The sequence below is a fragment of the Mastigoproctus giganteus genome, chromosome 4 (assembly GCF_048544385.1).
Source record: "Mastigoproctus giganteus isolate SK-2022 chromosome 4, ASM4854438v1, whole genome shotgun sequence".
NCBI lineage: Eukaryota > Metazoa > Arthropoda > Arachnida > Uropygi > Thelyphonidae > Mastigoproctus > Mastigoproctus giganteus.
In genome coordinates this window covers 226,112,495-226,184,583 of record NC_143578.1, presented here as the reverse complement: position 1 = coordinate 226,184,583, position 72,089 = coordinate 226,112,495, and the positions used below count along the sequence as shown (strand labels likewise).

General features: G+C 37.2%; 1 protein-coding gene across 1 annotated transcript; it reads left to right on the top strand.

Moving 5' to 3' along the window:
• The first annotated feature begins 27,477 nt into the window (after positions 1-27,477).
• On the top strand, positions 27,478-61,562 carry RpS21 (ribosomal protein S21). The gene is made up of 6 exons (XM_090372074.1): positions 27,478-27,550; positions 27,643-27,705; positions 39,705-39,768; positions 44,461-44,532; positions 59,308-59,368; positions 61,485-61,562. The coding sequence occupies exons 2-5, from the start codon at positions 27,656-27,658 to the stop codon at positions 59,365-59,367; spliced, it is 246 nt and encodes an 81-aa protein (XP_090228200.1). The 5' UTR covers positions 27,478-27,550; positions 27,643-27,655; the 3' UTR covers position 59,368; positions 61,485-61,562.
• Positions 61,563-72,089: the final 10,527 nt, after the last annotated feature.

Genomic DNA, 72,089 nt, shown 5'->3' with positions numbered 1-72,089 from the left:
GGCATTAGTGGAGAAGGTAGAAGACAGAGAGCCATCTACCATCACCCTCAGTGAGCGATCAGAGAGAAAACTGGATAACCAATTACTAAAAACAGTTCGCAAACCATAAGATGGAAGCTTGTTTAGAAGACCTTTATGCCAGACACGATCGAAAGCCTTTGAGATGTCAAGAGCAACTACTTGCGTTTCACCAAACCTTTCCATTGAATTAGTCCATAAATGGGTAACATAAGCCAGAATATCACCAGTGGATCAACACTGACAGAATCCATACTGGCAATCGTTGATCAGACGGAAGGTTTCTAGGTAGTTTAAGAGTTGGCGGTTAATTGATTTCTCCATTACTTTAGAAAGAGTAGAAGTAATTGGATGGGAGGGATTTGTCACCCTTTTTAGGAACTGGCTGGATATGAGCAAATTTCCAAGCAGAAGGAAAAACATGTTTGGAATAAGAAAGTGAAAAAAAGGCGGCAAAGAATAGGAGTAAGTTCAGGAGCACAGGTTTTGAGAACAAGTGGAGAAATACCATCAGGACCTTGAGCTTTCTTAGCATCAAGATTCATCAAAATCGTTCTGATATCCTTTTGACGGAAGACCACAGGAGGCATTGAATGGAGCATGTTGGGAATGGTGGGAGGTGTTTTACCAAGATCATTAATACATGAGCTGGAAGAAAAATGGGATGCTAGTAGGTCAGCTTTATCCTTGGCTGAAGTGACAACAGAACCATCTGATTTGGACAGAGGTGGGAGCAGAGATGTGCAAATGTTGCGGCCAATAGCTTTGGCAAGAGACCAGAATGCTCGGCTACCATTAGGGCAAGAAGCAAGTTTTCTACTCTAGCCTGTTCAAACTCTAGTTTGGACTGATTAATAACTGCTTTACAATTGTGCGAGCTTTGGTGTAGGCAGAAAATGAAACTGAAGAATTAGAAACAAGCCAATTACGATATGCAACATTGTTCTCTTGAACAGCCTTAGCACATTTATTGGAAAACCAAGGTTTAGATAAAGGACGAGATTTTAAAGTGGAGTGTGGGATAAAGGATTCCATTCCTGCAAGAATAATTTCACTGACACGACCTGAGCAAACGTTGACATCAGAAGTTTTGAAACAGTAATCCAACCAAGGAAAAGAAGAAAAGAAGTCTCGCAGGTCATCCCATTTTGCATTCTTGTAATGCCAAACAACACGAGGTTGGGAATAGCCATGAGATAAAGGTTCCATTGGAGAAGAGACAATCACGAAGTTGTGATCTGAAGTGCCTAAAGGACCTCTCACTTCGATCGGGTACTTAGAAGGGTTGTTTGTGAGAAAAAGATCAAGCGTATTGGCTGTATGATTAGGTTGTCCGGTATTCTTGTAGGTAAATGAACAATCTGTGCAAGATCATTAGTAATTGCAAAAGCCTCAGCATCTTGACCAGCTGGGTCGGTGTGACTAGAAAACGGAAGCCATCTGGAGTTGTGAACATTAAAATCACCAAGGAAAATTACCTCACTGTTAGGAAAGTTAGACTGGAGAAAGTCAAGTTGCAAAGAGAGGAAGTCAAAGAGCTCCAAGTGATTATTGGAGTTGGGAGAACGGTAGAGGCAACAGATGAATTTGACGCAATGAGGTAGAGAGATTTTAAGCCAGAGAAGATCAAAGAGAGGAGATTCCAAATTGCCAAGTGTCTGACAGGGAATATCAGAACGTACATATGCACAAGTACCACCTCTGAGGCGAAAGGAATCATACAGCGAATAATTTGAGCATCTGAGATTAGCAGTAGTTGAATCAACCGGTAACTGAGATTCTGTGAGAAAAAGTACATGGGGTTTGGCAGACTGCAAGTGGAAATGGACATCGTTGAGATTTGAATTGAGACCACTTATATTTGTGAAATGAATTAGGAAGTGCTTGGGAGGTTTAGATCTTTTCGCAGATAAGCTTGCTCTATTAGTTTGACAATTCATGGTGTATTCAATAGTAAGAAAAAGTGGGTGGGACATGCTGTATGAAGTAATGAAATTTTTGGATATGGCGTACACGTGGTAATTATATACCCAGATCCTTGAAATAATGTGGCCCCTTGACATAACGTGGCCTCGACAATGCTCCCCGCATACACATTACTCGGACTCCCTCCAGTCACTATCTGGCAGAGTAGAGGTAGCAAGATTATACACTAGCTGATCCGGAAGCCTCCTAGAGAGTTACCAATAGGTTCGGTCCGGTGTACTAACTAGCGGCCGGCCTGCAAACACCGTTTTAGAGCTGTACCCTCGAAATGTAAGGAATATTGAATCTCGCCACAACGTTCATCATAACCTCAAAAGTCATCAATCATACTGCATGATGGAAGAGATAGGGAAGGGTTGACCGGAACTTAGCTCTAGAGACTAAACATGGGTTCCACCACTTCAAGCCTCCAATAAGCAAAGTGGTGGTATTTCACCGGTTGATGAGAGTTATCTACCACCTAGTACTGCCTGGTAACATAGAGGGGCGTCATTCCTGCATGTGGTGTGGGCGCCAAAATTAAGATAGAAGTCAATTCAAAGATACTATTGATACTAAGAGTGGTGTGATTTTTTTAACAGATTGCGTAGTTTTTGCAGTGTGTAATCTACGTTTACGTTGGTATAAAGAGAAACAACATCATATGATGTTAGTGTGTCATTATCTGAAATGGAAATGCTGTTGATATGCTCAAACACTTGTTTGATATTATATACCCAAAATTCTGAGAACCTAATTAGTGACGATATTATCTTGACAGGGAATGACGATAGATTAGTGACAGCTGATTTCTTATATGAAACAATAGGTTGTAACAGGCAACCTTTTTTGTGTAGCTTAACGATACCTAACATATGTAGTAGAATGTTGCTCCTAATGCCTATATTTTTTAGTGTGCATAAATTAATTAATATATATGTCCAATAATTCAAAATAAAACATAAACTAGTAGTATGGCAAAAACTGTAGAGCGAAAATAAACATAAAAATAACGTAAAATAACCAACTGGGAGTGGGAAGTAAAGGTAATAAGACATAAACTCCATTATATTCCATTATATAATTTAGCACTTTAAATCCAATTAATAAAACCAATATAAAATTTTAAATAATGCCAATTATAATATAATTTAGCGGTACCCCCCTCGAAGGTACCAGTTCCAAAAAACATGAAATATCACCAAAAAAGGGTTAAAAAACTACTAAAAAAAAAAACAAAATAATAGACTGACCATTATGCCCCATATCGACAAAGGACCACGAGGCCAATAATGGTCATGGAATCGCTGCATTTCAATCGCTATACAAATCATCACAAAGGTGAAAAGATCGAAGAACCAAACCACCCATTCCTCCTCCGATCGATCCACAAATGCAGAGGATTTGCACAGCGGTGGTCGTTATGCAGCGAGAAATAATTTATAGAACAGACAGCACTCTAGAGCAGAACCACACCACTGATATAATGTAAGCTTAGCCAGCTTATATAAAAGAAAAGAATAGATGGCGGCACAGGCGCTGCTTATTTAGCATATCAACCCACTACTACCACTGATTTATATTAAATAATGGCTGAAACGTTTAACATGAAATAAGAAAATAAATAAATTAATTAATATTTTTTATTTATTTATTTTCTTATTTTAGGTTAAACTTTTAAGCCATTATTTAAATATATATATATATATATATATATATATTGTTTTCAGGTTTAAGTCTGTAATATCAGCAAGAATACATTTGTGGTTATAATATTAAAATATCAAGCATCTTTATAGTATTCCTTATTCTAACATTTCTGGAACCATTAGTTACCTGGCTTCGTTGTTTACCATACTACTATTTAACTGAATAATTTACCATGTTCATAATACATGTGCTAGTATTAAGCAAATTTTGGAGAGTAGAAAACATTAGGCAAATATAACTTTGGTGTTTGTCACCTTCCATTACATGTTCCCATTATATTAAAATATCTAACATCTATTCTATTGTAATTATTTTCATTCTTTCTCCCTCCTTGCTCTAACATTTATTTTTCTGAAAGCCTTCTGTGTTATTTAAACAATAAGGGTTATTTCCGTTTATTACTAGATTAACAAAAATTTTAACTTTTAGGAAGAAAGCATTCGGTTTAATCTATTCATTCTATTTCATTCATCAACGCTCACTCAAAAGAAACAATTTGCTTACCCAGCCAGGCTACTTTCTTCAAGAACAGGTTTGAGCTTCCTTCCTTCCAGTGGAACACTAGGGCATTGCCTTCTCTGTACCCCTAAACTTTCAGCTTCTCACTCTCCTCTTTTCCAACTTCAGCTACTATGACTAACTGCAATAATGCCGACCGCGAGCCCCCTCAAATCTTTTATATACTCCGCGTTTTGCTACCATTTTCCAGAGAATACACATTTCTTACTGGCTATTTACAGGGGGTAATTTCATGCTTCTAGCACGTGATGATACAAAAAAAAAAAAAACAAATAGATGAAAGGAATCTTTTAATCTGGTTATTTCACACTACATCACAGAGTCAGAGTGACCAAAATTCATATTTGCTCTCTAACATTTCCTTTTTTTGGTAATCATCACACAATATCCTCTATGTATCTCTCCTCTACTGCAGCAATAAAACATCTTTAAGTACATCTGTTGGCGTGAGAATCCAGGGTCTCTTGCTTTCCTTCTGCCTACATTATTAACTCATATCGTGTAAACTCTTCCCATGTTTATAGCATTCCTTGACTTTTCTTGGCCCGTAGGCGCTTCTCCAAGCTACCATGGTTTTGCCTTATCCACACCTTCTTCCTGCAAAAATGAGATTTTCTTCTATTCTTTTAATAAATACTGTAGTTTCCTAATGAGTATGATTTCAAAACTATCCTAAATAACCCAAGATACTGTACTAGTAATTTAGTGATTAATTAGATTCACCTGATTATTAGCATTAGCATTAGTAGAGGCGGTTGATGCAAGAAAGCAAGCTTATGCAGCATCAGCCAAGAAAAAAAAAAAAATAAAATAACCACTTCCACTTCCCCCTCTGTTCATTTGAAATACCTGTCCAGCTGAGCTTTAAACTTATTTAGGCTATCAACTTCCACGACAAGGGATGGAAGTCTGTTCCACCTACCAACCACCTGCTGGCAAATTGCAAATTTCTGCACATCTATCCTACATCTGTCTTTCCTCAATTTGAATTTATGCCCTCTCAGGTGATTATTCTGAGCAAGAGGAAGAATCCCATCAGCATTGAGCATGCTCAAACCATTCAAGGCTTTGTACACCTCTATCAGATCACCTCGCTGGTGCCTAGTCTCCAGACACTGTAATTCACAAATCTTAAGTCTTTCTTTGTAAGAGCACCCCTTTGTTCCATTCACTAATCTTGTTGCCCTTCTCTGTACTCGTTCCAGCAGCTCTACATCCTTCTTGAAATGAGGCCTCCAGGCCTGTATACAGTACTCTAGGTGTGGCCTGACCATTGCCTTATACAAGGGAATAATCACCTCCTTATCCCTGCTAGAAAAATTCCTATATATCATTGACAATACACCATGAGCTACTCTTGCAGCCCATCTGAACTGCTCAGAGAACTTCATATCTGCCTGCACAACCACCCCAGGTCCCTTTCATTCTCTACCACTGTCAGTGTAGTACCACAGAGTTGATACGTTGCTCTTGGGTTGCTGTTTCCCATATGTAGTACTTTACATTTGTCAATGTTAAAGTTCATTTGCCACCTCTCAGCCCATCTGCTCAACCTTTCCAGATCCTGTTGCAGCAGCATAGTGTCAGTAGTGTCCTTGACAACCCTGCCAACCTTCGTATCGTCTGCAAACTTGGACATTAAGCTTGATATACCATCATCAATATCATTTATAAATACAGAAAACAATAAAGGACCCAATACTGAACCCTGAGGGACTCCGCTAATAACATTAGTCCACAATGAGCAGTGTCCATTGATTACCACTCTCTGTCTTCTCCCCCTCAACCACCCCTTTATCTATAGCAGCAATTTGCCTCCAATGCCACACTGCTCCAATTTGTGCAGCAGTCTTCCATAATAGGGAGGAGCGAAAGTTTTCAGATGACAACACATACAAACAACTGTGTATATGTTGTCATCTGAAAGAACCTGTCGAATTTTCTCTATGTATGTGTTCTTATTAGGGATGCACCGATTAATCAGTAGATAATCAGTAATCTGCAGTATCGGCTCTTTTGGCGATTAATTGATTCTCATTAAATTTAATTTTCACTTATATTTCTGCCATTTCATCGCTTCCAAGAGAAATCATCAGTTAGTTTTGCCAATGGATTGGATTATAGCAATAGTTTTACTTTCTTCACTGTTACCTTCATTTTCAGTGTCTGGCTGCTGATTTTACTATTTCTTGATACAACAAACACAATAAATGAAATAGTAATTTTGGTTAACTTAGCTTTTGAACTATTGTACTACAATTAAGAAAAATATCTTGGAACATTTAAAAAAAATAAATAACTAAAAAGAATTTTAATGAATATAATAAAATTCCATTACTCTTAAAATTATAATGTAGGAACATGACAGTTTCTCCATTTTCAAGGCATAACCTATTTCTTGCAGGCTCATATATATTTCCACCTGTACTGAATATTCTTTCACTTTCAACTGAAGAAGGTGATGCACTTAAATATTTTAAAGCTAATTTGCTCAAAAGAGGAAAGGTTTCTTTTAAATTTCTCCACCACAAGAAAGGGTCATCAGTTTTTGGTGGTGGCTCCGTAGCCAGGTGGGCAGGAGCAGCAGTGCGTTGCACATGCTTCTTGATTAGACCGGGATTCAAGCCCATGACCACCAAATACTGAGGATGCGGAAAGGTCAGGAAATGACCACAGCATATCCCCAGAGTAATATGGCCTTAGTTGCTAATGCTCCTAAAAACCAAATAACAACAACAACAGTTTTTAGTAATAGTAAATTCAAATAATGATACATTTCTCTTCAGCAAGTATGATTAATGCTTGTTCTTTCCTTTTAGATTCCTTTTCTTTTGATATTGCTGATTCTTCATTCTTCTCCATCTTAGCAGAAGCTAATTCATCAAACAATTTTTAAAAAGTCAGTGCATTGTCACTTGAGGATTCTTAATCTTCTCTAGAACTGGATGAACATGAAATGTCTTCTCTGAATTCAACTTTATGCTCCATTTTTCTTTTCTTAAACTAAAATGTATATTTTTAATAATATTCTATATTTAATACATCATTGTCCCATGGTTTATCAAAATCGTACCATATTTGTCTGATGTGAAATTTTTTACTGCCTCATTGTTTTCTACACACCTTGTTCATTTCTAAAATATCACCCAGATTAAATCATTTGTAAATGCAACATTCGGTGCTAAAATGTCCATTGCTGAATAGTAGCTTACCAAAAATTTAACATTATGATTAAATTAACATAGCACTGAGCCACCGTATCTTTTAAAGACCTTAGCTGTTTAGCTGGCTTCAGAGCTATATTCAGGATAGACTGTCTCATGTTTCTGTCAATGATGCTGTTTCCAGTGCAAGAATCTGCAAGAAAAAGACGCTATGGGTAGCAGTGATCACAGTGTGCTGATGCGTATTTACTACTGTATAACTACTGTCAAGGGTAAAGAGAAGGCTTTTGCTTCTGTAAGGGTACGCCAGTGGTCTCAGACAGTTTTTAAATTCTATGCAGTGGGACCATCTAACATTGTTTTCAACAAATTCTGAATGGAAAGCATTCTGGAAAGTAATCATAGAAGCTACTAGGCTTTTCATAGCAACTAAGAAATAGCATTCCAGGCTTAGACCTAAATGGATGTCAGACAAACTGTGGCAGAGAATCAGAATGCATGGGATGCATATCAATTATCAGATGATACGAAAGTCTGTGGTAGATATAAACTAGTCTGTAATGAAGTCACAATGGAGGTTAGGCAAGCTAAGGCAGATTATGAGAAGTCGCTGGCAAAGAATGCCAAGAAAAGCAGCAAAGGCTTTATTTATATTAACAGCACAAAGGAAAGGTTGAATCACTTGGGTCCACTTGAACAGTGAAAGTGATGGATCTATGTCTTATTCATGGTCACAAACCTCTTGAAGGAAATTTGCTTGATCTGCTTAACAGCTCTTATGTGTTGTTTCTGATCTGCTTTCAACATCTTTGGGACCTGTTTTGCTGACACCTTTTTTCTTAGCAAGAATCTCTGCTATTATGTGGTACACAGGTTTGGATGAGATTCCCAAAATGCTGGCAGTGTATCAAACTGTCACTCATCGATCACTCATCACCAGATCACATACACTCTCAACAACTTCTGTAGTGATGGACATTGCATGTCTTCCACAGTTCGGGTCATCTTCCATGTCCACCCCCTCCCTTGTTTAAATTCTGCTGCCCACTTCTTAACCTTGGAATAGGAAATGCATTCTCCCCAATGTTGTAACCATATCCTCACAAATTGCCTCTGGTATGAGTGCATTATTTTATCAAATATTGGATGACTTCACGGTGACTGAATTTTTTCCATCTTTCCTCATTGACACAGCTTTGTTGACTTCACGACCTGTAATTAAAAAAAAAAAAAATTACTGATACTGCATGAAACTTGGAGAATTACTATTTGAAGTGTTGCACATTAAATAAAGAAATTTTTAACACTGCACACAAACATACCACTACCCTTTCATACTCATGCCACAAACTTTTAAGCCCCCTTCCCCCATGGTATTGAATAAATCTGTTACTTATAACACACTGCACATTGAAACACTTATATTATCAATATACAAACTTTAAAAACAAATATGATTCACAATACTTTCCTCTACTTATTGCATTTGCAACAGTGTCACTGCATAGCGTTAATTTTGCATCTAGATCATTGTAGTTGGCACTTTGCAATAAATATGTTGAAATCGGTATTCATTTACTGCTTTGGTTCCAGCTGCAGCCATTCTGAATTTTTCTCTAAATTATCTCATTTTAGTCATCAGATCTTCATAGTAAAATATATGGTTAAATGCAAAAGCTGTGTACTGTTATAAGCAATTGCACTTAAATCATAAATAGTTAATGATACGATAAAGAAAATAAATATTTATTCCTCTCAGTTCTGATGTCTTAACACCACTGTACACAGACCACATATCCTGTGTGACAACTTGGCAACAAGAAAATCATCTGTATTCGCTATCATGCTCACCCATCAAACATGTTACATACAGGGGTTTTGTAAATAAAGTTAGTAGCAGTGCCAGTGCAATATACTGCACAGTTAAAGCAAAACGTTTTTTCTCATAGCAAAATGACACTTAATGACACAAAATGCTCTTCCTGCACATTAATATTCAAGGTGGGGATTGGGATGTGCTGGATGGCCCACTTAGATGCCAGATAATTGGATTTTTCTTAATGTCAGTTGTTGCACTATTGCATTTTTTTACTGTAGTTAATAAACTGTATGTATGTATGTTTATACACTATGTAATGCATGTATATAAGCTTTTGTAAATAGCTCATAAACAGTGTATACTGTATATGTATATAATAATATTTTGTATATATTTTTCTCATGAGATCATTAAAGTTTGATATGTATGAAGAAAATCTGTGAGGCTCAGTCACTGTGTTACAACCTAATCCAACACTTTACCTATTTGTTCCCTCCCCAAATACTGGAAATCTGAGTCAATGTGTTAGTTAAATATGATTCTAGAAAGTGGAGAAAATATACTGTCAAATCTACCACCATGGCCACGGCTGACAGCTGCTTTTGTATAGCTGAGATCATATGGAATCTGTTTAGCGATCTGGCTGATGGAGGGGCCCATTTATGATTTTGGCTCTGCTTACAGACAATTATATAAGACAAAAGTCACAGCTAATTAGTAGAGCAACCACACATTCAGTTGAGTGTTGGTAGTTTTTATAATGTTCTGCAGAGCTTTGTATCTTTATGTTTGGCTACCCAGCCATCACCAGTCAAAGTTAGACTGCTTGTAATTTGTCACACAGTGTCACACAGTATTGGCTCTGTGGAAGCAATTTCAGGGAACAGGAACAATTGCAACAAGAGCTGACCAAGATCGCCTGAAGGCTACATCAACCATAACAAATCACTATCTGGCTCTAACAGCAAGACATTGAATGTGTTGGAATCCTCTGATGTTCTGTCATCAACTGTCTCTAGAGGTTGCAGCGTCTGCAGGTGAAAACGGTCAGGCTACACCTTGGGTACTACATACAGGTCTGGTGGCCTCATTTTAGGAAGGATGTAGAGCTACTGGAACGAACACAGAAAAGGGCAATGATATTGGTGAGGGGAACAAAGGGTTGCTCTTATCAAGAATGACTTAATTTCTGAAAATTGCAATGTCTGGAGACTAGGCACCAACAAGGTGATCTGATTGAGGTTTATAATGTCTTGAATGGTTTGAGCAACCTCAATGCTGATGGAATAGAAAAATGTCTTGGAAGCCAAGACATTTTTCTATATGTTCTAAAATAGATTGTTTTCAGTAAACATCATAAAAATCTTGATTAATTTAAGCAAAATATTCAAAAGTACAAAATTTCATTTATTTTCCACCTAACTTTTATTTGTTTTTTATTTATTTTTTTATTATTATTTTTTGGGGAGCCCCCAAATATAATTTGCCTAGGGGCCCCAACTATCCTTAATCTGCCATTGGCAGTACCTTGCATTTGTCAAAGTTAAAACTCAATTACCACTTCTCAGTCCAATTGCTAATGTTTCTAGGTTTTGATCAATATCAATATACACAGATTACTCTTATTAGCCACCTTGCCATTCTTCATATCATTTTCAAACTTAGATATTAAACATGATGGCTTCATTCATATATCATTGAGAAATATTGTGAACAATAAAAAGAATCGGTGAACTCTCAGGGACCACCAATTTGTTGTTGTAGGGTTTGAGGATTCGGTGACTAAGGCCATATTGCTCTGTGTATATTGTAAATTGCGTGTGTTCTGAGGTCGATTTTCTCTTTGCGAGAAAAAAAACCAGAGTTTCCAGAGAAAACCATTCTACCCTCGTCCATGAAAAAGTCCCATAAAAATTCCTCCCGTCATCAATGGGAGGAATATTTATGGGACTTTTTCATGGATGAGGGTAGAATGGTTTTCCTCTGGAAACTCTGGTTTTTGCCTCGCAAAGAGAAAATCGATCTCAAAATTGCAATGCCCATTAATAACCACTCAATCATCCCTTTATCCATATCAGTAACTTGCTTCTAATGCTCACTGCTCCAATTTGTATAGAAGTCTCATGTGGAACAGTATCAGAACCTTACCTACAATCTAAATACTGTATAGAATGTTAGAATTGTTTCTTGCATCAGGTTCCTTAGTTATTACATCATACTAGCCAATTAAATTTGTCAGGTAAGATCGCTCCGTAAGAAATCTGTGTGCTGTGATTGCAGTACAAGTGCATTTCTATCCAGGTAGTTCCTGCATTACTTACTTAGCCAGTGGTTCCATTATAGATCTAATTATTCAAATCACCCTCTGTTAATTGGGATGCTTTTGCACATCCTAGTCCATTGGGAATTTCCCAGAATTCAACGATGCTTTCATAATTATATCTACACGTGTATGTACCTCTTTTGCTGCCTTGATATAATTGATATATTCCATTCATCATAGATGCATTATTTACATTTAATTTAATAGCAAAAGAGGTCTGTGTGCTTCTTTTGCTGCCTGCCTTAATATAATTGATAGATTCCATCCATCATAGGTGCATTATTTATGTTCAATATGATATTTTAACCAAATTGCTTAAAAAACTCAATATAGGCAGTGGTTTTCTATATAGGAGTGTAATCAACATTAATCAACATTGGAAGTGTTTTTATTAGGTACATAAACTATAAATTAAAGCAATACAAACGTCATTACATAATATAACTTAAAATAGAATACTTTTTACTACCATCAAAGAAACAGGATTAGTGTAGCATTATTATTTTCTTATCTCTTAGTTTCGTGTGTTACTCATAAATTAAATTCAGGCTCAAATCATGCACTAGAGCGAACAGCAAAGCCAAATGCTCAAAGTGGCAGGAATGCTTTGATCGGGCTGATCTGCTGAAGGCAGTTTTTAGAATAAACTGCGTTACCTATCCCCTCTGTGAATTACTTTAGCGGAACGTGATACAGACAGGTGTTCGTTGCAAAGAACATGAGAACTTTAAGCACAAATTCAGCGTTCTGATGGGCTTATATGAAATATTGGAGAATAGAGTTGATGCCCACGAAGAATTAAAAGAGAATGTGCGTCCAGATCCCCAAACCAATGCTAGAGCCCATGTTCCACACCAGACAAAAAAAAAACACCAAAATCATCCACAGCAGTGATTTTTGGTCCTACAAGAACTACCCATAGTTGGTGATTCGATTGTCAAAGAAAAAGAAAATATGTGCCAAAAGAACAAGATGGAAGCTGTCATGTCATCTTTCAGGAGCACAAAAGTTGATATTGTACACCTTGGTACTAATAATATTAACTTTCATGTAATGTCTAAGAGTAGATCTGAAGATTTAAGAAACAGGTAAAGAGCAATACTAAGAAAAAGTTGAGTTAGGATTGAAATAGAAAGTCAAAAATTCTGTCCAGACATGTTATGAGGGATTACATGTGAGAGCATTATGAATCAGTTTGAGCTCGGAGAGGCTCTTGAAGTAAGAAAACTTTCTTTGCATAGACTAAGCTTGCTAGCAATTTCTGCACGTGTAGCACAGTGGTATCATCACCTTCTGCCCCACACCTGGTGGAAAAGGCTGGGGTTCGAATCCCATCGATGACGCGAGGAACTTTTATGGGCTCTTATCACTCCGTGGCTCAGATGTGCAAAAATATTTGCCGATGCTAACATTAAGTGGATCAGAGAACTGCTATCTAATGAATTTGATGTTTTTGTTGTAGTGTTTTAGGAGCATCAGCGACTAAGATCATATGCTGCATGTACACTGAGTGATCACTGAATTATGACCACCTGCCTAATACTTCGTAGGTCCTCATTTTCTCTTAGTGCAGCAGCTATCTGGCATGGCATTCATTCGACAAGATGTCAGAAGCGTTCGGGAGGTATGGCCAACCAAGCTGTGTAATGCGGCTAGCAATGCAGGTATGGAGGTGATTGGTGCATCCAGACGCCTGATACACCTTTCCATAGTGTGCCACACGTACTCTATGAGATTGATATCGCTAGAGTTCGGTGGCCAATCAATATGATAGAAGTCATAACTGTGTTCCTCAAACCATTCCTGCACATCAAGTGCCCGCTGGCTCGGCGCATTGTCATCTTGGAAGACACCTTCGCCATTCGGGAAAAAGTGTAACATAACTGGGTGTACACAGTTAGCAAGCAATTGACGATAGCAGAGACCAGTGATGCGTTGTTTCACATGCACCACGGGTCCAAGTTCCTTCTAGTGAAACATGCCTGACACCATACAACCGCCTCCAACGGCCTGCACGTTTGATACCATGCATGATGAATGAAGAGCCTCATATTGTTGCCGCCAAATCCATACATGACCATCCACAGTGTGGAGTAAATAACATGACTCATCCGACCAGCACACCTTCCAGTCTTCTAATGTCCAACTTGCATGCTCTTTGCAACAGACGAGTCTTTTACGCTGATGAACCTTGGTTAGGAGAGGATGCCGTAGAGATCGTTTGCTGGTATAGCCCATACGTGCGAGCGTGCGATGTAAGGTCATGCCAGATATTGTTCCGGGTTGGCCCATGTTGTATTGGGTAGTCAACTCTTCAACAGTACTGCGCCTGCACGATTTGTCCGACCCGGCACTCACCCCTAACATCAACCTTTTGCTGACCGTTGCAGTTTTGCCGTCGGTCGTTGTTTGACCATTTTGACACCCATCCTGGTACACTTTAACGACGGTGGCTCTCAAACACCCCACCAGTTCACGTTTGCACCAGCTCGTAGAGCTCTCACAATCTGTGCTTTATCGAAGTCCGATTATTCCTTCCTTTTACCCATCACGCTCGGAATTTTACCACCTACCTACTGAACCACTGACGCCTTATCTGTGCTACGTAGGTCGACTAACTGTGCACTCTCGTACCTGCTGTGGTCAACGGGTCGCATTCCGTTTTCATAGGGGTGGTCATAATTCACTGATCACTCAGTGTATATCTGTGTTCTGATATAGATTTTCTGTTTGCTGGACGAAAAACCCGAGTTTCCAGGAGAAAAACCATGCTACCCTAAGCCGAATAACTCAGCCACGTTGTGAACTCACGGTATTGACGGGACTCGATTTCAGTTCTTTTCCACCCGGTTTGGGGGAGGGCGGCGATCCTACCAACAAATGCAAGTATTATGGGGTTCTCCGAGATATGATGTCACTCAGCTATAAAGGATAGATCGTTTGAATATGGAGAGTACAATACATACAGAAAAGGAAAAACTGATATTAAGACCACTCGAGAATAACCTCATCTGCCCGTGTGTAATGCACATGGGCGACTTGTCTTTAAATTGTACAGAAAGAAAAAAAGAAAAAAAAATAAACTCATGTTAAAACCGACCGAGAACGTACTCATCTGCTCATACGGTGCGTGTTTTCTAGTTGATTTGCTTCTTTACTTGGAAGACAACCCTGATTTCTTAGGTGATAAAAACGAATATCACCTCACTGTACTTATCGCAGTCATTCGGTCATAAGGCCTTGAATGGGTGAGCACGTTGAATTCTGATGGGACCCTTCCACTTGTTCAGATTACGAACCTAAGGGGGCATAAATTCAGATTAAGAAAGGACGGATGTAGAATAGATGTGCGGAAATTTGCCTTTGCCAGCGGGTGGTTAATTGTTGAAACAAACTTCCATCTGTCGTTGTGGAAGTTGATAGGGTGAATAAATTTAAGGAGGAACTGGACAGGCATTTGGAGGAAATGGTGGGATTTTTTTTTTTTTTGGCTGATGCTGCATAAGCTCATACACTTGCTTTCTTGCATCACATGCCAATACTACTGCTACACTTCTACAGTCATTTTTGTTTTTCTAATACTTATACCACACTAAACTGACTGAGTACTAAAGTGTCCAGCTATTTCAGCTAGCTGCACTGTTCTATTCCACACATATATTCTACAACTGTCTTTCCTCAATTTCAGTTTCAATTTCATCATATGTCCCCTCAGGCGATTAATCTGGGCAAGAGGAAGAAACCTATCTGAATTGAACATGCTCAAACCATTCAAGGCCTTATACACTTTAATCAGATCACCTCGCAGGCATCTAGTCCCCCAGACACTGTAATTTGCAAAAGTTAAGCCTTTCTTTGTAATAGCAACCCTTTGTTCCATTACTAATCTTGTTGCCCTTCTTTGTACACGTTCCAGCTGATCTACATCCTTCCTAAAATGAAGCGTGTAAACCTGTATACAGTACTCAAAGTATGGCCTGTCTCTTAGCATTAGTAGAAAAAAAGTAAGCTTATGCCGTATCAGCTCGAAAAAAAAAAACTTCCCATTTCGCATCTCCTTCGTTATAAATGCCTGTCCAGCTCAGCCTTAAATATATTTAAGCTATCATTTTTCACAACAAAAGATGGAAATTTGTTCACAACCAATTAACCACCCGCTGGCTAAAGGCAAATTTCTGCACATCTATTTTACAACTGTCCTTCCTCAATTTTAAACTATGCCCCTTCAGATTCTTAATCTGAGCAAGAGGAAGAATCTCATCGCTGGTTAAAGATGCATTGCAGGATCATCTAGACAAGACTGCAGCAATAATTCAGACACAGCATGGGTTTGTTAAGGGAAAGTCTTGTCTGACAAATTTGATAGGATATTATGATGTGGTTACAAAGGAACTGGATGCAAAAAAATAATTTTGATATCATATATTTGGATTTCAGGAAAGCTTTTGACACTGTTTGCGCATGGAAGACTATTGTACAGATTGGAGCAGAATGGTATTAAGGGTAAGTTGCTACAATGGATAAAAGGATGGTTAAGTGCGAGAAGACAGAAGGTGGTAATCAATGGGTGCTGCTCTTCTTGGACTAATGTTATTAGTGGAGTCCCACATTGTTCGGTGTTAGGTCCACTGTTGTTTTGTATATTTATCAATGATATTGATGAAGGTATATCAGGCTTAATGTCGAAGTTTGCAGATGATACAAAGGTTGGAAGGGTTGTTAATGACAGTAATGGCAGTGTGCTACTGCAACAGGATCTAGATATTTTGGGCAGATGGGCTAAGAAGTGGCAACTGAAGTTTAACATTGACAAATGCAAAGTACTGCATATGGGTAGAAGTAACCCCAGAGAAACGTACCAACTGTGTGGTACTACACTTAAGGTGGTAGAAAATGAAAAAGACCTGGGAGTAATTGTGCAGGCAGATATGAAGTTTTCTGAGCAATGCAGACAGGCTGCCAGGGCAGGTCATGGGGTTTTGTCAATGATATATAGGAATTTTGCTAGCAGGGAAAAGGAGGTGATTATCCCTCTGTATAAGGCAATGGTCAGGCCACACCTTGAGTACTGCGTAAAGGTCTGGAGGCCTCATTTTAGGAAGGATGTAGATTTACTTCAGCGTGTACAGAGAAGGGCAACAAGATTGGTGAGGGGAATCAAGGGATCCTCTTACCAAGAGAGGCTTAAGTTCTGCAAATTGCAGTGGCTGGAGACTAGGCACCTGCGCAGTGATCTGATTGAGGTATATAAGGCCTTGAATGGGTTGAGCACGCTGAATTCTGATGGGATCCTTCCACTTGTTCAGATTACAAACCTAAGGGGGCATAAATTTAAATTAAGAAAAGACAGATGTAGAATAGATGTGCGGAAATTTGCCTTTAGCCAGCGGGTGGTTAATTGCTGGAACAAACTTCCATCTGTCGTTGTGGAAGTTGATAGGTTGAATAAATTTAAGGAGGAACTGGACAGGCATTTGGAGGGAATGGTGTGATTTTTTTTTTTTTTTTTTTTTTTGGCTGATGCTGCATAAGCTCATACATTTGCTTTCTTGCATCACATGCCACTACTACTACTACTATTACTACTACTACTAAATCAGCATTCAGTTTGCTCAATCCTTTCAACGACGTATCCACCTCAATCGGACCACCTCGCAGGTGCCTACTCTCTGCGCTGTAATTTGCAGAACTAAGCCTTTCTTAGTAACAGCACCCCTTTGTTCCCCTCACGAATCTTGGGGCTCTTCTTTGTATTCGTTCTAGCAACTCTACATCATTCCTGAAATGAGGCTTCCAGACCAGTACACAGGATTCTACGTGTGGCCTGACCATTGACTTGTAAAACGGGGTAATCACCGCCCTGTCTCTGCTAGCAAAATTCCTATATATCATTGACAAGACTCCATGACCTTCCCTGACAGCCCGTCTGCACTGCTCAGCGAACTTCATGTTTGACTGCACAATTACACACAAGTCTTTTTCACTTTCCACTTCCCTGAGTGTAGTACCACACAGTTGGTACGTTTCTCTTGGGTTTTTGCTACTCATAGGCAGTACTTGGCATTTGTCAATGATAAACGTCAATTGCAAATTCTCAGCCCATTTGCCCAACTTATCTAGATCCAGTTGGAGTAGCATTCTGTCTTTACTGTCGTTAACAACCCTGCCAACCATTGTATCATTTCCAAACTTGAACACGAATCCTGATATACCTTCATCAATATTATTGATGAATACACCAAACAACAGTGGGCCCAGCAGCAAAACCTGGGGAACTCCACTAATAACATTTGTCCGACTCAACGATCCCTTTATCCATTGTAGCAACTTACCATTAATGCCACACCTCTCCAATTTATACAGCAGTCTTTCATGTGCAACAGTATCAATAGCTTTCCTAAAATCCAAGTATATGATATCAAAATTATTTTTGCATTCAGTTCCTTTGTGACCACATCATAGTATCCAATCAAATGGGTGAACCAAGACCTTCCTTTATCAAACCCATGCTGTGTCTTAACTATTATTGCAGTCTTGTTTAGATGATCCTGCAATGCTTCTTTAACCAGTGATTCCATTATTTTTCTCGGAACACAAGTTAAACTAACAGTCTGTAGTTACTTGTGTCACATTTTGAACCCTCTTTGTGAATTGGTGATACATTTGCACATCCCCAGCCCATGGGGACCTCCTCTGAATCTAAGGATGCTGTCCTAATTATGGCTGAGGGTTTGCTTACTTCCTTTGCTGCCTCCTTTAATATAACTGGATAGATCCCGTCCACCCCAGAAGTCTTCCTTATGTTTAACTTCAATAATTTCTCCTCCGCTTTGCTGTCAGTTATTGCAAAATCACTTAGCTCCCTGTTAGAGTTTGATAAACTTCTGGCATTCCCCGCATTGAATAACTTCTCGTGTGAATGTAGATTCAAGATACTCATTCAGTATATCAGCTTTCTGAGCATGATCATCAATAGTCAACCCATCTATGTTAAGTGGTCGGTCCAATCTGATTCATCCCTCTCCTTCTAGAGTTTACATAAGTAAAGAACTCTTTGCTGTTTTTCTTTGCATCCTTTGCAAAATTTTGTCGTAATCTGCATTCTCCTGCCTAACCTCCTTTGTGACTTGATTACAGACAGGCTTATATCTGCTATAGGCTTCTGTGTCACCTGATAATTTATATGCATCCGATACATTTTTCTTCTCTGCCACGAGCCTCATTAATTCATCTGACATCCATTTAGGTCTGAACCTTGAACAGTATTTCTGATTTGGAATGAAAAGCTCATAGCCTCCAAGATTAAGTTCCTGAAGGTTTCCCATTTAGAATTCAACGTTGGTTATAACATCACTTGATCCCACTGTTCTGAATTTAAAAACTGTCTGAGACCCCCTGTAGTCACTTTTACGAAAGCAAAAGCCCTTCCCTTTAGCCTTGATGGTAGCTACATCTTTAAGTAATTCCCATATCAGTACATTGTGATCGCTGTCACCCAATGGTTCCTTTATGTGCAAATTCTTAATGCATGAATTGCCTGATACAAGTGGATAATCACCTCCTTTTCCCTGCTAGACAAATTCCTGTATGTTGTTGACAAGACGCCATGAGCCAATCTTGCATACCCTCTGCACTGCTCAGAAAACTTCATATCTCATTGCGCAAATACGCTCAGGTCCTTTTCATTGTCTACCATCCTCAGTGTAGTACTACCCATTTGTTGCATTACTCTGTGGTTACTGTACCCATATGCAGTACTTTACATTTGTAAATGTGAAACTTCAGTCTCAGCCCATCTGCTCAACTGTTCTAGCTCCCGTTGCAGTGGCGTACTGTCATTAACAACCCTGCCAACTTTTGTATCATCTGCAAACTTAGACCTTAAACCTGATATACCATCATCAATATCATTAATAAAAATGTAGAAAACAACAATGGACCCAACACTGAACACTGGGGGACTCTACTAATAATATTAGTCCACGAAGAGCAGTACCATTGATTACCACTCTCGGTCTTCTCCCACTCAACCATCCGTTATCCATATCATCAATTTGCCTCTAATGCCACAATGCTCCAATTTGTGCAGCAGTGTTCCATGTGAACAGCATCAAATCTTTCCTAAGATCCAATTATATGATATCAAAATTATTCTTTGCATTCCAGTTTCTTTGTGACCACATCGTAGTATCCAATCAGATTCGTCAGATGAGACTCCCATTTATCATACTGTGTCTGATCTCTAACTGAAATCTTGTCTAGATGACCGTGCAGTACTTCTATAACCAATGCCTTCATTACTTTCTCCGGAAGAGATGTTAAACTAATTACTTGTGTCACCATTTGGTCTTCCTTTATGAATCGGGGTTACGTTTGTACATCTCCAGTCCATCCGTATCTCCCCTGAGTCCAAGGACGCTTTCATAATTATGGCTAATGGTTTGTGTACTTCCTTTGCTGCCTTCTTTAATATTAATGGATATATCCCACCCACCACTGTGTCTTTCTTATGTTTATCTTCAACAATTTCTCCTCCACTTTGCTGTGAGTTATTACAAAACCATTTAGCTCAATGCCAGAGTTTAATACACCTCTGCCATTCCCCTCCATGAATAACTCCTGTAAATTCGAGGTGCATAAATGTTTATGGCTTTAACTGTGTTCCATCAGGCAGGTCTTTATTTCCTTGTGCTCTAATGTCTCAGCCTGCATCATCCCTCAGTATTTGTATGTCTTTCACTTTGTTTGGTCTTAGATGGCTTTACCAGTCTGCAGCTTGTAGTTTTGGCTCAATAATTTCCCCTAATGCAATCCTCTTGCAATTATCTGGACCAAATTCCACCCTGATTGCTGAATTCTTCGGCGATCCGCAGTTGTTGCTGGAGTTGCTTCTCGGTTGCCGCGTAGAGCTTGATGTTATCCGTGTACATCAGGTGGGTAAGAGTATATAGGTTTTTTCTTCCTTCTCCGAGGTTATATTCATACTTGCTGTTGTTGAGCCTGGTGGACAACGGGCTGAGTGCTAGACAGAACCAAATTGGGCTCAGAGTTGAAAGATTCCTCTCCTGATGGGGATCGGTCTGGGTGTGATGTTCTCGACTTTAATGCTGGTATTCCATTTTGCCATCTCTGTTTCTATGAAGTTTGTCACTGTCGGAAGCCTTTGTAGATCTTCAGCGTCTCTATTAGCCAGCTATGAGTTACAGAGGCGAAGACCTTGCGGTAATCCACGTATTATTATTATTATTATTAGCCATATGGTACAAGGAAGCCTGAGGCTTATGCTGCACCAGCCAAAAAAAAAAAAAAAAAAATTCCCCAGTTACCCCCATGTGTGTGTGTGTGTGTGTGTGTGTGTGTGTGTGTGAGAGAGAGAGAGAGAGGGGTATCACCAAGAAAGAGAAGAATGATGATATCCAGCTCAGGACCCTGGGTTTGCCAAGCCCATACTCACCAGATGTGAGCCCCCGGGCCGTGTACAGGTTGCGACAGTTCTTGTAGGCTTGTCCTATAATTTTGGCATCTATGATTAATTGCTTCTTGTATTCTTTGCTCATCCGCTTGCATCCTTTTTGCTGTTAGGCCATTATGTTGTGGCTCTCCAAGTGGTTTCATATCTTCTTAGTTATGCAGCTGATCAGGTTCTTGTACATCGGTTGGAGACAGGTAATTGGCCTATATTTCGCCGGGTTGCTTGTCTCTTCTCTTACAAACCCAAGAACCCAAAAGGACTTTTCTACAATAGACACAAGAACTCCAAGCAATCCTTGAGCTTCATGAATCCCTGTGCCTCCTCTCATCCCGTAACTCGAGAAGATCCAAATCTCTTGCCCAGCGTGGGACACTGCTCATTGCCTACAAATTACCCTTGGCCGAAGATAATTTTATTGCTGACGCTGGCCCTTGCCCTGTGTGGGATTAGCATTAGCATTAGCATTAGCATTAGTAGAGGCATTTGATGCAAGAAAGCAAGCTTATGCAGCATCAGCCAAAAAAAAAAAAAAAAAAACCACTTCCACTTCACCCCTCTGTTCGTTCAAAATACCTGTCCAGCTGAGCCTTAAACTTATTTAGGCTATCAACCTCCACCACAAGGGATGGCAGTCTGTTCCACCAACCGACCACCCGCTGGCTAAAGGCAAATTTCCGCACGTCTATCGTACATCTGTCTTTCCTCAATTTGAATTTATGCCCTCTCAGGTGATTTTTCTGAGCTAGAGGAAGAATCCCATCAGCATTGAGCATGCTTAAACCATTCAAGGCTTTATACACCTCTATCAGATCACCTCGCTGGTGCCTAGTCTCCAGACACTGTAATTTGCAAAACTTAAGCCTTTCCTCGTAAGAGCACCCCTGTGTTCCATTCACTAATCTTGTTGCCCTTCTCTGTACTCGTTCCAGCAGCTCTACATCCTTCTTGAAATGAGGCCTCCAGACCTGTATACAGAACTCTAGGTGTGGCCTGACCATTGCCTTATACAATGGAATAATCACCTCCTTATCCCTGCTGGAAAAATTCCTGTATATCATTGACAATACTCCATGAGCTACTCTTGCAGCCCGTCTGCACTGCTCAGAGAACTTCATATCTGCCTGCACAATCACCCCCAAGTCCCTTTCATTCTCTACCACTGTCAGTGTAGTACCACAGAGTTGATACGTTGCCCTGGGGTTGCTGTTTCCCATGTGTAGTACTTTACATTTGTCAATGTTAAACTTCATTTGCCACCTCTCAGCCCATCTGCTCAACCTTTCCAGATCCTGTTGCAGCAGTGTAGTGTCAGTAGTGTCCTTGACAACCATGCCAACCTTTGTATCATCTGCAAACTTGGACATTAAGCTTGATATACCATCATCAATATCATTTATAAATACAGAAAACAATAATGGACCCAACACTGAGCCCTGAGGGACTCCACTAATAACATTAGTCCATGATGAGCAGTGTCCATTGATTACCACTCTCTGTCTTCTCCCACTCAACCACCCCTTTATCCATAGCAGCAATTTGCCTCCAATGTCACACTGCTCCAATTTGTGTAGCAGTCTTCCATGTGCAACAGTATCAAAAGCCTTTCTAAGATCCAAGTATATAATATCAAAGTTATTCCCTGCATCCAGTTCTTTTGTGACTGCATCATAGTATCCAATCAAGTTGGTCAGGCAAGACTTCCCCTTAACAAAACCATGCTGTGTCTGAGCTATAACTGAAGTCTTGTCTAAATGATCCTGCAGTGCTTCTTTAACCAGTGCCTCCATTAATTTTCCTGGAACAGAAGTTAAGCTCACAGGTCTATAGTTACTTGTGTCAGCCTTTGATCCTCCTTTGTGAATTGGGGTCACATTTGCACATTTCCAGTCCATGGGTACCTCCCCTGAGTCCAAGGAAGCTCTCATAATTATGGCTAAGGGTTTGCTTACTTCCTTTGCTGCCTCCTTTAATATAACTGGATAGATCCCATCCACCCCGGGTGCCTTTCTTGTGTTTATCTTCAACAGTTTCTCCTCCACTTTACTCCCAGTTATTTCAAGATTCTCTAGCTTACTGCTAGAGTTGAATACACCTCTGGCATTCCCCTTGCTGAATAACTCCTCATGTGTGAATGTCGATGCAAAATATTCATTTAGTTTGTTAGCTACCTGAGCAGGATCATCAACAGTTGACCCATCAATATCAAGTGGACCAATCTGATTCATCCCCTTCCTTCTAGAGTTTACATAAGTAAAGAACTCTTTGCTGTTTTTCTTTGCATCCCTTGCCAAGGATTTCTCGTAATCCGCCTTCGCCTGCCTAACCTCCTTTGTAACTTGGTTGCATATCAACTTGTATCTATCATAGGCTTCTGTGTCATGTGTTAATTTGTAAGTATCCCATGCATTTTTCTTCTCTGCCATATGCCTCATTAGTTCATCTGACATCCATTTTGGCCTAAACCTTGAACAATATTTCTTAGTTGGTATGTAAAGCCTAGTAGCTTCCAAGATATGTTCTTTGAATGCTTCCCATTTTGAATTTGCTGTTGGTAACATCACCAGTTGGTCCCACTGTATAGAATTTAAATACTGTCTCAGTCCATCGTAGTCGCCTTTACGGAAGCAATAACCCTTCCCTTTACCCCTAATGGTAGTTACCTCTTTCAGTAAATCCCACTTCAGCACACTGTGATCACTGCCCCCTAGTGGTTCATTTATCTGCAGATTCTTAATGCATGAAGAATCACTGCTGATAATCAAATCAAGAGTATTACTCCCTCTAGTTGCTTCCTGAACATGCTGATGGAGAAAACAATCATCCAATAAATCCAGAAAAGCCCTGCTAGTGTGTGAGTAACCAGCCCCCAAATTCCAGTCAATATCTGGGAAATTAAAATCTCCCATTATAAGACTCTCTGATTTACTGGCCCACTCTATTTCCCTGTACAGTTCCTTTTTATACTCATCAGAGTCATTAGGCCTATAGCACACTCCTACTCTCAATTTTGATCTCCCAATGCTTATGTCACACCAAACTGACTCAACACTGCCCTGTCCAGCGATGTCGACTGGCTTCACTTCCTTGGTTTTTATGTGTTTCTTAACTAATAGCATAACCCCTCCCCCCTTCCTATCCTGTCTATCCTTTCTGTAGACGTTGTACTCCCCAAATTGCAGTTCTGCATCCCTTATATCTGTGTGACACCACGTCTCTGATATCCCAACAATATCTGCCTTTGATGTTTTGAGCAATACCTCAAATTCATCAAATTTATTTACTAAACTCCTAGCATTGGTGTACACGCAAGTATACCTGCACCTGTTTCTATTCTTAGCTACCCTAACACAACCCATGTGTTTATTTGTACCGCAATGGCTCCCAGCAGTCTCTGAAATACCATGCATCTTGTTTTTCAGGCTTCTACTCATTCTAATAGAAGCAGTGCAAGAATCTCTTTCACCTCTGCCAGTGGCTACTGTCAATCTATTGGTCTTTGTCCCCCCCCCCAAGCTAGCAGTTTTCCGACCCACCTAACACTGCCTCGATAGCATCAGCAAATATTCTTGCACCCTTTCTATTTAAGTGTATCCCATCCCTGTAGAAGCAATCTCTCCTGTTAACAAGTACAGTCCAGGCTGAAAAAAATTCTACCCCTTGAGCCTTGCACAATCTTTCCAGGGCCGAATTGATCGACAAGGCTCTCATCATATACTCCCTCCTATCGTGTCTGGGCAGAATTGCAGACACTTTCAAATCAACCCTAATTCTCGGCTTTTGTTCAACAGTGACCTGTACTTGTTAAGTAATTCTGCCGGTCTCCTACTCTTAATATTATTAGTGCCAACGTGTACAACTATATCACCTTTTGTGCCCTTAAAAGATGATATTCGCTCTACAACGTCATCAACCTTTGCCCCTGGCAGACATACCCTGGTCCTGTTCCACCTATCTTTTTTACAAAGCATGTTCCCCGTTTCCCTGACAATTGAGTCACCAACAACTACTAGTTCCTTCGGGACCAGCGCATTCTGCCTTGGGGGTTGTCTCTGTGTCACGTGATGTCCAAGTGCAAGCTCTGGCGTTGATGTGGGCAGCTGAGAGCTTGATGGGCCCCTCAGTTTAGTTCCTTCGAGGGCATCCACCCTGTCCTTCAAGCTCTCATATAGGCCCACAAGAACGCCGAGTTGTTGCCTGATATCGATACACTCCTTGCATCGCGCACACACAAAGACATCCCCCTTGGCAGTATCATGTCCCGTACCCGATTGCTCTGCAAACATCAAGCAAACAGTGCATTTTATAAGGCTGTGAGTCAGAGGACAACTGCCCCCCTCAGTTCTGCTCTGAGCCACAGCGCTTCCATTAGCTTGAGCCTTTTGCTTTGCTGCTCTGGTCTGAGTCATGATTCTATTAATTTATTAATTAATTATAATTAATTATGTTATGTTATTAATTATGTTAAATATAATTAATTATATTTAACATAATTAAACAACGAAAAATTAGAGCAAATACACCGCTTCAAGTATCTCGGAGTGCTCATTGATGACCAGCTGAACCATGAGGCCGAAATCAAAAGCAGAATTGAACAAGCCAGGCAGGCATTCACCAAATGGAGAACCCTCCTCACCGACAGAAGCTTGAACATCGTGCTCAAATTACGCACATTGAAATGCTACATCTGGCCAATACTGCTCTACGGTGTAGAAACCTGGACTCTAACATCAGCCACTACAAAAAAGCTCCAGGCCTTCGAAATGTGGCTCTACCGAAGAATGCTGAAAATTCCGTGGACAGCCAAGATAACCAACGCACAGGTCCTGCAGGACATGCACACGGAACGGGACCTGCTCAAAACCATCATCAGCAGGAAATGCAAATACCTAGGTCACATCGCTAGGAACCAACAAAAATATCACCTACTACCACTCATCCTGGAGGGAAAGATCGAAGGCAAGAAACGCCCAGGCAGACCGAAAATGGCATGGCTAGATAACATCAACACCTGGCTTCACATGACAACAGCACAAATTCTACACGCAGCGCTAGACAGAGAACAATATCAAAACGAAGTCGCAAACGCCATTCGGCAGCATTAAAGAAGAAGAAGATAATTAATTATATTACGTTTGTAATCTAAGTCGTTATATGTATTTATTTAAACGTACAATTTAACTGCTAACGAAGTTCAACTAACGCTATCTAGTACGGCATACAACTATAGTATCACAATGGCGGGAAAAATTACGAACGCTAGCGGAGTTGAAACACGTGGAAACCTTTACCGATACTTTTATGCAATTACAAGGCCGAGTAAAGAATAAATACACCAAGTTAATCAGAAAATCACAAAATAATGTTATACTACTAAATTTAAATCAAAAGTTTTAGAAAAACAATAATTTCAAATCAATAAATAAGAAAAATCCACTTAGCGGCTTGGAACACGACCGTCTCTAGTAGCCTCGTCAGCAGACCAGGGATTCACTCACTTTCTGGCACCCCTTCTCTTCGAGGTGTAGGATAATATCTGATTTTCCTAATTTAGTAGGAACTCACATAAATACTCCTCTTGGATTGGGACTGGTATTTGACTTGTCAAATGTAGGGTCATGCCATTAGGCAACCTGACTTTGTGGAGCACTTGACCTCACAATCTTTTCTCCTTTTCCTGAGGTAGGGTGGGCTGTCTCCTTTCGGATAGAGCCCACCCTACATCTTGTTCTTTCTTCTGCTTACATTCTTTCTTCTCCTCAGTCTCTCACCCCTTCTCCTATTTCAAATTTTTTTGAGCCCTCCCTGGGAAGCTCAGGCTAACCCCGATGTTGGTCAGCCATAGTTCTGTTCCTACTTACCTGGTCCAGCTTCCAGTGCCAGTGACGGTAACTAGCGGTCTGTGGTGCTCCACGGACTCTAGGCTAAGCGGCCAGACGAACAACATAACCCACACTAAGCGAACATGAACATACACTAACATATGCTATCTGGCCTTGACAGTATTGCTTACTTCACAAGAGATTCAAATGCGGAAGTGTGCGAAAGCACCGGTGCCGCTTGTCAAAAAAACACTATGACACTCTGACTATGTCTCTTGGTCCTTAGACTTCAGATATGTGATTGGTTGAGTGAGAAACCTCGGGATTGCCTCTTGGTGCCTTATCATTCGGGTGAACTGCTCTGATAGGTGCTTGTGTGTGCAGGTAAACTTTTTGTACCAGTAGCTGGACGTTATCTGTTCCTGGGGTTCGCCAGTTATGGGAGTTCGTGATCGACTCTATTACTTCTTCTTCCCGAATCTCCCACTCCCACATATCTTGTACGTTCTTGGTTTTCTTCTGTTCTAGTTCTATCCAGGGTGCTCGGCTGTTATGTCTTACTTGTTCTTACTTATTATTATTATTTAAAACGATAAAATTGTAGAAAATTTTTAAATGATATTTATGAAAATGAAATGTTTTTGTGATTATTGTCATTAACACCAGGGGGAAGATTTTTGAACACGACACGTGGTGTGTTAAGGCTTCGTCCTTTTATTCCTAGGCGCTTTGTCTGTGCTGGTAGGTATTTAGTGTTTAATGAGCAAATTGCAGCAATTTGTTAAAGTCTGAAGAAAGAAAACATAGAAGTAATATCTCTTGTGAAATTTCAGGACAGAAAAAATCATGCAGAACGAAACTGGAGAGTACGTTGATCTGTACATTCCAAGGAAATGGTAAGTTACCATAGCTGCGTTCTAAGTTTCTTGTATAATCTAAGTCATTCTTGTCCGTGAACGTATGTGGTTGGTGTGGCCAATATTCATAGTTGAAGGTGCGATGTGTACAAAAATTGCGCTTCTCTAAACATTTATTATAGTTTTTTAGGCAATATTTCCATCTAAAAAAAAGCACTATTTCTTTGTTAGCAGATTTTGCTAAGTTTTGATATATTAGAAAAATGGTGCTGGAACACTTTAAAAGAAAAGGAGAAAATAGTTATTAATTTTATAGTATAGCTGTACCAATATACATCTCTTGGATGTATTCATTTTTATGAAATTTTGGGAATCTTCATATAACCGAAATCAGAAATTGGCACAAACAACTCGCGTTTACACAATATCACTGCCCTGGTTTGGTCTCTTAGACTAATAAAAAAAAGTAATGGTATGTTTTCTTTGTATTTTATTAACTATACGATCGAAACTTATTAATGTTTTTTAGTTAAACAGTTTCTGACAAATGGGTTCAGGCCATTTGACAAAAATAAATTGTAAACCACTTTTGTAATCCTTCCTGGCCAGTTTTCATATCACATAATACGTTGTATACTAATAAATTTTCTATCCAGAGGTATCAAGTCTTAAAAAGTTCACAGAATGCACCGATTTCAACTCTAACCTTTATTTTTGAAGTTTAGAGTCAAGCTTGGTGCCAAAGAAATATGGCATTAACTACATCTTGTCACTTGATTTGATGTGGAACCATGTCATAACAGAAACAGTTCGATTGATTACATTTCAGAAGTTGCAAATTTAGAAGATTTTTGTGGAGTTTAGTTCGTGTTAAAGGTAGCAAGTAATCACTTGCATTTGTCTCAAAGACAAGTAAATAGTAAAGTGTGTAAAAGAGGGGCTAAAAGGGATCAAATGATTAAAATGAAAGAGGTAGTCAAAACTGGTTATATACCTTCATTAGGATGGCTAAGCAAGCCAGAATTGGAATGGGTTTCACTTTTTTTTTTTTTTTATCTTCTCTCTTTGTCACGACTTTTACCTTTACTGCCATGTGTAGCATGCAACAAAAGTGGAAAATGTCATTATGGGCAAGCATGATAGGTTGTTGAGTATATATAATCCAAGATTTTATTATGATATTATTTAATCCACCTGATCTCTGGATACTTTCATGACAGTGCAGCAATTCCTCTGTGAATGTGTAGTGGGTTTCACCTTTCACTTGCCTCCTGGAGAGGTCAGGGTTCAAATCTTGTCAGGGACTAGAAGGTTTTGAGACATGCAGGACTGTAGTTAGTGTTACGTGGTGGTGGACTAGTGTTACGTGGTGGAGCAGTATTTTTCTCCAAGTTTTTCTGGGTTTTTTTAAGCCTGCACAACATGCATACTGGCTGGCTGGCTGTGTGTGTGTGTGCGCGCGCGCGCAATTCAGAAGATTTATATGGAGTTTAGCTGGTAGCAGGTAATCACTTGCATTTGTCTGTACAAATGCAAACTTGTACAAACACCATACACATTTGAGTTTGGCCCACTTATATCAGTATTTACACAATAAACCATGTGAACTGTTACAGTGTGACCAACAAAGTCAGTGTTTCGAAAAACTTCGCAACAATAGTTTCATCACAGCAGAAAGTGATAGTATGTACACATAACTGGATTGTCAATGACAGTTTTATGGTCAATCTTGTGAGTTTTGGGAACGATTCTTAAAACATTCACAGGACTGGCATAAATTGTAGTAGTACAAGGGCACTCTGCTTATGTATGGAAGATTCTGCATGATAAATGACAATCCAGTCATGTTAATGAGGTAGTGACAGGTATTACTATTCTGTGAATGGCTACTTTAACCCTTTGCCTGCAATCTCACACAAAATACAGTGTTGACATCTTGACACTTCTATAGACAATTAGTATATTGAAATACAAAGTGCAAGACCCATTAATTAATAAAGCAATGCCAGGTAAACCAGGCTCTCAGTGGATTACTATTCAGCAGCATATGAACACAAATGCTATTCTTCATATGGCTGTTTAGTTGCTTTTGGTCACCTCATTGGTGAAGAGCTAGGCTTGGCTCTTTACTGACAACTGGTAGACACAATCATTTCATTCTGTGTAAAATGGTGGTTGCAGACATTTTCTCAGATATGACAAGCTGTGCTTGCACCTGGGAGTTGCAAACACTAATGGAACTGATATTCAAGTGGACCTAATTTTGGTGAAGTATGGTCGGTCTGTGACAGCCAGATCCTCTGCTTGCACCGTCACGATGGTCGGACTGTTAGCAACCCTGGTGTTAGTAACCCCATGTGCAAGTCCCGAAATACGGCACCTAGCACACTACGGGTAGCCACCCAGATGCGAACCAACGTAAGCAGGGGTCAAGGTGTGGTGCCCATACCACACAGAGGAATGCCGTCTCTCTGTGTTACCAGGCAATACTAGGTAGTAGATGACTTATCAACCAGTGCAATTCCACCTCTTTGCTTATTGGAGGCTTGAAGCAGTGGAACCCATGTTTAATCTCCAGAGCAAAGCTCTGGTAAAACATCTCTTCCATCATGCGGTATAATTGTTGAGATTATGATGGACACTATGGCGAGATTCAATTTTCCTTACATTTCGAGGGTACAATTCTAAAACAGTGTTCATAGGCCGGCCACTGGTTAGTACACCAGACTGAACCTATTCTACTTTGCCAGTCAGTGACTGGTGGGAGTCCAAGTAGTGTGTATGTGGGGGCCATTGTCGAGGCCATGTTATGTTAAAGGAGCTGACTGTATTCTTACCATGTATATGTATATTCTAAAATTTCATTATTTCATACGGCATGTCCTCCCCCAATCTTTTCTTACTACTGAATACACTGCGAATTGTCAGACCAATAGAGGAAACTTATCTGCGAAAGAATCTAAACCTCCCAAACACTTCCATCTTCACTTCACAAATATACATCGTCTGTTCTAATCTCAATGATGTTCATTTCCGCTTAGTATAATCTAAGGACATGCAATCTACTGCCAAACCCCATGTACTTTTTCTGACAGAATCTCAGTTATCGGTTGATTCAACCACTGCTCATCTCAGTTGTCCGAATTAATCGCTGTATGATTCCTTTTGCTTTAAAGGTGGTACCTTTGCATATGTCCATTCAGATATTCCTCTCAGAGGTAATTTGGAATCTCCTCTTTTCGATCTTCTCTGGCTTCAGTCATACAACTTTCACACAGATCTACACACTTCCCGACAAATAAGTCTCCAGTCACTCGTGGTAGTTTGACTCACACTCACGGAGCAATATGGCCTTAGTTGCTAATGCTCCTAAAAACCAAATAACAAACGACTCACACTCATCTCATAACAAATTCACAGCATTTTCCCAACCCAAAAATATGTGAGAAGAAGCACCCCAATCATAGAATTGGCCCTTTTCATTCTACAGACCCACTGAAAACCATTGTCAATCTCATTTTGTGCAGCCAATTTCATCAAACATCCACAGCAAAAACACTTGTATTCTGAAGCTATCAAATTCACACTCAAAACACCATTCAATTATATCCTTACATCTGCCCTTTTCTAAACCATGCAACATTTTCACAGTCACTTGCTCCGTTGGGGTTGAACACTGCATAACAAATAAAAAAGGGCAAAGAATAGGTGTTGTCAGCACAGCAAAATATCTGAGAGCAGCATGGCGGTGAGGACTAAACAATAACGACTAAACAAAGCAAATGATAATTTTGCATTTCCTGCTAAAATCAGAAGTGAATTTGCATCCAATAAAACTGCAGGGTAGCCAGAGGTTGGCTGGGACTGCTTTAATTAATAAATGTAAATATATTCAATCAAACAAGCAGAAAGGCAAAATGAGGTAAATTTTGCATTTCCAGTAATCAGCTAATCACAGAACTCAATTGTACAATCGTCCCATTCTTGAGCCACACATGCAACGTGATGACTCTGGTGCACCCATGTTCTGGAGATCATTAAAGTTTTCTCCTCCGTTTTTAATGTCAGTCAAGATTTCTGTTTTACCTAGGATAAAAAGGAGTTGGTTAATATGTGCCAGGTCTTTCGGTCATGTATAGCTCTTCACTGATGAGGTGACAAAAAAAACAAAAAGCCCCAAAACAGCCAAAGGAAGAGTGGCATTTGCAATCACATGCTGGTCGATAGTATCCAGTCACAGCCTGGCCCATGTTAATTTTTTTATTAGATCTTGCACTTGATATTTCAATGTACTATTTTTGCTTGCAACATGTTTTCTGATTAGGATTCTCCAGTGGTGGGATTCAAATAATTTAACAACCGGTTCGCTGCCCTTATGACTGTTCTAAGTATAAAAAACTATATACCGAAAGGTAGTTTATTATTTCATGCAGTTAATACTTAAATAAGAACAATAAAAGAGGTCCACAAAACTAGATTGTCCACAAAACTAGATTATGTTATAAGAAAGAGTTTTTTAAAATATTAATGAAAAAATATTAAATAATACCTGACAAAAAACAAAACTATTATTTAAGATATTTCCATATTGCTTCTTGATTGGAGTCCTCACTTGCAATTTTCTTGAAATCTTGATAATCATTAATATCAATTTGGTAATTAAAAATGTCATTAAATATGAGGAATTGTTCTTCAGCTGCTTTCCATGGAACTAGTATTTCTTTGATATTCCAGTAATCTGGCTCCAAAAAATTGAGAAATTGTAATTTTATTCCTATCTTGAAATTGGCTACAACTTGCTTATAAATGTTCACAATCCATTAGTCTTTTTTTTCAAATTCGTTACGATGTTTTCTAAAAGTCTTTCCCGAGGAAGCCCGACAAATCAATGATTTTCTACAAATTTTATATTTTTGAAGGTTTCTGAAGTAATTAATTCATCAACTTTTTTTGTATGGACCTTTTTCCTTTCCAAGCATTTGAAATGCTTTAATAGATCTTATCACAAGTTTTTCAGCCTTTATTATGTTTATATTTCTTGTTTGCAGTGCATTTGAAAGAAGAGAAATTTGGTTTAAAATATGTATTTTCAAGTCAAGACGGGCAGCCATACCCAAGTACTTTTTATTTGAATAAAAATAGTGATGTAGTGCTGGATAAGTGTGCTACACAGCCAGGGTTGACCTTAAACTACAGGCAGCCCATCTTGGTTCCAAAACTCTACCAATCTTTATAATTTCAATTACAGGTTCGGATATTTTGGAAGGTTCAATTTGGTTCTTATTGGATTGATGAAAAATAGTATATATCTTATCAATAAATATTTTTAAATGATTTACTTGCTTTATTTCCTTTATCGAATCATCTAAAACAAGATGGAGGTGATTATTTAAACAGTGCCATATTATTATGTTTGGAAACTCTTTTGCAATCCTAGTGCTCACTTCAGATTTTCTCCCAAGCATAATGCTGGCACCATTGGAGCAAAATCCTATTAAATTTTTTTCTAGGTAGTTCTTAGTAAGCCCAACATCATTTAAACTTTCCATAACTAAAGAACATTGTCTCTGCATCTTGTTTTTCCAATTCAACTAGTTCAATGAAAATTGTTGGCGATGTAACTGAATCCTCAACTTTTAAGAAAAGTATAATAACTGGTTTGCAGGATATCATTGAAGCTTGCTTCGTCAATAATCAAACATATTTTCAGATTGTTTTCAATAATTTTATTAAATATTTCTTTTTTAATTTCCTTTGCAATGAAGTCAACTACTTTCACAGCAGTTTTACGGGAATGTAATCCTATTCCCATATCTAATCCATTTTTAATTTGCACTTCTATCGCATCTTCTATATCTGAAAACGGTTTACATCTTTTTGCCAGGCTGTAAACTGTATTAAATACTCTACAAGTAGCACTTAAATATTTTTCATTCATTGTATCTATTACTTTTGTTATTGAATCCTGCTCACATTGTTTTAAGTTCCCTTTTCAAATGTTATGAGCTTTTGATGAAAAATGTTTTCATTTTTTCCCTTAGAGAAGCTTGTTGTATCTCTTTATTTTTCTCCGATGCCTCAATCTGAAAACATTTCCATTCTTTTGACACATGATCACTTTTCTCTTTTATGAAGTCGTATTTTGCGCAATACCCGCAACCTAACTTTGTTAAAAATTACCAGTCTGTTATATTTTTCTTTAAAATTGTTATATTGTTGCACTGTCCAGCATTCAGGAAGATTATTTTCGGTTTTTCAATTGTTATCGTTTTTCATTTCAATAATTGACGTGCTGCTTTCTTCAAGTTGGAATGGTTGTGCTTGTGACTGTTTTGTACCATCCAAGGCCAATTCTGATTTTGGTTTCTTATTGAAAAAATCTGTCAAACTGTGTTGCCTTTTCATCCTTTTAAGGGCTACTGCAAAAATTTTAAAAATGTTTTATTTTAATATATTATAGAGCAGGAGCGGATATGTGCCTATATATTTGAATATTTTTACTGGTTCTGTCCACATGTGGTCATATCATAAACTTTTATAAACAAAGCACTGTGCTTATACCATTGATAAACATCAGTCAGAACATACATTTTCTTCATTTTATTGATACTAAACGAAAATTTCTTGCTGAATTAATAAATGGCATAGGCTATGCAGATTAAATACAATAGAATAATGTGTATGACAAACCTGTTTGTCAAGTGAAAGTTGTGATAAAAACATCTTTACCACATGCACACTGGCATGAGGATTCCAACATGGAAGAACATTCATCCACGGCTTCCAAAATGGGCGATAAGATAACCCTTGAAATCTATATTTCTATTGGTTTGTTGTGTCTTAGCTTCCTATTGTTTTTATTGATTGGGGAACACCAACACACTCATATCTCGTGTGAATTTAGGGCGCAACACAGAGCTGAAACAAATGACAGTGTGTCACCCCCTGGTTGTTTGGCACTTTTTCTCTTTACGTTATGTTTGTTTACTTAAGTAACAAATGCGAGGGAATAAAAATGTAGTATTTCATCAAAGGTATAATGAGTTTTATGAAATTAATAAGTAAATATTACAAGCATAGTTTTGTTTAATTTTTTTCACCCATGGACGGATGAACATTACTACGGGCACTTGGAATACGCTGCTGCGTAGATGAACGTTAAAAAAAAGAGTACAGAATGTAAATTTGTGATTTCCACATTGGGTGGCTGCCCAGGCTCCCACCTTAGGTTGTTAAAATGGCACCCGATCACAAGTGCCATTTTAACAACCGGTTCGCCGAACTCAACAAAAAATTAGGTATTGGTTCTGCTGAACCGGTGCGAACTGGCTGAATCCCAACACTGGGATTCTCTTCATGGATGAGAGCAGGTATCCCGAATAACTATAATCTGAATGCCTAGTCTGAAAAGTCCAGTGAGACTTTCCACAAAGCGCAAGTGTCAGTTATCCATCAGTAAGTGGGTTTGAACTGCTGAGCAGTCTTTTGGGTAATACCAAACTGTATCCTGCATAGTACTGCCTGAGCTACTGGATGATTCTCTTTGCTATTTGCATCTGGACATGGTTCATGCATGATAGTATGTTACCACATACATTTGTAAAGTGTACACAGAGAATCATGTGAGACAAGTGTGTTAGGCATCAGTTTTCCTTGGTGATTTAGGTGTTCTTGTATATTCACTATCATGATCCTCTAGGATGCCATGTTCTGTTGTTTCGGATCAGGTGAATATATGTCATCATTTGTGTTGGTTTTAGCGATATCCACGAGGAAGTAAAGCTTATATAGCACCAGCCAAAAAAAAAAAAAAAAATCTACGGCACGAAGCGTAGGATTATCAGCCCTTGTAGGGGTGCCAAAAGAATTGGGCATGTGTAGCTCTTTTGTAGTTCACTTATGCATGGCCACAGTGATTAGTTTAGGACATCATTTTGAGTAAGCACTCAAAAATGCAAATAAAACTGATACAACAGGCATCTCAGCATGTTTTTTCTCATCAGCTTCATTCATGCTGACGTATTTGCCATTGCTTTTGGGATACCGTAGTGCAAGAAAGCTGACACTTGCTGGTTGGTAATTTTTGATTTAAAGTTTTAACCTCTAATATCATTTCCCAGAGGAAGGTACTTAATCAAAAAAAAAAAACTGTGTGTGTGTGCATGTTTGCATGCTTAAGTCTGTTTGTCAGATGGTGTTAATGTACTTTCTTATAATTTATATGACTTCTAGGTGGTGTTTTAATATAGACTTGTTCACAAGTATCCAGCCTATTTTTAAAAAGTATGCAGAAAGCACTGCTTTGAACTTTAACTTTATTTTGAAGTTAGAGCCAAGTCCAGTGCCAAAGAAATGTGTCATTAACTACATCATGATCACGTGACTTGATGTGGAACCATGCCACAACATGTTACAGTAATTGCATTATTTTTTATTTTTTATTAGTAACTTTTCAAATATGGGCACTTTGCAGTTTTAATAATGAATGTAGCACTTAAATAAAATTTTGGAAAGAAGCATATTCCTTATAATGTGAGAGTGTTATAAGGAATGTGTCTACAAAAATGAATGCAAATTTTGCCTGCCTTTGGATTGATTTAATTTTCAGTGTTTAGTATAATTTTTGTACTATCAGTTCTCAGTTGATTTTCCAAATTAATCTCTATTGGGGAGTTTCATTTCATATCCCTGGCAAATTGTTTTTTTTTTTTTTTTTTAATGTGGATGCACAATAGTGTCACTACAAAGCTACAGGAATAGTTACCACTGAGAACCTCCCTAATGGCTACATCAGAGCAAATGTTTGAAACAACCTCCTTAAGCTTCAATACACACATGGTCATCTTCTCATAGATTGTCAGATGTTCAAAAATTTTCCTGGAATATTCCAAACCACTTGACAACTATCCATGATCCATTCTTGGAGGACCTGCATATTAAAAATTGGAATAGTGTAAAAACAGCCTTGATGTGTTCCCAAAAGGAAAAAATCCAGTGGATTTAAATCGAGAGGGCATTCAGTTGGCGCACTTCTATCAATCCAGCAGCCAGGATGCTTATTGTTGATAAATTCTTGAGAAGTGAAGTTCAAATGTGCCAGAGCCCCATTATGATTGAATCACATTTGGTGGCATGTTTCCATTGGAAGTTCTAGCAATGCAGGTAGTTCCCCCCCCCCTTCAAGAAATGCAGGCAGTTTGGTCATTCAGTGTAGGTGACAGGAAAAATGGTCCAATCAGGGTCAACAGTGACAAGAACCAGTTTCCACAAACTGCTACTGTTTCCGAGATTAGGTGATAACAAGAGCATTTTCCTATGCCCATTTGTGATTGTGCAAATTCATAAATGTAACTGTAAATTGTTATTCATTTGTGAAAAGGTAGACTAAGGAAAAGTAGAAAATTACCTTAAAGAGTGGCTGCATACGATATGAGTAGGGTTGATGCCCACAAAGAATTTTCCATATGGTTGAATGTGCAGTGCCTAATACTTCTGGTACATTTCTTTGGTAGTTCCAGGATCCTTGTCAGTCATGTGCCTCTAAATCAGGCGTTCAGGCATGTCTAGAGTACAACAAACAGCTGTACAGAGAAATAGAGTGGGCCAGTAAATCAGAATACAGCATCTTATAATGGGGGATTTTAACTTTTCAGCTATATTGACTTGAACTTGTGGGTTGATCACTCTCCGACTAGCAAGACCTTTGTGGATTTATTAGATGCTGGTTTTCTACATGTGCATGTTAGAGAGGCAACAAGAGAGAGTAATACTCTTGATCTGATTATCAGTGATGATTATTCATACTTTAAGAATCTGCAGATAAAAGAACCACTAGGTAGCAGTGATCACAGTGTATTGATTTGTGATTTACATAAAAGATGCTATCATCAAGCATAAAGGAAGGGCTTTTTGCTTTTGTAAAGGTGAACTCTTGTTATAGTATTTTTCGAAGGTGATTGGTCCCAACAAATTCTTGACCAACATTATTGGTCACTTGCACACCAGCAAGACTTTTGTGGATTTATTGGATGATTGTTTTCTACAGCAGCATGTTCGATAGGCAACCAGAGGGAGTAATACGCTTGATCTGATTATCAGCAGTGTTTATTCGTTTATAAGAATTTGCAGATAAGGAACCACTAGGTGTCAGTGATCACAGTGTACTGATGTGGGATTTACTTAAAGATGTAACTACCATCAGGGGTAAAGGGAAGGTCTTTGCTTTCGTAAATGTGACTACACTGGTGTCAGACAGTTTTTAAATTCCATACAGTGGGACCAACTGATGTTACCATCAGCAAATTCTAAATGGGAAGCATTCAAGGAATTAAACATACAAGCTACTAGGCTTTTCATACAAACTAAGAAATACTCTTCGAGGCATAGGCGCACCTCCGTAGCCAGGTGGGAAGGAGCAGCACTACGTAGCACATGCTTCTTGATTAGACCGGGGTTCGAACCCGTCGCCACCAAATACGGAGGATGCGGAAAGGTCAGGGAATGACCACCGCATATTCCTGGAGCAATATGGCCTTGGTTGCTAATGCTCCTAAAAAAAAAACCAAATAACAATAACAATTCGAGGCATAGGCCTAAATGGATGTCAGATGAAATGATGAAACTCGTGTAGAGAAGAAAAATGCATGGGGTGCATATAAATTATCGGGTAACACAGAAGCCTATGGTAGAAATAAACTAGTCTGTAATCAAGTTACAAAGGTCAGGCAAGCAAAGGCACATTATGAGAAATCTTTGGTGAAGGATGCAAAGAAAAACAACAAACATTTCTTACATATTTAAACACTAGAAAGAAGGGGATGAATCAGATTGGTCCACTTGATACCGACGGTTTGATTGTTGATGCTTCTTGGGTTGCTGACAAACTGAATAAGTATTTTGCATCTACACTCATTTGACGAATTCTTTAGGGAAGAGGGATACTGGAAGTTAATCGAACTCCAACAAGAAGCTAAATGATTTTGTAATAACTGAGAGGAAAGTGGAAGAGAATTTGTTTAAGTTAAACATAAGAAAGGCACCTGGGGTGGATGACATCTATTCAATTATATTAAATAGAGGCAGTGAAAAAAATAAGCAAACTCAGCCATAATTATGAGAGCATCCTTGGATTCCAGGGAGGTCCCTGCAGACTGGAGATGTGCTAATGTATACCCGATTCACAAAAAAAGGAGTTCAAAGGGTGACATGAGTAATTACAATTTTATTATTTTAGTTTCTCTTCCAGGGAAAATAATGGAGTCACTGGTTAAAGAAGTAATGCAGGATTATCTAGACGAGGCAGCAATTATACTTCAAACACAGCATGGGCTTGTTAAGAGGAAATCTTGATTGACCAATTTAATTGGATACTATGATGTAGTCACAAAGGAACTGGATGCAAAAATTAATTTTGATATCATATACTTGGATTTACGCGGTTTACACAAATTGAACAAGTCCCATGTGACAAAATAAAGCAACATGAAAAAAAAAAAAAAAAAGAAGCAATGTATACAAGACTGAAAGACATTGTTAAGAAAGTACAAATAATAACTAATAATTTCAAATCAGTGACGCATGAGCAATGAATGACTTTTTTTCAGGCTATGCCATACCACTGCAGAATTAAAGCTCTTCTGAATCAGTTGGTAAAATAACTACAAATTGAAGTCCCAAGAATATTCCATAGTTTATGGGGGTGCCCTGCTTATATAAATTTAAATTATTCATGTGGAGTAGTCAGATTTTTCTTTTTTTAAGGTGCATCTTAAATTTTTTATAACTTTCAAAAAATTAAAATGTTATTTGCAATATCTAGTCTTCATTAAATGTGGTAAATATATAATTGTTGCAGTCATCAGAAAAAATTCCAGATGGTGAAAATTTTGACTATTTTAACTAATTGATTTTCATCTTTTAATAGTACTGCATTTTTAGTATTAAAATTTTTATGTGCAGGTAATGATAATTATACGTAGCTTTGCTTTGATTTTTATGATTTAGATTTTTTATTTAATTTTATTTTTTTTTTTATATAGTTCTGCAAGTAACAGAATTATCCGGGCAAAGGATTATGCATCAATCCAGTTAGACCTTGCTGAGGTAGGATCTTTAATTTAAAAATGTTTTTATAAGTTAAGGTAAATTTGAACATAATGCAAGTGCTGAAGGATAGTGTTCCGTGTGTAGGTATCGTACTATAGGAAGTACAGTAGAGCATCAGGACTATCCTCTTCCAGATAGCCAAATTTTCCGGATAATCAAACATAAGGCAGGATTAAATAAATTTAATCTTACCTTATGATTAAATTAAATAATTAAGATTAATTAAATAAAAAAAATTATAAACCAATTTCGGAAAACAGAAACAACCATCTAGGCATTCTTTATGATTTTTATATAAAAATCATAAAAATGCTTCTAAAAGTCAAATTAGAAAGACTTAAATGCTCTCGGTTTTTTCAGTTTTATCGATAATGAGCATGGACAACCTGTGCATCCCAGTAGCATTTGCACACATAACAATTGTAAATCTAGGAATAGAATCCTTTATTTCACATTCCACTTTAAAATCTCATCCTTTATTTAAACCTTGGTTTTTCCAATAAATGTGCTAATGCTGTTCAAGAGAAGAATGTTGCATATTGTAATTGGCTTGTTTCCAATTCTTTAGTTTCATTTTCTGCCTACACCAAAGCTTGCAACAATTGAAAAGCAGTTATTAATCAGTCCAAACTAGATTTTGAACAGGCTAAGAGTAGAAAACTTGCTTCTTACCCTAATGGTAGCCAAGCATTCTGGCTGCAATTTTGCTCACCACTGCTCCCACTTCTGTCAAAACCAGATGGTTCTATTGTCACTTCAGCCAAGGATAAAGCTGACCTGCTAGCATCCCATTTTTCTTCCAACTCATGTATTAATGATCTTGGTAAAACACCTCCCACCATTCTCAACACACCCCATTCAATGCCTCCTGTAGTCTTCCTTCAAAAGGATGTCAGAAGGATTTTGATGAATCTTGATGCTAATAAAGCTCCAGGCTCTGATGGTATTTCTCCACTTGTTCTCGAAACCTGTGCTCCTGAAATTACTCCTGTTCTTTGCCACCTTTTTTTCACTTTCTTATTCCAGAGGTGTTTTTCCTTCTACTTGGAAATTTGCTCATATCCAGCCAGTTCCTAAAAATGGTGACAAATTCTTCCCATCCAATTATCGTCTTATTGTAGTTACTTCTACCCTTTCTAAAGTAATGGAGAAATCAATTAACCGCCAACTCTTAAACTACCTAGAAATCTTCAGTCTGATTAATGATTGCCTCAGTATCGCTCCACTGGGGATATTCTGGTCTATGTTACCTATTTATGGACAAATTCAATGGAAAAGTTCGGTGAAACACAAGCAGTTGCTCTTGACATCTCAAAGGCTTTCGATCATGTTTGGCATAAAAATCTTCTAAACAAGCTTCCATCTTATGGTTTGCCAGCTGTTTTTTGTAATTGGTTTTCCAGTTTTCTCTCTAACCACTCACTGAGGGTGATAGTAGATGGCTGTCTTCTAACTTCTCCATTAATGCTGATGTCCCCCAAGGTTCAGTTCTTTTCCTCTGTATATTAATGACCTTCTTTGATTGACTGGAAATCCTATCCATAGTTTTGCCATTGATAGCATATTGCATTCCACTTTCCATTTTGGGCGCCTCCGTAGCCAGGTGGGAAGGAGCAGCAGTGCGTAGCACACGCTTCTTGATTAGACCGGGGTTCGAGCCCGTCACCACCAAATACGGAGGATGCGGAAAGGTCATTCAGGGAATGACCACCGCATATCCCGGAGCAATATGGCCTTAGTTGCTAATGCTCCTAAAAACCAAATAACAACAACTTTCCATTTTGAGAAACCTCGCCCTGCTCAATCAGCTTCAACTTCTCGAATATCCACTACCAATTCCTTAAATTCCAATCTCCAGGTAATTCTCCAGTGGGACAAAGACAACTTAGTTGATTGCAGTCCTTCTAAAACTCAGTCCTGTCTTATATCTAGCAAAAAGGATTCTTCTGCTCCTATGCTTATCTTTGGTGACACTCCGATTTCTAGGCAAGATGATATATCTCTTTTGGGGATTACCCTGACTTCTAATCTCTCTTGGAACAAGCACATTACAAATATTGCTTCCTTTGCATATAAAAAAGTTGGTTTTCTATTTCTTCTAGATATCTATTTCGCTCTCATCATTACTTTTTTTTTTTCAAACAGCTGTTCACTCTCTACAAATTGCAAATCTGCCACGGCATGAAATATTGTTCCCACATCTGGGGCAGTGTCCCCAAAACTTCTCTCAGGCTTCTAGATTCATTCAGAAGAGGGCAGTTAGGTTAATTAATGACTCATCTCTAACACTCTCCACTCTGTCTCATAGACATACTGTTTCTGTGTGCATGCCTTTTTTGCAGATACTTCCATGGACACTTCTTCTGAACTGGCTTCTATAATTCCTGCTCTCTCTCTCTCTCTCTCTCTCTCTCTCTCTCTCTCTCTCTCTCTCTCTCTCTCTCTCTCTCTCTCTCTCTCTCTCTCTCTCTCTCTCTCTCTCACATTTTCAAAACAGTGTGAACATGTGCCGCCAACATCCAACTTCAAACTCAGAACCAACTTTTCATCTTCCTTGTTTATTCATTCAACTGCTGTTTCTTCTGTAGACTGTAATATCAACAAATATCTTCTTTCCTTTTCTCAACCTCCAACCCATGCACAGTACTAAGTAATATAGGTTCTAATACCTCTCGTGTTTGAGGTTTTCATTTAAAAAAAAACCCTCTCTTTTTTCATCTGAAAACTTGGTGCGGGCATTTTTCTTTTAGTGGCTAAAGTTTTTCTCGGTAATGCTTTGCATAATAAGCCTGTCTCATCAACATTATAAACATTTTCATTCTCGTAATTTGCTATAACAGAAGCAAACTTTACAGGTTTTCAGCCAACCCATGCTTGCCTTAAAATCATTACCTCTTAATTTTCGATTAAAATCCAATGTCTTTTCCCACAACATTGGGCCAGACACTGGTTTACCTGAAGAAACCACAAATAAAGTGCACTCTCTAAAGCGGCCTTTTCAGGTTTCTTCATAGTCTTTTTTCCTGCTAGATTCTCCTTCGCTATCCATAATCGATACAAATTTTGTAAAAGCATTAGAATTTTTCTTGATGATGTAAATTATTGAAGTCCCCACATTAAACCCTTTGGAGAGATTTCCTAAAATTTCACCTTTTCTAATTTATTAATAATTTACGTTTTATGTTGCAATGTTATGCATTTTATTTTTGTTCACATTTTACTGTAAAAAACTGAGAAAAATAATAAATAGCACATTTTTGGGCAGATATTATTCTTATCGAATTTGGAGTTAAACTAATCTGAAATTCACTTGTGGTTTCCGTAAAAACCCAGATCTCTGATATTTTTCTAAGCACATTTCTGGAGGTCACAACCATAAAACAATAAAAAAAAAAAATTGCAGTTTTCGGTTTGTTGGGCTTTTTGTTTGTGCAATCTGTTATAAATGGGTAGTAAACTCGATCTTTCACTTATTAGAATCAAAATTCAATTTGCAAACATGCCGTGCTCACTATAACCCATGTTCACTGCACTACCATTATTAATAAAAAAAAAAAAGGAAAAAAAGAAAGATCAGCAAAAAGAAAATATCAGTGGAATTAAAAAAAAAAAAAAAAGGTAACAGAACAGGTAAACCAAAATTTTGTGTGTTGTACTGTAATGGGACACCAGCTGATGTAAAGTTACTTTGAATGAAGGAGAAGAGGGTGATGGGTTGTCATATTTGAATTGTTGGATTATGCAATGAGGATATAGTTCAAAAACATTCCTATATGACACTAATCCCCTGATTTAAGCTTGTGTTTAAGAGGCCACAAGCACACGCTTCTTGATTAGACCGGAGTTTGAGCCCGTAACCACCAAATACGGAGGATGCGGAAAGGTCAGGGAATGACCACCGCATATCCCCGGAGCAATATGGCCTTAGTTGCTAATGCTCCTAAAAACCAAATAACAACAACAAGAGGCCACAAAACCCGAAATATTTTTGATGGTTGAAAAGAACAGTTCATTGTCAGAAGCTTTGTATTTTAGAATTTTAATTGCAGTTTTACTTATGCAGCTACTGGTTTAGATTTTGAAATTTTACTTGTACATAATTTATTGTTTTTTTATTTTAAATAATGTAATGTTTTTTATATTAAACTATTTCAGTTGGCCTGGTTGGTAGTTAGATAGATGCAACATGTTGAAAGAACCCTCAGAGTTCAGAGTTCTTTCAACATATTACTACTTTTTTTTTTGGTCTAATTTTAATTTTGAATTTTTAAGATTTTTTTTTTTTTTTTTTTTTTATCACACAGTTGATCCAAAAAAAATGTAGGGTCTGTATATTCATATTAGATATACAAATGAATTAAAGTTCTATTTTTACACAGATAAAATATTTTCAATTTAATTTTTATTATGGATGATTGGATATTTATTCCAGGATAATTATCAGATCTTTATCATTTTAGGACACTTACTTGAAATATATGGATGAATATATTTATTATTTTATATTTATAAATATATAAATAATATATTTATTATTTTAGTATATATATATTTTTTTTCTTTTCTGCTCTACTTTTAAATTCTAGTTGGGATATCAGTACGTATATTTGCAATTATGGTTTTAGGGTTGAATCTGTTATTTTATATTCATTATTCCAAAAAAAAAAAAAAAACTTTATTATTTATTAGATTGATGAAGCTTCTGGTCGCTTCACTGGAAACACTATCAAGTATGCAATCTGTGGAGACATTCGTAGAATGGTAAGAATATTAATTTCTTATAAATTAATAAGTGAAGCAGAATCTGTACAGATCTGAGGTTAACCTGCAAAATTTTATACTTTTTTGGATCTAAGTGAGATTAATTAGTCTTGATTTAATTGTTTAATGTCTCTTTGAATATACAGCAGGCCCCCGTTATAACGCGGTTCGCTTTACGCTGATTCGCTATAACGCTGTTCTTATATTATAACCCGTATCTGACTATAACGCTCTTTTACAGATTACATTTTTGACATATTTAACGAAATCGTTTCATTTGATGGAGTCGATAGCTTGAAAATGAATAGCAAAACAGCATTAAAACGTTTCCCACGCCGACTTGAGCAATTTTCCCACGCTCAGTGATATTTTCTCTCACGCTAATTTAAGTACAGTCACTTGTTACGTAGTTCCGAGATCAACATTTTAAAAAATGATCAAATATATTGCTTGTATTATTTACGTTATATGCATTTATCCGAAGTCTAGTTAGTCATCACTCAGTACAGTATTAGACATCGTGCGTAACGGACAGTTTACTTGAACATTGTATCATAATTAATTCAACCAACGCAGTTATATTTTCGAAGAGCTAATAATGACCGACAGGAATGAAAATGCAACAACGTCTGGGCGCAGTACGAAGACTATAAATGTAAGAAAAAGACTGAATTTGAAAATTAAATTAGACGTTTTGAAGCGAATCGATTCCGGTCAACGACAAGCGGATGTGTGCCATAATTTAGGACTCGCAAATTTAACTGTAAGAACAATTATGAAAAAATAAAGAATTAATTTTAGCAGCGGGAAAGATAGCTGTTCCACTGCAAGCAACTAGGACTAGACCGGCTATTAGGATTGAAATGGAAAGACTAATTTTTTTGAAGATAATATTCCAATGCAGAATTCAGTTAAGTTAAATATTAAAAAAAGAGAGAGAGAAAGAGATTAGCCAATACAATGATCTGAAGAAAACTCGCCTAAAAAAAAATGTGGAACCATTTAAAACTGGTAGAATAGATTTAAAATCCCGGGAGAAGCCGCTAGTGCAGATTAAGGAGCCGAAACTTTCAAAAAAGAACTTGTTAAAATTATTGAAGAGGGGTATTATGTGTTATACTTCTCAACAAGTTTTTAACATAGATGAAGCAGGACTTTTGTGGAAACGAATGCCTAAAAGAAGTTTCATATTGAAAGAACAAAAAACATGCCAAGTTTCAAAGCGGCGAAGGATCGGTTGACTTTATTGTTGAGTGGTAACGCTGCGGGCCATATAAAATTAATACCCCTTTTAGTTTATTTGGAAGAGGGCCAAAGTTCAACTCAAAATCCACACATTTTTCATGATTAAATTCATCCATTAAATTAAATCAATAAAATTCATTATTTTAATTGGAATTTTGTTTACTTTTGAGACGCAAGTAGTTACCACATAATTATACGTATGTAATGCAGAATATTTTATATGTGCAAATATTTGAATATTAAATATTTTGACCGACATTTGTGCATCTTTTCATTACCGTTTATTATTAATTAGGAAATATCCTATGGCACCGACCGCAGCTCACAAATACATATGTTACCTTATGGGAAAGCGGCGCTCGCTTAGCGCGGATTCACTTAGCGCTCTGTTTTTCCGGAAAGAATGATCAGCGTTAAGCGGGGGTCACCTGTATATCAATTTCAAGACATTTATATTATAGAATTTTAGATTACTGTGATTTTGACTCTTTTAAAGCAATTTAATGATTTATTTTCTGACTTGATACTTGTGTACTAGGTGTAGAGAATTTATATCCCCTCCCCCTGCCACAATTGATATATTTTGTCATGTCAAACTGTAAATGGTTAAGAACTACAACAAATGCTACAATTCTTAACCCAATATCTTTTAAGCCAATGTTGGGCTGACTGTGGTCTCTAACACTGTGCCAAGCTCACATGTTAAGCATTTGTCAATTGTGGGCTTGGCATTATTGTATATTGTCCACCTCCTGGAACTTTACTAAACACTACTAAACACCATATATCATGGCCTGAGTTTGATTGACTTTGGAAAATATGATGTTTTGAAAAACAATGGAAAAGTTTCCCATAGTTATGTGATTTATAACTCTTATTTTAGCAAGTTTTTTTTTTTTGTTTATTTGTTTGTTTATCTTACAATTGCTTAGTATGTGATGCTCCAGAAAATTTCCCAAGGTGAGCATATGCCATAAATTATCATAATAACAATATTGCTTCCACATCATCCAAACATTGTATCCTTTGTGCAGCATTACCATAAAAAAAAGATTCCAATGTATTTTATTTTTGTAGTCATAACAATGACTAGAAAAACAAAATTTAGGAGTATATAATGTATTGCCTCTACTTTAAATATTAGTATAATGTGATATGGAAGTCAAGCGACCTAGATTTAAGCAGCTGCATTCTTAAGAGTTATACTGAACTTAACTGCAAATTAACATAACTATGTCCTATGACTGCTTATTTGCAGTTAACATAACTGCAAATAAGCAGTCATAGGACAGTATATCATCTGACCTTACTAACAATATAATAACATCAGTGTGATTATGTGATTACAATGTATGTTGAAAATGGCTGCCTTTTTTTTTGAATGTGCATACGTATTCTTTTCCCATGCTTGAAGCACCATACATGAGCAATTTTTTTAATTGCTGTTATAATGTTGCTTCAACCTGTCCAGCATGTGTGAGTTTTTTGTGAGTGTGAGCATGGAATGCAAATCAGTTTTGAGTGAACTAAATCTGACTGTTCAGTTAATCACATACCCACTGATATAGAACCAAATTTTGTTAGTGAAGAAAACTGTATCAAGCTTATCTATTCCATACTTGTAAACAAATGCCAGAAACTATCTACATTGGATTAGGCTTTTTCACTTCCTGGATAAAGTGAACATAACATGGACAAATGTAACTCATTCACATTGTATATGCTTCTGTATGACAATTCTGAAAGTTTCTGAGACTTCTTCAGAGGAGATCACTGCAACTTTTTTCACTTTAGTGCTAGTCAGAATGTATAGACTTGCACTGCATTTCGTCATGAACAGTTCCACTACCACTGAAAAAAAAAAAAAAAATTCTGTTTCTACTGCAGCACAACCACATAAGTTAGAGTACAATTCATCATTTTTACAGTTCATCATTTTGAGAAAAATACAGCCATTACCATATTTAGTGGTCATGTGGGCTCAAATGCATTCAGCTATGTCAAGCCAACTATGGTCCAACAGTCTTGAACTTATCTTATGAGGAATTGCAACATTTGTATATTTCCTGTTGAACTCTTTGGCCACCTGTGTGCATATGATTATGGCAGAGTTGCAAAATACTGTTCAATTTGTGAATTGAACAGTATTTTAAACAACACTGCACCTGGGAACCTGTTATGTGTGATAAGGTGCTGTCACCATGAACAATGCACTAATAACACTGAACCTCTATATATGTATGACTGCCATTTTCAGCTGATATGCTTAACATTCTTCTGATGCCTTCTGTTAACAAAAAAGGCAAGTTAAGCTTTTTTACTCAAATATGCAGCGGCATAAATTTTTGGTCTTGTGACTTGATTATCCCGTAATCCGAATTTTTAAAAGCTATTAAATGCATTCCCTCTTGTGCAGTGAAGTGTTTATAATGTGATAAAATATCTTTATATAACTACAAAGATAATATTTTATCTTTGTATAACTACCACCCCTTTCACACATTTGAAGTTAATTTTATTCTGTAAATACAAATAGCAGAATTCATAAGAATTGTAAATACTACTTAATAAAATTCTTAATGGGTGATTTCATTTTACTTTGCACCACAGTTACTCCTTACGAACTGTTATGTTTCTAAGAAATGCCCGTGGTGCTATATCAAATACTTTGTATTGCACTTGTCCATAATTTTTTTTTGTGGACAATTATTATGCAAAGAACAGCTGTATAATGAATTGCTTTTTGAAATAGTCTCTTTTTTAAAAAGTATGCTTTAATAAAATAATTTGTCTGCCATCAAATTCTATGACTTAGTTAAGATGCACTCAATAAAATAAAACTTGTAGAGTGGTGCTATTTTGACAGATTTTTGCATTTCTTCTGTCTGTGAGGAATTAGTGTTTGCTCATTTTGTAGTGTGTGTGTGTGTGTGTGTGTGTGTGTGTGTGTGTGTGTGTGTGTGTGTGTGTGTGTGTGTTTTATGAATGTCCCAGACATGAAAGATATTAAAACCTTTCACACATAGTACTGCAAATTGGTTGAAGAATGAGAAGATAATAGGTTGCCAAGTCTAAACAAAGAATGTCTTGTGAAAAAGAAAAAAAAAAAAGGTTTATTAAAAACATTGGTGATAATACAGCACACAACTGAAATAAATTCCATGGATTGACTTACTGGCTGGTGTTCATTGTTCAGACAACTATGCCGAAGGAGATCTTCATTTCTTCCTCTTTCAAACTGGTGAATTTCCAAACTTAAAGCTGTTTAAAATAAAGAAAATTTTATTTTAATTTTAAAATTTTATAAATCGTGTAAAGATTTTGGTTCTGGATTCATGTGTAATTCATATACAGGCCAGGATACCTTTATATCTGTTAAAAGGTCATTGATTCAGAACTATGCTCAGGCAAAAGCCAGAAAGAGGGTATTTTCTGTTTCTGAATCTTGATAAGTGGATTATCCACAATTGTTTAATCAGTTAGTGATATTGCTACTGTTGTCTCGAATTTTAAGTCTGTTTCAGGTAGTAGCTTTTCAGTTTATTTTTGGTAAAAAGAATATTAAAAAAAGATGGTTACTTCCTTATCAGATAGCTTGGCAACCATTTCTGATTACATTTCAGAGCCTTGCATTAAAGCTACTAGTTTTGATTGTTTTTAGATACTCTGTATCTGGATAATAAAATTAATTGTATTCTGGGTTGGACTCTAGTTATTTTCTTTCACCATGGTCCTTTTACAGGATAATTGCTGTCCACATTTATTTTTCTTAACCATTTTTCCAAGTCCTTTTTTTATTTTGTACTAGACAGTCCCAGCCAGCTTTCCTGGCATCCCCGCCACTAATCACAATACTGTACAGATAATTACAGACTTGGAGCATTAATTCCCACTCCATTACAAGATATTGAAGTTCTGTGCTTCATGTACCTGCACCATGATGAGACGAAGCGCTGCAGTTCATATACAGGTAGCTTAAACAACAACCAACTGAATGGTTCACCACATGGACCTTTACTACTCGCATCCACGAGTGGTTACTTTGAGGGCGGGAATCTTTCTCGTCTCTGATACGGATGTGCTAATTGCTGATTGCCTCAGATTGTCCTAAATCACATGAACAGTGGATAGCACAATATGATGCCGATAAATTTTGTCTGACGATTTTAAACTTTCAATTTATAAAAAATTTGCAAAAATAAATAAATAAAAATAAAAATGGTGTTGTGGTTAGTGATCGGCGCAAATTGGACAGTGCAAAATGAGGGCTACTTGTAAAATGAATTTGCAGTCCCTTCCAAGAAAAGTAGACAATGAGAAATTGCAGTCAGTGCATACAATTTCAATATAAAGGACAGTCAGAGAAAAGTCATTTTTAATAAATGAAATATCTGGAAAGCAGAATTCCACATCCTGGAAGTATTCTCCAAAGTAAATTGCAGGCAGTCCGTGGAAGTATTTTCATCGAGAAATGCTGCTATGAAAAAGTGAAATATATGTTGATAAAGTAACTACTGTTCATTATAGTTACTTAACTGAATCATCTAATTAGAATTACTTGTGTCTACTTAAGAATGGATACAGGTAATTCTAAATTTCACAGAACATTGTGGAAATCTATGTAAATCCATTTTCAAAGTAGGTTGGCTGCTTAGAATAAATTTTATTATTGTGAAAAGATTCATAACTAAAAGGCACTTCTTGTAGATTACTGGAACACTTTCCTCACTGTGGGTTGGAACACCAGAATGTACAATTCAATTAGTTATTGGTAGACACGGAAGATGTAGCTATGAACGTACCTGTATCAAACATGGGACCTTTTCGTCTTTTGCTTGTATTCAGCTTTGACAGTATCTTTTTCACCATCCAATAATAATCGGCTAACATGGCGACACTCCATTTACTTTTGTGTCTTTTTTCCATTGCTGCAATGGAAAAGTACAAGAAATGGGCTTTTTTTTTTTTTTATGGCTCAAGTTAAGGGGGCCACTTTTCTTGAAGCTAATGTGACTTCTTCACATATGTAACAGAAGTCATTCAGATTATTCACACAATTATGGGGCATATCTTACATGACACAAATACTGTGCAAAAAGTAGGAATCTCACAGAGAAAAACTTACTGAGAACAAATCACACAGTACCTAGCCATATTCGAGGATTACTGCAACAAAATTGAAAGATGCATTTGAGGCAACAACTTATCATGTGATAAGATCATGGTGGTACTGAAATGACGGTGTTGGCATGTGTTTTGCTGAGAGCCGTAGTTGATAAAATAGAGTAATTTGCTAATAAGAGACCCCAACTGTAATTTGAAAATGAGAGCCAATCAACAAATTTTAATGTGATTTTCGTGTTCATCAACATAAAATTAGTCAAGTATGGGTATTTTCATTTTAGTAACATTTTATGTTTTGACCAGTGATATTAAAACCAGATTGCCAGTTATTGTCAGATCTGGCATTAGAAGATTTGAAGTTGAAGATAATATTAAAATATATGATGGAATAGATGATTTTCTGTTTCATTTAACCATAAGAATTTTTAATATACAGGCAGTTTTCGCTTTGAGTTCCCGGGTTTACGAGTTTTTTTTTTTTTTTTTCTCCCTTCAAGTATCAACAAAATCTAAAATATGAACATTAATTGCAAAAAATGAATATTAAACATTTATAAATACAGCATTTCAAACCATGTGTGTAGCTATACAATACAGTGCACCTCGCTTTACAATATTAATCTGTTCCAGTGACACCACCTATCATGAAAATATCGTAATGTTAACCCAATAACACATTGTTTTTTAGTTATCCGTTCTAAGACCCCAGAAGTTGAAATTTTCGCTATATAACTAACCTATTTATCTCTTTAAAAGATCATTTTTATAATGTAAATTGTATTAGTTACCGATTCAAATGATTAAAACGCGCTACACTTTCATCGTTAACATATGTTCTGTTATAAGAATCAATTTTGAACATCTTTGTGATATTTTTCTAAAGAACATTTTGGAGGTCACAACCATAAAACAATAAAAACAATTTGCAGTTTCTTGTTTATTGGGCTTTTCTGTTAATGCAATCAATTATAAACTGATGGTAAACTTGATATTATTGCATTTGCAAAAATACTGATAGCTGGAATTGTGTGGGTTTGTACGTTATTATGGTGAAACATGTTTCCCCTTCACTGTAATCCTCAATCATATAAAAAACATAACTTTTCATAATCTTCTCTTCTTTCCTTTTTTTTATTTTTTATTTTAAGATTCGTAAACTTGTTACTCCGCGTGAATCGTGTTAGTTAGTTGCAATTTGTGTGGGTGTGAAAAAATGCTTATGCATGCTATCATGAAATTTATAAAGAAAAGAGAAGATTATCTTGGAAACAAGCGCCTCTTGAAGAATTTCTGAAGAAGACAAACCAACAACCAGCAATGAGTGATCGAGTATGCATTTAGTCAATGATGAAGAAGAATAAACTTTCTTTAACATTTGTAAGGCATAAATAATTTCTTTAAATTATAATTTGCTTGATTTTATGGGCTATGATTTCATTTCTTTGGCTAAAATCATTATTTAAACATAAACTAATTAGCTAACTAATTTCATTGTTGAGAACGTGACCCCTGTTTTTAACATTTTCTATGGGAAATAAATTCCCACTTTATGAGTGTGTGCTAGGAACGAAGTAACTCAAAGTAGAGAACTACCTATACTCCTGTGTTATTTTCTCTATATAACAGGATCAAGATATTTGGCTTTCTTTATTATCAGGACTCTTAAATAGATATTTTATAGCGAATCTTTATTTCTTGAATATAGATATATACTATAAAATGGAATACATAAAGAATAAATTTATTTCTGACTGTATTGAACATTGATAAGAATGCTGTGTAAACTTTTGTGATATGTAAATGGTTACACCTTTGTTCACTATTGACATCTTATTTTTAATTCATTGATTATTATGTGTAATTTTTGTTTTGGCAATAAATTGATTTCATATAATATATTTATTATTATTTTTTTTATTTATTCTGCAACATTAATGTATCAATGTATAAATTATACCATTTAAGGCTTTATACAGCTCAATCAAATCACCTCGCAAGTGCCTAGTATCCAGACACTGTAATTTGCAAAACTTAAGCCTTTCTTTGTAAGAGCAACCCTTTGTTCCATTCACTAACCTTGTTGCAATTCTCTGCACTTACTCCAGCAGCTCTACATCCTTCCTAAAATGAGGTCTTCAGACCTGTATACAGTACTCAAGGTGTGACCTGACCATTACCTTATACAAGGGGATAATCACCTCCTTACCCCTGCTAGAAAAATTCCTGTATATCATTGACAAGACACCATGAGCTACTCTTGCAGACCATCTGCACTGCTCAGAAAACTTCATATCTGCCTGCACAATTAACCCCAGGTCCTTTTCATTCTTTGCCACTGTCAGTGTAGTACCACATAGTTGATACATTACCCTGGGGTTACTTCTTCCCATATGCAGTACTTTACATTTGTCAGTGTAACTTCTAATTCATCTGAAAAGAAACACTGCATATGCTAAATTACCTGTGTTTATTATTAAAAAAAATAACGAACCTTTCACTTATAAGATCTTACCTCTAACTTCATTTGCCACCTCTCAGCCCATCTGCTCAACTTTTCTAGACCCTGTTGCAGCAGCTTATTGTCATTAACAACCCTGCCAACCTTCGTTGCAAATTTGGACATTAAGCCTGATATACCATCATCAGTATCATTGATAAATACAGAAAACGACAATGGGCTCAACACTGAACCCTGAGGGACTCCACCAATAACATTACTCCACAAAGAGCAGTGTCCATTGATTACAACTCTGTCTTCTTTCACTCAACCATCCCTTTATCCATAGCAGTAATTTGCCTCCAATGCCACACTGCTCCAATTTGTGCAGCAGTCTTCCATGTGCAACAGTATCAAAAGCCGTTGTAAGATCCAAATATATGATATCAAAGTTATTCTCTGCATCCATTTCCTTTGTGGCCATATCGTAGTATCCAATCAAATTGGTCAGACAAGACTTCCCCTTAACAAAACCATGCTGTGTCCAAGCTATAACTGAAGTCTTGTCTAGATGATGCTGCAGTGCTGCTTTAACCAGTGCTTCCATTAATTTCCCTGGAACAGAAGTTAAACTAACAGGTCTGTAATTACTTGTGTTGCCCTTTGATCTGCCTTTGTGAATTGGGGTCACATTTGCACAACTCCAGTCCATGAGTCCAAGGAAGCTCTCATAATTATGGCTATGGGTTTGCTTACTTCCTTTGCTGCCTCCTTTAATATAACTGGATAAATCCCATCCACCCCACGTGCCTTTCTTATATTTATCTTCAACAATTTCTCCTCCACTTTGCTCTCATTTATTACAAAATCATCTAGCTCATCTACCTCTGGCATTCCCCTCCCTGAATAACTCATGTATGAATGTAGATGCAAAATACTCATTTAGTTTGTTAGCTATCTGAACAGGATCACTAACAGTTGAACCATCGATATATAGTGGACCAAAGTGATTCATCCCCTTCCTTCTAGAGTTTAACATAAGTAAAGAACTGCTGTTTTTCTTTGCATCCTTTGCCAAAGATTTCTCATAATCTGCCTTTGCCTGCCTAACCTCCTTTGTGACTTGGTTACAGACCAGCTTATATCTATCAGGCTTCCGTGTCACCCATTAATTTATACACTGAGTGATCACTGAATTATGACCACGTACCTAATACTTTGTAGGTCCTCCTCCTTTTGCCCTCAGCAGAGCAGCTATCCGACATGGCATTGATTTAACAAGATGTCGGAAGCGTTCGGGAAGTATGGCCAACCAAGTGTGTATAATGTGGCTAGCAATGCAGGTATGGAGGCGATTGGTGTATCCAGACGTTTAATATGCTGTTCCGTAGTGTCTCTTAAGTGCTATATAGGATTGACATCGGTGGAGTTCGGAGGCCAATCAATATGCTGGAAGTCAGAACTATGTTCCCGAAACCATTCCTGTACAACAAGTGCCCAATGGCTCAGCACATTGTCACCTTGGAAGACACCATTGCCATTCGGGAAAAAGTGTAAAATAGCGGAGACCACTGATACATTGTTCCCCATGCACCAGTGGTCAAAGTTAATTCCAGTGAAACATGCCAGACACCATACAACTGCCTCCACCAGCCTGCACTTTTGATACCATGCATGATGGATCAAGGGCCTCGTGTTGTTGACGCCAAATCCGTACACGACCATCCTTGGTGTGGAGTAAATAATGTGACTCATCCGACCAGCACACCTTCCAGTCTTCTAACGTCCAACTTGCATGCTCTTTGCACCATGTTAGTCTTTTACGCCAATGAACCTTTGTTAGGAGAGGATGCCGTAGGGGTCATCTGCTGGTATAGCCCATATGTGCGACGCATGGTCATGCCAAATATGGTTTCGGGTTGGCCCATGTTGTATTGGGTAGTCAACTCTTCAACAGTGCTTTGCCTGTATCAGTTGTCAGAACCAGCGCTTACCTCTAACGTCAACCTTTTGCTGACCTTTGCCATCATGTCATTGTTTGACCATTTTGACAGCATTCCTGGTACACTTTAACTGCAGCGGCTCTCGAACACCCCACCAGTTCAGCTGTTTTGGAAATCGAGGCACCAGCTCATCGATCACCCACAATCTGGTCTTTATTGAAGTCCGATAGATCCTTCCTTTTGCCCATCACACTCGGAATTTTACTACCTACTGAACCACTGACACCTTATCTATGCTACGTAGGTCGATGAACTGCGCACTCTCGTACCTCATGTAGTCAATGGGTTGCATTCAGTTTTCATAGGGATGGTCATAATTCAGTGATCACTCTGTATGTATCCCATGCATTTTTCTTTTCTGCCACATGTCTCATTTGTTAATGTGACATCCATTTAGGCCCGTACTTTGAACAATATTTCTTCAATGTTGGATATATAAATCCATTTGATGTGGCCATAGTTGGTATCTGTCCCTCTTTTAATGAAGTATGCATGTATTACATGTTATGAAAGTACTTGCTTGTGAATGAAATTCATTTTGAAGTAATTTATATGAAGTTGTTGAAAATGGTTTCAAATAGATTTGAAACCATAAACGATCGCAAACATTATAACTAAATCCAAATGGATTTTTGTACACTAGTTTTGCAAATTTGCTGTCAGATTATGTAGACACTGTAGTGATGTAATCAGGAATCTCATTATTAGCCATTTCGCTTTTTTTCGTGCACGACATTTGTTCATTTGTTCTGCTGGAGTTTTAGATTCCTGACAAGTATCAGGCATAGTAGAACTCTTGTTGAATTTCATTATTATTCGAAATAGTTTGAATTTCTAATTTACTTTTCTTCCGTTCACGATATTCCTTCATTATTTCAGCTTGAGTTTTTTTGAGTGCAGTTTGAGAACTCCCAGGCATAACAAAACACTCCTGTTGAATTTCATCTGGATTCACATTTCTGTCCAACTTCCCTTTCTTTCATGATATTCCTTCGAATGCTGGACTGTAGATTTTGGCACAGTCACTCGCGTATTAATCATTATGCTGATATAATGGTATAACATAGTGCGTCACTGCTCAGTTATACTTGTTGTGTCACTGCAACTTTTTGCAGCAACAAGTACAATGCATGCACATCGGGTTTTGTGACAATTTCTAGGTAACAACGCTTTTTTCCAAATAATGCCAGTAAAAACGTTTTTAACATCAAAAAGGTGGTGGAAACACTCCATTAGTTACATTGTATGGTTTTTGACGTGTTTAATTAAAATAGTTTGTTTCCTGTCGTAAATTTATTTTTTATATTTTTAACAGTTGTTTTAGTGGCGTATATAAATTACTCAATGTACATTATAATAATATTTTATTCATACTTATACATTATAATAACATTTTAATACATCCTGTACATTGTAAGCTCATTATTAGATATATGTGTAAAATTCATTCGATTTAATGGACTTTCAGCAATAGCGGACACCCTTTCCCCCAATTAGTCCGTTAAATCAAGGGCCTACTGTGTATATATATACAGGGTGTCTCAAAAATATTGGTACAAACGTTTAGGGGAGGTAGGTAACATCTAAAGGAATGTGAATCGCATAGGAACCCATAACCGGAAACGTCACGGGAAAGTAGTAGCAGAGGCACAAGAAGCAGAAATGACACAAGACAGTAATTAGTGGCAAACATTTATTTGACATAATATTAACAATGGAGCACGAGATGGATGCATTTCATGATGTTACAACAGCTGCTTGAAAGTTCCACCATGAGACACAATGCATGTGTGATGCCGACGCAGCATGGATTGTCAGACACGGTCGAACACACCTGAAGTTTCTTTGACAATAGCAGCAGTGCAGACGAGTTTCGCCATGAGATCCATTTCCGTCTCTACAGGCAATTCATATACGATATATTTGAGGGGGGCCCCACAGAAAGAAATCAAGGCTCGATAAATCAGGTGAGCGTGGGGGCCAGACAACGGGCCCACCCCGGCCAATCCATCGACGCCCAAAACGCCTGTTCAAATTGTCACGAACACACCTTCCATTATGGGCAGGCGCCCCGTCATGTTGAAACCAAATGTTGCATCTCAAATTTGCTGGAACATCGTCAATTAACCCTGGTAGAACTTTTTCAAGAAAGATCCGATATTTGGTGGAGTTCATGCGTAATGGTAACAGGTATGGGCCGACTAAGCAGTCACCGACCATACCTGCCCACACATTTATTGCGAAACGATGTTGTGCCACATGGGGCGCACACCGTGTGGGTTGTCGTGAGCCCACACATGAGTATTGTGCTGATTGAATAAGCCTTCTCAAGTGAAAAAAGCCTCATCCGTTACCAAAACATAGGCTGGAAAATTCAAGTTTTGAACACTTTCTTGGAGAAACCACTGCACAAAAGCCACACGTGCAGGATGATCTTGGGAGAGCAGTAACTGAACCTTTTGGAGATTAAAGGGGTGTAAGGAATCGTCGTGCCAGACACGCTGTACACTGCAAAGAGACACTCCTAAGGCAGAGGCAATGGCACGTGTGCTGGTAGTAGGATTATTCTGGACGGCATGCAACACACTTTCTTCCATGGTGGGAGTTCGCATTGAATATGGTCTGCCCGCACTACTCCTGTTACCTCTAAATGGCCCATAATCGCACAAATTTTGATGCACACATGCAAACAAACGGTGATCCGGTACATGTCTGTCTGGGAATCGTTCTCCATAAATTCGTTGAGCGGCTTATCCATTGCCCTCTGCTAATCCATATACTATGTGCATGTCTGCCAGCTCAAAGTTCGTATATCAATGCATGCTCTTCATGTGGCGACTACTGCTTGAATGAGTAAACCAGAAATTTTCCCTCTCGTAAACTGATGAACAGCGCCGTGTACCGACTTACGGTGACGTTTCCTGTTATGGGTTCCTATGCAATTCACATTCCTTTAGATGTTTGTACCAATATTTTTGAGACATCCTGTATATATATATATTTAAAAAAAATCTGAGATTTCTTCCTCATGTAGGTAACTTAATTTCTTTCTGTGCATCTGTAGGATGCACAGAAATTAAATGTTTTTGAGGAAATTCAGTGGTCAGCTATCCAGCTCAGCTGACCTTGAATTTCCTTAAGCTGGTATTCCTCAACTACCCACTCACTCATTTCAGTAGTTAACAACTCATTGGCTAAAAGAAAACTTCGTACAACCCAGTTTAAAGCTCTTTCCTTGTAATTTGAATGTATGGCCCCTAGTTTTGGAATTGTTTATAACAGTGAGTCTCACCTTAGTTCATTTTCCCCTCAGAGACCCTTATAGACCTCAATCATGTCTCTTCTAAGGTGCCTAGTTGCCTATGCTGCCTTTTTTTCAGATCTCTCCAATCGGGTTGCCTGTCTTTGGATATTTTCAGAAAACTCAGTCTTTCTTTAGGTGCTGTCTGCATACTTGGACACAGCCTTACAATTGCCTTACAGAGTAGGATTATAACCTCTCTTTTCTCTTCAACCAAATGAATAGTGAATCATCAATAGGACACTGGTCTTTTCATGAACATATTGTAACTCCCAAATCCTTTCTTTTTGTACAGTTGGTGGGATTTAATTTAACCCCACCAATTGTATGAAATATTGTCGATTTATTTCATTCTTTTGTAAAAATGCAAATTTAAAATAATAAACTTTGCCACATTAGATTTAATGAAATTCTCTCTCAATATTCAAATATTTGTTTTTGGTACCCTAAACCTTCCCAGGCTTTACAGTTCATTAAGAAGAAATGCAGTAGTTAAAATTGTTTGCACACAGATAAGCAAACCATATGTTGTTTTTGAGAGCATTGTAAAGTTAAAGCTTCAAACATATCATATAAACCTTAGATGATTATATGATGTCTGACTCTTATCATTTGTTACCACAGATTTATATTTTTGAAAAGATAAAAAAATTCTTTTTTTATAGGGAGAATCAGATGATTGCATAACCAGATTAGCAAAACGAGACAAAATTGTTCAAGAGTGATGTAAGTCAATATTAGTTATTGAACTTTTGTGGATTAATAGTTTTTTTTTTTTTAATTTTATTGAAATTGTTTCTCAAGCAGTATTGGAGAGGTAATCTGTTAACATTACAGGCTAATCAATTAGTTGTTCTGGATATGAATGATTAGATCCTGTTTACTTATTTCTCACTAAAGGCTTTTGAAATGTGATTCCTCAGCTGGAATACCTATATTTATTTTTCATGTTCACCCATGCATATAAATGCTTAATGAATCTCCCAGATTATTTCAAAATATGAAGACATAAGATTATTTCAAAACTTTCAGAATGGAGAATTTGAGAACCAGGTGAAACTGACCAGCTACTATGTGCCAGATTTATAGGTTAAGAATCACTTCTCAGCCTTTTTGCTAAGGTCAAAGTGTAGTATAGGTTAAGGATTAACAGAATTATTAATAATAAACTGAATGTAACTGGCCACAGTTAGAGCAAGACTGAGCAGTGTATAATTGATTAATTATAGAATGCAAGACTGAATATATCAAGATTTCAAACTCCTTAATCATGAAAATAGATTATCTTTTGCACAATGGCATATTAACAAACTGTGTAAACCAGTTACATATAATAGTAATGACTTACTTTGCCACTGCTGTGTAAATATAATTTTTTAAATCACATGCCTCCAGGAGACAGTATTGCAAAAATGGAAATCAGAAATAAAAGCTAACAGGCTACACTTTTTTTTTTTTTTTTTTTTTTTTTTTTAACTAGGGAGAAAAAAAAATATCCGTTGCATCTGTTTTTTAAAGGAATCTTTTCAGGTGTGTTTGACTTAAATTTAGTTTTGGATTAGAAATTCTGGCATGCCTCGTGTTAGTCAGTGTAAAATTTATTCAGATTTTCTCTAGCTTGTGATTTTTAGTGCTTCATTAGGAATTACAATGAAGAAATGAGAAAACTGAAGTTTTTGCACTTATCTTCAGAATTAAAATATATGAAGTTCAGTGCTGTTTTAATAAATTTATCTAAAAAGCTTTCCACTACAAACAACTTCATAGGAGTTCAGGATGAGGGAGACTGAGAAATAAATGAACTCAGAATTGTGTCCCAGGTGTAGGGATCTGAGTTAAACAAAAAATAAATAAATGCCCATTTATGCTCTAGATGGGTGGGGCTAGAAGAGTTTACAACTTCTGTTACCTGCTCTGTTGCAGCAGCTAGCAACAGACTGTGCACTTTTTTGTGGCAGCATACAAGCTTGATCTTGCACTGTGCAGGTTTGTGTCCACCGACATTACCCCAGGACCACAGCCTTGTGTGAAGGTGCAGAGAAGTGTATGCAAATAGTATAGTCAGAATCTGAACTGTTAAAGCTTTCAGTGCTGCCTAGGTGAGCCTGTTTCAAAAGTTAACCTAAACTCATAAATGAGTCTCACTTTCATATGAGTTTAGATAAACTGTTATTAGCTAATGTTAGTTGTTTTGTTAACTACTATTATCCACTGTCTGTGTGTCAAATGTGGACTTAAAACACAATTTTAAATCCAGGAATGCTGGATATTGGTTTTTTTTTTTTCAGTGAAACTATACTTTTGAAATTAAGCCTCATTTATATAAAAATCTATGAAGGAGCATTTTAAGTACACATGTACTTATTTGGTTTGTTTTTAAATGCTTTTCAGTCTGTTAAAATATAATTGTATAAGAAATATACATTCATCCTTTATTTTTAAATAATTTTTTTACCATTTTTTATAACTTCGTGTTTCCCTGATATAAGATAATGTATGGTACTTTTTTCTTACATGCTACCATTAATGTTGGTCAGAGCAGTGCCATAATTCCCAGCTTAATACTTTAAAGCATTTTAAATACTTGTCCTATTGCATTTTCACATGATGTACTGCTCTCATGTGGAAAACTTTGCAGTAATCAAGCTAGAGGGAGAATATCTGGAATGAAATAAGTAGCATTGTGGGGATGTGTTTATGGAATTTGTTTTTATGTTTTATATTTGAAAGAAATGTGTTAGTTCATGTTTATGATATACACATATTCTGTTTTGCATTCATTAATGAAACTTTATTTAACTTAGTTTTCATAATTATTATTTCATTTACCTTTTTCTTTCAGAACATGGCAAAACCAAAAGTTTCCTGTGTTAATTGCATCTGTGTATGTATGCCGCTATGAATAAATTTGTCAAGTAAATGTGCCCTGGTTTTTGTTGTTAAATTAAGTTAAAATACACTAAATTTAACTCTGTATAACTAGTTATTAGTACTAGTAGTAGCAAATGATGCAAGACAGCAAGCTTATATAGCATCAGCCAAAATAAAAAACATACGCACACACTTCACTCATCCCTCCCCCCCCCCCCAAGAATTTATCTAGTTCTTTCGTTTCAGCAGATATACATACCTCCCAACACACACACACAGTTAGTTCTACTATAATGTGCATTTTCGCAATGTGAGTATAACGCGATTTTTGCATTGGCTCCTGCACGATTTTGTCTGTGAGTAACACCGGGGGAACACAAAACTCCGCACCAAGCTGAATGTAGCGACCTGCTCAGCAATACATACAAGTTTATGAAGCTTAAAAAAATGTCCAATGTCAGATGTGTGAGAGCTATATTTCCCATTTACTGTAGTTGTATTGGTCGGGGACACACTGTTGTCACTGTATTCACAAGAAAATAGGTGATATTGTAGGCTGACTCGTTTTCTGGAGCTTACATTTTTCTGTTCGAACAGAAATTTCGTGAAGCGAGATGGCAGAGGAGTGCATTTCTGGAGGTCACTAGTACAAAACAATAAAAGTAGTTTGCAGTTCCCGGTTTATTGGACTTTTCTGTTAGTGCAATCTAATTATAAATGGGTAGTAAACCCGATCTTATTGCATTTGCGGTAATACAGATAGCTGGAATTCTGTGGGTTTTCAAGTTATTATGGTGAAATGTGTTTTCCCCTCTATGAAATTTTCATTCATATAAAAAACAAATAAATTTTCAGAATCTTCTCTTCATTCCTATTTTTTAAGCTTCGTAAACTTGTCTCGCTTGTGTGATTTGTGTCCTGTGTTTGTCGTTATTGATTACTTATCTTTTTTACTGTTTTAAATTTTACAATCCAAAAAAAAAAACCCCAGAAAATGTCAGTGAACAGAAATATCAATCAAGCAAACTTCATAACTTGTCACGGTAAAGTGCTATATTTACTGTAATTATTTAATTATTAGAAATTAAGATGTTTAAACCTGTGTTAGCAGTTTTATTAGATTTCTAACTTTTTTTAGCATTTTACTTTCCTGACCAAACATGAGTGCTCTGACCCTATCCCTATTTTTCCCTGTTGTTTTTAATGTGCACAGAGATTTTAGTAACACATGTACCGCATTATAGCAGAACTGACTGTATACCTAACAAGTGATTATGACCTTAAAACTATTTATTTTAACACAATTAGGTCCTACTATTCCATCAAACCAAACTAGTTATATGTTACGATATTCACATCAAAACAGCGATGCAATATTGGTACGAATAATAAGTTGAAATTTACAAAATCACTGGCTAAATTTAAAAATAAGCTAGCAAACATGCCTTAAGACTTAAACTATTTGTCCAACACAATTTAATACTTTAATTAATCAAAAATACAGTAAAAATTTTCCAAATAACTTATCCCTTCCCACGAGCTCAAAATTCTTTGACCTCATGCCAGTATTCTCATCCTTATCCTATTCTATTATATTTTTCAGACAATGAGATGCACTAGACCATAAGATTTGCCCACATTTTAGAAGGCAAATTTTGGGAAAATATATTTTATTGTATATAAATACAAATTCACAAGTGCTTACTAAATTATCAGTGTAGAATGATGTTTTTACTTGTATAACAGCAAAAACTTGTAATTACTACTGTCACAATCATTACTGATGTTAGGTCTGTGAACTTTCACTTTCTTCAAAGAGTTAATCATCTTTGGTGCCATCAAGGACAGTGCTGATTCTACATTTCTTGAAAGATATGACAACTCATGTTTGATTAACTGTAGATAAGTTTTCACTCATTTTCACACCTGGTTGTTAGCTTAATTTGTTCAGTTGGTGTCATTATGTTTTAATGCTTCCATCTGTTTGGTCTACTCTTCGCACATTCTTTAAGAGGCTTGTTAATTGAGTTATCCACTGGTGCAGTTGGCTGTATCCTTCTGGAATTACAGTTATGGTAACTTGTTTAATTCAGCAATCACCCTTTTTATTGCTGTTGCATGTGATCCTAAATGATCATGCAATAAAAGAGCTAACTTTTTTAGAAGGCCGCTTAAATGGTTTGATAATACTGCCCCCAGCTACATCTAAAGCTAAGGACATCATTGTGAGCTCATTTGAACCATAAGATGCATGAGAATTTTGGCAACATTTTCCAGGAAAAAGTGCATCTTATGGTCCAGAAAATAAATATATTCTTTTTTTTTTTTTTTTTATTTATTTATTGATTTACATATATTTACACACACACATTATTAATTTTTAATTTAAATATTTTCTTTAATTAGCTGTGACAGTGTAAGGTTTAATATAAAATAACACGCAGTATTTTAAGATTTTTTTTATTAAGCATTAATAAATTTAATGCCAAAAAAAAATAATTTTTTTTAATATAAATAACTGAATTTTCATAAATTTTTTCCTCCAAGATTTTATCACTGCCTACAGATTCTGGCAATTAATTTTATAATAGTGTCTTAGTTAACATTATTTCAAGTAATCTGCAAGGTTTCCCACAGATATTGTGAAGCTGGGAAGATTTCAAGGACTTGATGGTCTAGATGATCCCATAAATGCCAGGTAATTGGGGTAGCCACACCGTAATTTTTGAATATTCCCTCCTATTGTTTGGTTGCTAGAAAGTTTCCGTGCTCCCAGTTTCCAAAATTTCTTACACAGAGTCAAAGTCAAGAAGATATTGCATTACGTTGAAGAATGTTTTTATAGCCTTCTTTTCTCCTTAAATTCTGAGTATAGCAACCCCTGGCTCATGATGGAACCATCCCTATGCTTGACTGTAGTACAGTAAACAATGTGGCACCATTTTTTCTTCAGTTGATCACCTCACATAAACTTTATGCTATATGTGGCCAACGTGGCCCAGTAGGTTACTTTATTTCTTGAGAAACCATGTCGTGCACATACGTATGATGCTATTACAGCATACATATGAAGGTCCACAGAGAAGTATGTTACTACTACTCTCTGTGAAGGTTGTTTGTGATTAGTTTATTGCACGCACGGTGAACGCTGCAATAAAACTAATTGGGATAAAATAAACTCTCAAATGTCGCAATAAGTTTGTCAGTATTATAAGAGATTTTGTGAAAACAAGTTTGTTAGTGCACTGTATTATCCATCATATTGTGTTGCGTTTTTCCAAAATGCTAAAAGGAATGTCTAAAAGAAAATTAGTAAAATAAGAGGAACTGAGAGAAATTGCTGGAATTTACAACTAAGCAGAGTTAAACTTCTCACATACACACCGCTGTTGAGTTTTTTTCAGAAGTTCAACTTTACCTGTTATGGGCAATGTACGGTGTTTGTGCTTTACACCACGAGAGGCACTTTATGCATTGGAACCACGGCTGGGTCTAAATATGAGCAGATTATAATAATAAACGCAGAAAAACAAATAGAAATGGCTTGCCAGTGTTTGAGTTCGCGCCAACAGCTAATGCTTCAACCAACGCCACCAAAACAGTATCAGCAGGTCGGTGTGCTGACCCAGGAAATTTGAAATTACGTTCGCAGAAATAAATGACCGAATTAGCGGTGGAACCAGATTAGTGATGGTCGACCTGTATTTAAGTTTTTTGATTTTTATTCATGATAGAAAATATTTCAATAAAAATTGGTAAACTGTTTGGCCCTGTTTTAATAAAAAAAAAAAAAAAAAAAAAAACACCTTTGAAAATTAAATGTGATTCCAAACTTTTGGGCAGGTGTGTGTGTGTGTTTAAGCTTATAGCATCAGCCAAAAAAAAAAAAAAAAACTTAAATAAAAAATAAAACCACAGTTCACCCATCTGCACCATCCAAGAATTTGCCTAGTTCATCCTTGAATTTATTCCACAACAACAGATGGAAGCCTGTTCTAACTATTAACCACCCGCTGGCTGAAGGCAAACTTCCAGGCATCTATCCTGGAACCATCCTTCCTCAACTTGAATTTATGCCCACTTGTGTGTAGCCTCAGCAAGTGGAAGAATACCATTATCATTCAGCTTACTTAATCCATTCAAGGCTCTAAACACCTCAATCAGATCTTCTCCTCAGGTGCCTAGTCTTGAGACACTGCAGTTTGCAGAACTGCAGCCTTTCTAAGAGCATCTGTTTGTTCCCTTCAGCAATCTCATTGCCCTTCTCTGCACCCATTCCAGCAGATCTACATCGTTCCTAAAGTGAGGTCTCCAGACCTGTGTACAGTACTCAATTCCTTGGTCACTGAATCATAGTAACCTATCAAATTGGTTAGACCAGGGTTTCCCAAACCTTTTTCAAGCACGGATCAGTGTTTGCAGATTTTTTTCGTGGCCCACCTATAGATATAAATTAAGGTATTTTCAATGATTATACTTGTAGGTTAATAATGCAATAATGTCATAATCCAGTAAAAATGCAATTAGGTATTCATTAACATCGGTAAATATAAATAAAAGATAGGTAATTCATTTCTTTGTTTATTATCAAAAGTTTACATAAAATTGACATATTTTAGGAAAGGAAATTTTCTTGCAGTTTTGTGTAGGTATATATCAAATAAGTTTTTTTGGCAGACCAGTATTTTCTTTTTGCGGACCAGTACAGGGCCACGGACCACACTTTGGTAAACCCTGGGTTAGACAAAACTGCCCCTTGACAAATCCATGCTGCGATTGTAGTATAATTGCATGTCTGTCCAGATGGTCCTGCATTATGTTTTTAACCAGTGATTTCATTATTTTCCCTTGAACAGACATTAATCTAACAGGTCTGTAGTTACTTCTGTTGCTTTTCAATCTCCCTTTATGAATTGGGGATATATTCTCACATCTCCAGTCCATAGGGACCGTTCCTGAATCCAAAGATGCTCTCATAATTATGGCTAAGAGTTTGCTTACCTCCCTTAATATAATTGGATTCCATCTGCCCCAGGTGTCTTTTTTTGTCCATCCTCCACTTGCCTTTCAGTTATCACAAAGTCAGTTAGCTCCTTAATCTTAAAACTATTTCTTGACTAAACGATGCCTCCGTAGCCAGGTGGGAAGGAGCAGCAGTGCGTAGCACACACTTCTTGATTAGACCGGGGTTCGAGCCCGTCACCACCAAATACGGAGGATACGGAAAGGTCAGGGAATGACCACCACATATCCCAGAGCAATATGGCCTTAGTTGCTAATGCTCTTAAAAACCAAACAATAACAATAACCCCTTCCCCCCCCTAAAATATTACTCATGTGAATGTAGAAGCAAAATATCTATTCAGTTTGTGTGCAACCTGAGCAGGGTCTTCAACAGTTAATATATAAACATCAAGTGGCCCAATGTGATTTAACCCCTTCCTTTTATTGTTAATATAGGCATAGAAGTATGTTTTTTTTTTTTTTGCCAGAGACTTCTGTAATCTGCCTTAGCTTGCCTAACTTCCTTTTTGATTTGATTACAGACTAATTCATACTATAGGCTACCTGTATCATTGATAAATGATATGCATCCCATCCACTTTTCTTCTCTGCCATGTGTGTCAGTATCTCATCTGACATCCAATTAGGTCTAAGCCTTGAACAGTATTTCTTTGTTGGTATGAAGGCCTAGTAGCTTTTTCATTCTTCCCCGAATATTTACTGTTGGTAACATCATCAGTTGGTCCCACTGCACAGAATTTAAAAACTGAGACCACTAGTCACCCTTACGAAAACCTTTTTCTTTACCCTTGACAGTAGTTATGTCTTTAATTAAATTCCACATTAGTACACTGTCACTGTTACGACCCAGTGGGTCTTTTACCTGCAGATTCTTAATGCATGAAAAATTACTGCTGATAAACAGATCAAGAGCGTTGTTTCCTCTTATTGCCCTTCTAACATGCTGTAGAAAAAAATTTCATTCAAGAAATTCATAAAGGTCTTGATAGTGTGTGAATAACCAACCCACAAATTTCAGTCAACACCTGGAAAATTAAAATATCCTCTGAGAAATGTTTTAATTTTTTTCTTTTTGTTGTTGATAACTTTGTTCCAGTAAGCATTAGAATATACTTTTTTTTTTTTTTTTTTTTTCACTTGTTGCAAAAGAATCTGCCTCTGAATTTAGTAAAGGTTTTCTGATAGGTCTGCATGATCTCAGCTTGCCTTCTGCAAAATGTCTGCTTTGGTAGTGCAGCAGTATTTGATGATTGACTACTGTTGCACAGGTTATTTATATGGCAGAAAACGATTTATTTGTTTCTATATGCATGGGCTTTAAAGGATTTTGGAAAGTGTTATTGAATCTAAATGTTAAACCCAATCATAAGTTAAATGTTAGCTAATCATAAATCCCCACCTCCACGAAGGAAAAAAAAAAGGCTTGTTAGGAACCACCAACAAAAGGAAAATCCATGATATTTCAAAACTTAAATTCTGCCTTTGAGATGCTGTGGTTAATATACTGTGGCACTTTGGACTGTAGAATGTCTACCTAAAATGAATCAAGCAAGCCCTGAAATAAACATTTTCCCCTGAATAAATACTCTTGTTGAAACTTAATTTAGCAGTGTTGAAATTAAAAAAAATTAATAAATCACTAAATAAGCAACCTACATGCTACTTTTTAACAGCTAAGCTGGAAAACTTAAAAATAAACCTTAAATTGGAATAAAAATAATTATTTTATTCTGCATATAAATGCTTCTATAGATGTTCCCATCTTCAACTGCATTGCATGTTTCCATACATGCAATGCATATGAAATATGGCCTGAGTAGCCTTTGTGCTAATAAATATGCCAAGAACAGTAGACAACACAGATCTCTAATGGTATTAATGCCATTTTGCATTAATTTTGCAAGTCAAAGGAAGACCTTTAAAAATAGAATTAGCTGTTCAGCAGGAAACTTATATCCAACCTGAGAGATAAATTTACATTTTTGGATAACAGTATCAGGAAAAATGGATCAGCTACGTAGAAAGAATGAACTCAGACTGGATCCCAAAATTAGCCTTTAACTACAAACCTACAGGCAAGAGAGATGTTGGTCAACCAAGACAACAATGGTGAGATCAAGAGCTGCAACAGAACAGGTCTTAAAAGACCTAAGCTGGACCAAGTTCATGATGATTAGTGATATGCATAAATGGAAGCCACTGTTTGCTGTTAATAGCTTTGAAAAAAAAAAAGTGAAGTATGAAGAGTGACATTAAAACTTAATCTGATGAATTTGCTAAGATATTTTGGTGAGTTGTCAGTTATGTAGAGAATGCTTAACTGCATATAAATTTTTTTAAATCTAAAAAATTTGTCAGAAAATGTGAAGTTTTTTACAGATTTAGTAGACACAAGAACCATTGTAACGACATTAATTAGTTATTAAAAAGTAATTTGGAACGTTGGTTTGTTGAAGAGTTAGAGCAGGCTTGTTAACACTATTGTTCTACAAGATGATTTTCTTTGCAATTTTGCAAGGTTCATATTTTTTATATCAATGACATCATGACTAGAGAAAGGTTTGGTTGGCAACATTGGATACTGCAGGAGTTGACATGTAATTTCTGGATGAAATATTTTTACAACAGGGTGGTTTCTAGCTGCTAATATCTAAGAGGTGTATGGCAAAGAGACTGCATGGCCTCCAATGTCAGCTGATTTAAATTCACTGAATTTTATCTGGGGTTATCTTAAGGCTGGAGTTTTAGAAGAATCCATGAACCATTGCTGTACTGAGAAGGCAGTTGAAGATGCCCCCCCCCTCTTTCTGTATTGTAGAAAACAGCAAATTCTTCGAACTTTGCACTCCAGCTGCAGCACATAATCGATAAATGTGCAGGATATATTGAACATAATGACATGAATTTCCCAATGCTGCTAAATATAGTTCAAGTGTTCTGTTTCTAAACAATATTTTGTTCTTAGATTAATAAAAAATTAAGCCACAGAATGCAATTTGCAGGAAATATACATAAAGATTCTGGAAAATAAATGACAAGAAAAAAAAGTTCAGAAAATTTGATTTGGGGCTGAATGAGTTGGAGGATAATATTCTTATTAGTTACTCTGATTACTTGACTTAAGCTGTCAAATTTGCTTTTAGGAAATTCAAACTAATCACCCATCCATTGTGAATGAAAAAAAAAATTTAAAGCATATGAATGATAGCAGTCCTCACCCTTAAGAGATTTAACATTCTCATTTCAAACCTATTAAGGTTTTTTAATCTCAGTTTGGCATTGCTAAGTAATGTGCACACAGAACTGAATCAGACAGTCCAAACGAGTTCCATACTGGCATTGATGCACCTATTAACTACACATTGTGCCACCAGTCTGCTCTGTGAAAATGCATGGCTGGCCATCACAAGTCTAGCATTGCTGGAATGAATGACCTTTTCCTGTCTTCATTTGCCTTCATTGCAAATCTGGTTAAGACTCAGAAGTAATTGACATGTTTTTTTAATGAGAACCCCAAACATGAGAGGTATTAGAACCTATAGTACTTAGTACCGTGCTTGGGTTGAGAAGACAAAAGATGATACTTGTTGACATTACACTTGGACTGTAATTTTCAGGAAACCTGTATAAAAGATTATTCCAGAAAACGGCAGTTGAATGGATAAACGAAAAAGATGAAAAGTTGGTTCTGTGAGTTTGAAGTTGGACAGTAAATGGTTGTTGGTGGTGGCATGTGTTTGTACTGTTTTGAAAGAGCAGGAAATATAGAAGGCAGTTCAGAAGAACAGTGCCCGTGGAGGTATCTGTAGAAAAGGCATGCAGCAGAAACGTCTATGAGACAGGGTCTGTTAGAGATGAGTCATTAATTAATCTAATTGCCCTCTTCTGAATGGAATCTAGATGCCTGAGAGGTTTCGGGGTCACTCTCAGATGTGGGAATAATATTCCATGGTAATGCAGATTTACGATTTGTACAGAGTGAACAGCTGTTTGGAAGAAAAGTAACGCTGAGAGCGAAAGAGGGAACCAAGTTTCTTAGATGCAGAGGAAGCAATATTTGTAATATGCTTGTGCCAAGAGATTAGAAGTCAGGGCAGTCCCCAAAAGAGCTATATCATCTTGCCTAGAAATTGGAGTATCACCAAAGATAAGCATAGGAGCAGAAGAATCCTTTTTGCGAGATATAAGAAAAGACTGAGTTTTAGAAGGGTTGAAATCAACTAAGTTGTCTTTGCACCACTGCAGAATTACCTGGAAATTGGCATTTAAGGAATTGGTAGCAGATATTCGAGAAGTTGAAGCTGATTGAGCAGGGCCATGGTCTCTCCCACTGGAAAGTGGAATGCAATGTGCTATGGATAGGAATTCCGGTCAATGGAAGAAGGTCATTAATATACAAGAGGAAAAGAGTGTGGCAAAGAACAACCTTGTGGTACACCAGCATTAGTGGAGATGTTAGAAGACAGCCATCACCCTCAATGAGCAGTCAAGAGAAAACTGGATAACCAATTACAAAAAAATGGCAAACCCTGAGATGGAAGCTTGTTTAGAAGACCTTTAGGCCAAACACGATGGAAAGCCTTTGAGATGACAAGAGCAACTGCTTGTGTTTCACTGAACTTTTCCTCCAGTGAATTTGTCCATAAATGGGTAACATAAAGTAGCATTACCAGTGGATCAACACTGACGGAATCCATACTGGCGATCGTTGATCAGATGGAAGGATTCTAGGTTGCTTAAAAGTTGGCAGTTAATTGATTTCTCCATTACTTTAGAAAGAGAAGTAATTGCAATGGGTTGATAATTGGATTTGAGGGATTTGTCACCCTTTTTAGGAACTGGCTGGATATGAGCAGATTTCCAAGCGGAAGGAAAAACACCTGGAATAAGAGTGAAAAAAAAGGCGGTGAGCTAACTAACTAACTAGCGGTCAGCCTGCGAACACTGTTGTAGAACTGTACCCTCGAAATGTAAGGAAGTTTGGATCTAGCAATGATCATCATAACCTCTAAAGATATCAGCCATACTGTATGATGAAAGAGATGGGGAAGGGTTGACCGGAACTTAGCTCAGGAGACTAAACATGGGTTCCACCACTTCAAGTCTCCAATAAGCAAAGTAGTGGTATTGCACCAGTTGATGAAAGTCATCTACCACCTAGTGCCTAGTAACACAGAGGGGTGGCATTCGTCCATGTGGTTCACACCTGGGTGGTCCTGCCATGTACTTGTGCATGGGGGTTATACCCAGGATTACTAACAGTCCCACCATTGTGAAGGTGCAAGCAGAGGATTTAGCTGTCACAGTCTGTCCGGATTTCGCCGAAATTGGGTCCAGTTGACTTGAGTGTCGACCGAATATCAGTTCCATCAGCATTTTAGACTCCCAGGTAGCAAGTACAGCTTGTCTTGCCTACCTGAGAGAATGTCTGCAACAACCTCATGGACTAAAGTGTGCATGCCAGTTCCCTTTAAAAGCATCTGGTCCAGAGAAATTAAAAATACAAAATTGAAGTGTCATCATTTGTATTATTGTGGACTTCTTTTGGAAA

Excerpts from the sequence above, each read along its gene's own strand:
- RpS21 (XM_090372074.1), top strand. The coding sequence starts at position 27,656 with ATGCAGAACGAAACTGGAGAGTACGTTGATCTGTACATTCCAAGGAAA. Across the intron at positions 39,769-44,460 it reads TCCAGTTAGACCTTGCTGAG|ATTGATGAAGCTTCTGGTCG; the intron begins GTAGGATCTTTA and ends ATTATTTATTAG. Across the intron at positions 44,533-59,307 it reads GTGGAGACATTCGTAGAATG|GGAGAATCAGATGATTGCAT; the intron begins GTAAGAATATTA and ends CTTTTTTTATAG.